The 72089-nt window shown below is 38.5% G+C and overlaps 5 protein-coding genes across 5 annotated transcripts; 4 read left to right on the top strand and 1 right to left on the bottom strand.

Moving 5' to 3' along the window:
- Nucleotides 1-13780: 13780 nt before the first annotated feature.
- Nucleotides 13781-28903, top strand: phf24 (PHD finger protein 24). Its single transcript, XM_062435061.1, has 7 exons — nt 13781-14206; nt 16030-16215; nt 21491-21569; nt 21936-22138; nt 22433-22599; nt 27567-27641; nt 28807-28903. The coding sequence occupies exons 1-7, from the start codon at nt 13781-13783 to the stop codon at nt 28901-28903; spliced, it is 1233 nt and encodes a 410-aa protein (XP_062291045.1).
- Nucleotides 28904-36418: 7515 nt separating this feature from the next.
- prkab1a (protein kinase, AMP-activated, beta 1 non-catalytic subunit, a) lies at nt 36419-43011 on the top strand. The gene is made up of 8 exons (XM_062435275.1): nt 36419-36486; nt 38343-38525; nt 38640-38809; nt 39179-39272; nt 39416-39530; nt 39832-39965; nt 40290-40358; nt 41069-43011. Exons 2-8 carry the CDS (start codon nt 38376-38378, stop codon nt 41144-41146), a joined length of 810 nt encoding a protein of 269 aa, XP_062291259.1. The 5' UTR covers nt 36419-36486; nt 38343-38375; the 3' UTR covers nt 41147-43011.
- Nucleotides 43012-45278: 2267 nt separating this feature from the next.
- LOC133995485 (phospholipase A2-like) lies at nt 45279-46218 on the top strand. Its single transcript, XM_062434895.1, has 4 exons — nt 45279-45327; nt 45437-45584; nt 45704-45837; nt 46100-46218. The coding sequence occupies exons 1-4, from the start codon at nt 45279-45281 to the stop codon at nt 46216-46218; spliced, it is 450 nt and encodes a 149-aa protein (XP_062290879.1).
- Nucleotides 46219-49989: 3771 nt separating this feature from the next.
- LOC133994938 (phospholipase A2, minor isoenzyme-like) lies at nt 49990-54031 on the top strand. Its single transcript, XM_062434183.1, has 4 exons — nt 49990-50038; nt 50135-50264; nt 50362-50495; nt 53889-54031. Exons 1-4 carry the CDS (start codon nt 49990-49992, stop codon nt 54029-54031), a joined length of 456 nt encoding a protein of 151 aa, XP_062290167.1.
- Nucleotides 54032-56668: 2637 nt separating this feature from the next.
- ppp1r3c2a (protein phosphatase 1 regulatory subunit 3C2, duplicate a) lies at nt 56669-57797 on the bottom strand. The gene is made up of 2 exons (XM_062434182.1): nt 57784-57797; nt 56669-57683 (listed from the first exon to the last, which is right to left on the bottom strand). The coding sequence occupies exons 1-2, from the start codon at nt 57795-57797 to the stop codon at nt 56669-56671; spliced, it is 1029 nt and encodes a 342-aa protein (XP_062290166.1).
- Between the last annotated feature and the right edge of the window lie 14292 nt (nt 57798-72089).

The following is a 72089-nucleotide window of genomic DNA, read 5'->3' as shown; positions in this document are numbered from 1 at the left end:
ACAGTTCTTGAATAAGGGGTCATTTCCCCTGCTCGCACTCCTGCTGCGAAATTCCTTCTCCACAGAAACAGAGCAAGCGACAGAATATAAAGGTACAATTACTGCTCACTTGAACAGGCCAATCAGGTGCCATCAGTTCCTTTGTTGTCATTCCACAGGGAAAGCAATTCAGTGCTGAAAAGGCAATGATTGCAGTGCTCCAAAATCCAACTCTGAATCCATGGGAATACTATTAAGCTTGCACCAGACTGTGGATGGACTGTTAATGGTGACAAGTTGCTCCGCTGAGACCATAACAACCATTCTGAAAGAAGAAGTAAGATTGCTGCTGTTTGGTTTCCCAGCCTACTTCCTTTAGAAACATTCCAAGTTTGCTTTAATGTCTTCATTTAGAGCCCATTTCTACAAAGAAAAAGTAAACAAAGATTTCAGGAATGAACCTTTGACTGATCCGTTTTTACCTGATATTGCGAAAAGTTTTGTATTTTAAAATAACTGCAGAGAAAAATTCAGAGTAACAGATGGGGCACCACAATGAAAAGCCACGAAATACACCTTCGGATTGTCATAAAATGTAAAATATATCATTAAAATATCTAAGGCATTTGTTCAACGATACAAGTTTCTTTTAGTGTATTTTAATCATTAAGCAAGAAGTCGTAATGAAACCTAATCTGTCAAACAAGGTAGAAATCAATATCGTAGGTGTAAAATGCAGAGGTGACTACAACAAAAATATGTCACCAACAGGTAGGCGAGGGGTCAGGTTTCCCCCTGCGACATACCATAGCTGACCATTTCTTCCTCTCCTCTCCTGCTGAGAAAGGAGGCCAAGCACCTCGAGACCCGTAGGTCAGTGTGCACTTACGTTTTCATTAATAATGCATGGCCTTCCATTTGAACCACCGAGCTGTGGAACAACACAGTAGGACATGGTGCATACAATTGTTCATACATTAACCATACACCCTACTGTGGATAGGCATTGGAGAACCTGCCTTTCAAATTACTGAAATGATACTGACTCAGCTTTTACTCTTGTGAGATGTCATATCACATATACATGTAATTTATCTTTGTGTACCTATGCTATGTGTATCTCCCTCTTTTTGGGTCATGATTGCATACAAACACATGCTGACATACTATAGATGAATTTCTGGGTTTACTCTGCTAATATCCTTGATACTGTTGAGATACCTGTGTTCAAACTGTTCTGTTAGTGTCAAAATCTGTTGAAATCTGTTTCAATGGTTTTGTTTTAATGAATTGTAAAAATTGTTGGTAGTTTCTCATCATAATGAAAACAGTATTATTGTGGAAATCTGTATGTTGATAGTTCAGAGACAATTAGTCCCTTTACACCTTCTAGATCTGTCTAGACTGTATCTAGAAATGATTGGACCTGCTTACATTTGCACCTAATATAAATATGTGCCTCCAGTGTCCACATTGGCACAAAGATGGTAGCCAGCCATGCAGATGCACTATTCGATAGACTCTTGCTTGCTTTTTGAAGCAGGAGAAGAAGCCAATGCTTGGTCTCGCTTGAGTCCATTCAGTGAGTGTCTTTAATATCCATAGCTTTCTTGCTGCTTTATTTGCTAGTAATTTAGTTCTTTACCTCGCTAATGGCTGCTATCTTGCTGGTTTGGAACAGTTGTGTGCGATTACTTGTTTTCCCTGATGTAGTAGATGGATTGAAAACACAGTTGCCTTTACATGCTGATTCACGCTAATTGGTTCCCAATATGTCCTCAAAGTGTACTGGACAAATTTACACCTGTACTTTCATGTCGTCTAGCACTGTCTCACAATGTCATTTAAGATGGGGTACTTCAAAGGGAAACATTATTTTTGCATGAGCAGTATTTGAGACATATATATAGTGCTGAAACAATAAGATTAAAGCCCAAAATTAATTAACCATTTTGACAAATGTTCAAAGCATTTATTATGCAAAAAATGTCAAAGATTTGCTGCTTCCATCTTCTGAAATGTGAGGATTTGCTGTTTTGTTGTGAGTTTGAGAGTAAATTAAATGTCATTGGGGTTTGGTTGGACATGGCAAGCAATTGGAAGATGACTTAAAAATCTGATTAAAAGATATTTGACAGATTTAATTGATAGTGAACATAATCTGTAGGTGCAGCCCTTCATATAAGAGAAATGTCATATGTTACAGTATGAGTTGTGGATCATCACTTTTTCCCCATTGCATTGAAAGGATTAGTCTAATACAAGTCACAATAATGTAGATTAGCATTAAAAAATACTTCTGTAAGCTATTGAACTACATCCAATCTGCCTTCATCATGGTAAAAGGAAGTGCTGGCACATTCAAAGCTAAATACGGTCCATTAGGCATAAAATAGCTACCATTAGCATTAATATTGATTGCAGGGCCTGGGCCAAAAGCAACTTCACTGGTATTTTTTTAATCACGTAATAGGGGGATGATATTCAACCAAGTGGATATTTCCTGTTCCTTAAGGGGAGATTGTTCTGAGATTATAGCAATTTAAAAGACACACTTCATAATTATTAAACCCATGTAATGGAGATATGTGGTAGTGGGGACCATGAGCCAAACAAATTGAAATTTAAGATGTTTAATAGCAGACCTTCATCTTCTGGTCTCCTTTCAGCATCACATCATTGAATGTTATGTGAAATGTGCAGATGCAGCTCTGCATGCCTAGGACGTCTCAACGTCACACATCCTCTTATGCAAAAAAAAAAAAAAAAAAAAGAAAAAGTGAGTCAAATAGGATTCAAACCTACACACAGCATATCTCTCTAACGTCATTCTTTTTTGGCCAATCAAGACGCTCCAGGTTCAACATTGAGGAGGAGCTCACAAGTTATTAACCTGAATGATCACGATTAAGTCAGGGGGGGAGAGAAGGGTGAGGGATGTTGTGAAAATATGATGGTCATAAATCCCTGATTTAACTTCAGTGGCCGCCTGTGAGTCTGCACCAAGGTCTCCTTCAGACACAACTGCCAGCCTGCAAGCTGCGTGTGTGCTCAGATGCTGAGGGAGTAGCAGAGGAAGGGTTTATAAAAGGGAAGAAAAGGTGGGGGAAAAGGAAAAAAAAGAAGAAGAGATTTCAGCACCGGAGCTGTCCGCGACTCTTGGAGAAGTCTCTGTTGCCGCTTAAAGGGAGTGAAGCTGCTTCCGACTGTAAATTGTCCTCTGTGGGACTCTGAGGCGGACGGAATAATAAACTGCTGTGCCATTCATCTCTCTGCGGGGCTGCAGGCTGGTGAGTAACGGCGCACATACTTCATTCGAGCAAAGTCCTGCCATGCTGGAGGGCCGGGTGTGAGACAGGAACGATAAAGTCCCAATAGGTCGAGGTGAACACCAGCCTTTACCCTTTAACAGTGAGTCCACACTATAGCTGCTCGGCTTTTCTATACTGCTCTTTAAAAATGTTACATAACAAACTGAAAACTGCCATATGCAGGTGTATGTTGAGTGTTTTGTGTTGATGATGCAAATATGGGCTGTGAATGAGACTCTCGCATAGGTGGATTTTGCCGGGAAGCCTCATTACAGATGCTTGCATGAAAAGCATATTTAGGTCAGCATCCACATGGGTGTGGATGCGCGCTTGCTTGTGTTTGTTATCAAACTACAGGAGTTTCCTTTTCATATGTCGAGTGGCTTTTAGTTGCTTTTGTGTCCCCCTCTCTTTTTTTTATAACCGTGCACGTGCAAAAATCAGCAGAAATGATTGTGTTCAGCTAAAATAAAAGGAGTTCTTTGGACTAGTTGGTGCATGTGCGTCACTAGGGGGGATAAGCACCAGGCTGCTGTCTTTTTGTATGACCTTATAAGTTGTATCAGTGAGCGTTTCTGCAACTAATGGCACGACTGGGTGATTCTTCTCCTGACTCCAGCAGCCGTGCTGTAGTTTGCTCATTCTCCAGCTGCTCTGTCCACTTTTCCCAGCCCTGTCCCATAGGGGAGTGCTGCTGTCCATTAAGCTCCCCATCAGTCTTTGTTTTGTTGTTATCTTCTAGCCCATACAGTTCGCCAAACAAGCCAATTTCAGTGTTAACCTTGGGGTGAGTCCTGCTCCTTAGTGTGTGACAGATCCCTGCAGCCTGAGCTGCTTCACTGTTGCCTGCTCGGTGCTTATTGTCAGACTCTCTCAGAGCGTTTTGCTGGCACAAGCTCTCTGCCTGGCAGCGCCTGAATGCCAACGTGATGTCTCCAGTCTAAGGATGCATTGAGATTTAAATACCTCCTTGTCTATTTTTTGTCAGTTCGCAGGCTGATTTTCAAAGCTCTACATACATTTGAGCTTGTTGTGCATAGTTGTGGGGAGTGTTGTTCAGCACAAGCACAGGGATGGGTGAAATGTCAGAGGGAGAGTTGTTTCATGCACATAGCAGTATGTTTGTTCCAGAGGCAATGAGGAATGTTATCAGTGCAGGACACAGGCAGTAAGTAAGCGAACAGGCAGTAAGTATTTGATTTTTATTCATTTAGCACTGTTTGTTCCAGTGCATGTACATTTGCGTGTTTTAAATGCTTGTTAATGATTCCACTCACCAGCTCTGGGTGAACTCGTTAGTGTGATTAGTTCCAGATCTTTGCTTCCCTGGTCTGTGGGTGAGATCTTCGGCTAAAGGGGGTGGGGGGACTCATTCCCATGAAAAGGCATGCTGTGTGGTGCTTCCATTCAAAACATATCCCCCCCCTCTCTCCTCTCCCCTCCTTTCTGAAACAAGGAATGAAAAGGAGGGCTGGTTGGGATTCTAATCAGCACATACCAGTGACATCCAACAGCTTTGGGAAAGGAATCATACAGTCAGAGGAACACACACCCATAGGAGAGTAAAGCCAGATATAGTTCAGCAACCTTTTCAAGATTTTATGACATGACAAATGCATGAATACTTAACAGTGTATCAGACAGGCTTGCCTTGAAAAACTGGGTCTGTTGACTAGGGGGTAATGTTACAGGAAACTGCAGAATTATTGCTCTTTTGTTTGTCATTTAATGCAGCACTTCTTACTCGCAACCTAAGTGGAGGTGTCACTAGATGATTAAGGGGATGAGAGCGACAGAAAAAAAGAAACAATTCTTTTTGATCCTTTTTTCCTGGCTTTTATCTTACTTTTGCCTTTTTCTTTCGAGGATCTGGATACATCCACTCCAGGTCTCTGAAAACACTTCCAGTGAAAACATTTGAGAAGGAAAATTCACTCTTTGGTACAACTGATCTGTAACTAATGTACATGCTAAGGCTATGATATGGATCAGAAGCATAAATAGTGTCATTTTAAAACGCAGGTATGAAGTGTTTCGGTGTAATATGGATTACTGGAAATAATAGACTGAAAAAGCAATCAGTTTTGACAAATACTGTCGTGAATGTTGCCACATTGTCAAGTTTTCTGCAGAGTGATAGTAAGAGGTCCATCTTGAAAGATGAAGTTATTCTAACTTAATTGTTGAACATGGCAGTCTGTCACATAATCACAGCAACCTTGTACAACCTCTACGAGCAATATCCTCTCAGTGTTTCTCAGTGGCACTCTGCCAGCCAAATGTAGCTCTAATAAAAACAGATTCAACTTAACAATTCTTAGTCAAAAAATAATCAGTTTCTGCAAAAGAATTGCCTGTAGTCTGGTGTTGCTGATATCTCTGAGTATACAGTGGACTATTTTCCTTAGAATGATAAATGACCGTTATACGAGGTCTGGTAGGATAGATCTCAATAACTTTCTTGTAGTGACACAAGGGCAGCAGAGGACTGAATACTAATATAGACCTTAAGGTGTCCCTGGGGGCCTCTAATACACTGCTGCTTACAGGAGAATATGGATTCCAATTCAAAGTGAAGATACATTTCCTGTTTAAGCACAATATATAGGGTCTTGCCAACACTCCAAGTGACAAAAGTATATCTGCCAGTATGATGTTTTCTTATCTTTTTAAGATGCACAACATCCACAGAATGACTTCAGGTGGAAATAAGATAAACAGCGATGATGACCGAACACCAGACCAGTGTGTTGGATGCTGTTGTTGTTGTGAACTGAAAGTGGGTGTTTCTGTGTTTTGCCTGACATGGTCTGGTTGTGTTAAATTGATAAGTGAAGTGTGGGGAAGCTACAAAAGGAGTACTCAGAGGAGCAGAAAAAAAATCACAAGGATTTCAAGAGCACTTTTGTGCCACCTCCCTTTGAAATTATCAATATTTAATTAAAGCAAGATGCTCCTGAGAGGTTCATCTTTGCTCACCACAGTCTATTGCTTACACAAGTCAAGAGTCGGAGTGCATACTAAACCTGAAATATTTCACAGACTCAAAAAGTAGAAGATGTGTCAGAATAAATATCGAGACAGAGGGAATGATTCGCTTTTCCATATATCAAGAAAGATATTCGCACTTTGGAATATGGAGGAATAAAGGAAAAGTCATCTCGCCACATAACATAAAGCATAAAAATGAGTGAACTGCTGATATACATCACTACTTTGAGGATATTCTGTCGCAGTGCAGCTTGACAGAATAACATTTCCTCAGCCATATATGTCAGGTTCTGCCCTAAGGAGTGGCCCTGTTTTTTCTTCCCTTCGTCCAGATCTTTTTTTATCCAGGGGCATTTAAATCATTCAGAGGGGTCTGGGAAGGAGAGTAGAGCAGCGGAGGCAGCTGCTCCTGCAGGAGCCAAGCGAACGTCAAGCCTGAAGGGGTTTTACCCCGTCTGCCTGAGCTTGTATTGCCCTCAAATGTAATATGGCTGAATTTGTTAGACTGTTGAGCCTTCGTGGCATCAAACATTGTCAGTATTTATCAGTTATGATTACATCATGCTCACCAAAGTAATTGCTGAGATCTGGGAATGCAGCAAAATCCCTATAACGATGTCCGAAGGTCAGTCAGACTATCAGACAGGTTGCAAACAGCAGTTTAACCACATCATCTAAACAACTTTAGAGACACCTGAAATGTCAATGTTTAATTAAGAAGTCATCTTTACTTGATTTACATTGATGAATGCTTACTGTACAACACACAGTTTGAATAACAATATTGCTGTTTCTTAATTTTGTTGTTTTGCTGACCTGGAGGTTGGTCTAAATATGTTCTTACACTGGATCCTGAATTTCACACAATGCAACTACATAGTGTCTTTTATTAGACCCTCCAGGCCTGCGAAGCACCCATATACATATTTTTTTGTATATTTTTGAGTGATTTTTTTCTTTTTTAATGAAAAAGGGAAACATTCTCAAATGCCAATTTCTTAAATGTGAATATTTTCAGTTTTTTTTTTTAAGGACTGTTGATTGGGACAAGATAAAAAGCTTTGGAAAATGTCAGAAAACAGTTAAGAATTGTCAATCATCATTTCAAAGACCTAAAAGCTTTATGATTGATCAAGAAAATAATTGACAGATGAATTGGTAATGAAAATAATTGAATAATAATTGTTGCCCTAATTTGTTGTCACCACTCTAAGCTAACCCTGATGACACCAACATGACATCGGCAGGGTTAGTTTCTCAGACTTGACAAAGCTCCTCCAGAGACACAGAAAACATCATTCTGGCTGAGTAGCACAAACAAATCCCAATCCTGCTTAAAACCTCTTTGATCAAATGGCTGCTCGCGTTTCTTGCTCTGTCTGGCTTTTTTTTTTAATCTGCCTTCCCAGATTTTAGCAATTAACTTAGTAAATGCAATTTATTATGGGGATAGGAATGTTGGTCTTACAAAAAATAAGACCAAAGAAAATGTGGATATATATGTCCTCTTCAAAAAGTATTTGTGTTGTAGATAGAATGCTGTCATGGATGGAAAACAAATATATCACCAATCTCTCTCTTTGCGAGCTTGAAGCAGACCCAGGTGTTGAGCTGCACAAATATGCTGTCAGTCATGCAGGGAAAAGGGTTGAGCAGCTTGACAGGTTTGTGGTCAAAAGCTTTAGGATCTCAAGACTTGCAAGGCAACCAAGTGGCAGGTTACCCAGCGCTATCTAATATATTATGGTATCAAAGTGAGCCACTGACCCATTTGTGTCAGAATCAACTTGTACCCGCCGGGGAAAGAAAACACATGAGGCCCTTATTGAAAATTCATAAGTTAACCTGAAAATGACAAGGTCTTCTGTGTGCTCAGACATTTTCCTCATCAGCATGGGCTTCACTTTCAGCTCTGTTTGGAGAATGCAAATGGTGAAAGGAACATGCTTCTGTAGCATCCTGTCTTCATCTTCCTCCTGGCGTCATATCATTTCCTGGTACATACATGAGCGTAGATTTCCATTATAATCTATTACTGACTCATTTTGAAGAAGGAGTTGGAGCATGGGATTTATTAATAATACAGGGAAATAGGCATCATCGTTCTCTCTTTTTTCTTTTAATAAGGTCACGACAAATACTGGCTCTTAATAATAATTATCTCATTAATAATCCTTAATGCAAGTTTGCTTTCATTTGACACACAAGAGACATGATATTTTGACTAAGAGGTATTACTCAAGTTTTTCTTTCAGGGTTTGACTTTCAAAGGTTATTGAAATTATATTCATGCTATTACTGCTGGCATTGATTTGATGGAGTGCACGAAGGCCTTGGTGCTTCTAGTAGCACTTAGTTCACTGTTATTGTTTCATATGATTGCCCTGACTGTTTATGAAGCCTATGCACTTTGCTGGCTATTAAAGAACAATTTGGTTATTGTTGATTATCTCATTTAAAAAGGCACAGTCCATTATCTGCACTGCACAATAATTGACGATCTGATTGTGGCGGCAGCATTTAGCCATTATACCAACCATACCATTATTCTAAGCCTGGCCTTCAAGCATTTCAAACCCCCCCCTCCTCTGCTCATGTGAAAGAGGGGGACGTTTACAAACTGGTCCTTGCAGGCATCTCTGGCATCTAAAGGCTGTCACTGTCTAATGTTGATGCCAGCGCTGCTTTGAGCCGGAATAGGAAGGTCACTTCAATGGATAATTATGTCTCTATAATCATCTCTGTGGCATCCTGTATTGTGATCACCACATTTGCAGTGCATGTATGAGCTGTCCAGATGGTTTCTCGGCATGTATCTGAAAATCCGCTGATACAAGACTTGTTTTTCTTCTTACTAACATTTTCTCAAAGCTTTACATCATTGATTCCCAACCCCTTATAGCCAAGCAATGGCTACTCCTGGTTGTCTGTCACAGATTGCATAATATGTTTATTACCTGAACAATTCAACCACAGAATGATGTTCCCTTCTTAGATATAACTCTTTGCTTTTTTGCTTGTGAAATGCAGAAACATTTTATTTTATGTACTAGAAATGTGTTGTATTCTTTGTTCCTTTTTATTATCTTATTTATTTTGGGACCCTTTTGGGACCATGACCCCGTCACTATGAACCAATGGTTTAGATTGTGATAGTCCTATAAAGGGCTGGAAATGTCCTTGTAGACAAGGATATATTTGTTCATATAAAATACATATAAATATTATTTGTAATTGGTGGTTACAATACAGGACATACTGTATACATTATCAAAACGTCCCTGGTTTTATTCCACCCAGGTGCCTTTGTTGCATGTTTCAGAACTAACTATGTAGTTTGGTTTCTGCTCTACAGTGAACATTTTGGCAGGTTATTTTTCTATCAGAAGGTTTGGAGGGAGAGGTATCTGAAGGTACATACATTTGGACTCTGTTACTGTAAATAATTTACTCATTATGAACAGCCATTATGATGAAATATGTCTTCATTCTCTTTCCCCCTGCTATCCGAAAACCAATCCCAAGCACTCCTGCATTAATATAATGGAACGAAACCTTTCAGCCTAAGCTCATTTGTGCTAAAAGACAACCGAATGAGTTCATTGTCATTCTTGCAGCCAGGATAACAGTCTCTCCAGTATTCCATTGGCCTACATATGTGTATTTTAATCATTGTATATTCTCAGCATATCGCTGTTAGTTATTAGACTGCAGGAGGGCGTTGTACCTTGAAAGACTGACCTTTTAAATTAAGTGATTGTCCTTGAGGGAAACAATCAGTGTGTCCTGATGGTTCCACAGTGCATGACTTGGCAGTTATTGTACTATACATGCAATTAAAGTGCTTTAACATTGTGTACAAAGAGGAAATTAAACAAAGTCTATACAGGTTGATATCAGTTGAGCACAAATAGCAAAAAAATTGGAACACAAAAGGTCTTTTAAAAACATTTTTTCCAATGACTTTTCAAGTATTTTTGTTTTCTGAGCATTAACAAAGGCCATTTCACCACTGTCTGCCAAAAAAAAAAATCAGTCCAACCCCGAGCAGCTCTTCTATGCCTATTATGAGCTGTGGAACAATACAGTCCATCAACAACACAATTGAGTGATTTGAGTAAGCATTTTAGAGTATACTTCATTATGTCATTTTTGCAGTGTGGACATACTACTTATTCAAAATATGGTTAAATGTAGTCTGATGGGACACCTGCTAATAAATCCCTTCCTTATGCAGGGGTGGTGTGCGTCAGACAGTTTGACCTCTAACCTCACTTAAGAGAGATGCCGACCAAAATAGATTCTCAGTCCAGGAATCAATAAAGTATCACTTTGCTTGTATTTTGTCTACAAGTAGGCAAAATAAACTGCAACTAAAAGGAGTTTTTAAAGTTGATTTGTTTTAACTGTGATGACATGTCATTATACCATTTATTTATAGCATTTTTTATGGATTGTTCAAATATATGAAACTAGAGAGAGTGCAGCCTCTGCTGAAGTCTGTGATACAAGTGTGTGTCATATCTTCTCCAGTCTATGAAGCATCAGTCTACCAGTAGTCTGAGAACATAAGGCCTCTGCAGGCTATTAGAGTAGCTTGAGAGGAAGAGAGAGAATGACTCCCATTTCACTTCTAATAAATGCGATTGAATTACACACAAGCACTTATGTGGAGCGTGGATGGATGGGATTGCATTTCAGAGTAAAGACACATGTCCCATAAGTACCATGTAATCAACTTGAATCCATGACAGCGCCTTTTTCCATGATGGAATTTACGGTTGGGTCTCGGTTAAGTGGAAATGTGTGAGTTTCTACATTTTTTTCTAGTTACAGTGTACCACATAGAGTTTATGATTACACTTGATATGTCTAGGAATTATGCAACACTTGGACATTTTTTGGTAAAGATTTCCTAACCAATGCAAAATCACATTGTTTTGGCATATCAGACAAATGCTCAGCTCAAGGCGTTACCTTTAATGACCAGTAAAACCGGTCAAGATCAGCCAGAGATAGTGAAGATTATTTTCTCCTTTGGGATCAATAAAGTTCATCTTACCTTATCTTATCTCGAGCGTTAGATGGATGGAATAGAAAAAAAGGTGGCTGAAATCAGCAAGTTGTGGTGATTGATGCTGTGTATGAGTATTCTATTGGGACCAACAAAAACAAGCACATATTTTTTTACAGTCTCTTTTGGGATATTCTGAACAAAATCAGGCTTCCTCAGAATATTATGGAAGTTAATTTACCAGTCATTAAGGGTGTGGGGTATTGCTGTCCCACAGATTGAAGAGGGCAACCTTTGGGTCTGGAAAGTTACACAACTAATAATCCCTGGCTAGTTCAGAAAAATTGGCTTGGGAAATAGGATGGAAAACACATCACTTGGCATAAAATCGCAAATCTCTAGAGCTTTTGAATGAATGTGACACATTACTAAAAACAAGCACGCATGTGTGCAGGGGTGCAGCAGCAATTTTAAAAGTGTGGGGGGTTCTAGGGGTGAGACATGAGTACTGCAACCCCCCACCTTGCGCCTCAGTTAGTCTCCACAACATGCCAAATCAAAATGAATGCCATGTATGCATTTAATTGTCTTCAATTGGGAAATGAAATACCAAAAGTTGTACTGGACGTTGCAGCTGTCAGTTCCTCTCCAATAGCCATGGAGCACAAGAAGTCCGTCTTCACCCGAAGTCCACCTCAAAACTAACAAGAGAATATCACATAAGCAGGTAGTGAGGCTAGTGAGTGCAGAGAATTCGCAACTAGCTCTCACAGGCTTACTGTGCCACAGCCACAACAACCTCAATAATAAACAGTACTGTGCTCTAGGTTTAATACACAATACAAACTATCTCTCACTTTATATTATATGCCAAACACACATCACTCCCCAAAATAAGGAACAACATTGACATGTACCATGAATCAGTATGTTTACAGTGACTTTATGTTCTGACACAGAGGTACAAACTTCTTGCCTAGCATGGTGGCTAATTAGCGATTAGCTTAACTTATGATTCGTAATTAGTATGCTTATAAAAAGTTAATTTGGTTGTTTTAACTTTACCATAAGGCAGGCAACACATTACCACAAGACAGACGATGTTACACATCTTAAATATGAATATTTGTACAATAATGAATATGAATGTTGGATATTTTCCATCTTTTTTCGATTACTAGCCTTTAAAGAATCTTTTCTAGTGCCTCATAAATGGCATGTCGTCTTTGCTGCTGTGAAAATTAGTCTGTGGTCAATCGTTGTTATAAGGACTATTTCTTCAGTAGAAAGTAGTTCAAATGAAAACACTTCAAAGTGAGGTCTGTGGGGCTTTCGAGAGTAACTGGGACATTATGTCTGGAAGGACACACCTTTGTCAGTGCTGTGAACAAATTCCTTTCACCTACATTTTATCATGGTGAAGGCACAAATCTCTTAGACTATATCTCAAAACCTTGACAAATAAAACCTCTAGGCTAGCATTACTATGTCACTAACAAGTGTTGAATTTCTCAGAACGTTAACAAGCATTTATTCATTGGCATTTAGATGCATGTCATCCTTCATATGATGGGTTGTGGAGAGCCACGGACACATTAGGAAAAAGTATAGATTTTTGCATCGATATTTACTGTATCCCTTACTCATGCCAGTATGGAAAGGAACACGTATGTATGAAGGCAATATAGACATACTTGCTAATGTTGTCTTATATATCATCCACTATTGCAGGGCCCTAAGATCTAATTTGGGATTTGAATTCTCATACCTGCTGCAATTTCTCCAGTGTGCAGGGAGTTGTGGGACCTACTTTCTTAGTTTGCACCTTGATATTTCCAATTGGGTCATGCAAACAAAAAAATCGCAGTCAATATCCACACCTTCATGTTGATTGAACTGTTGTATGAAATACTATCAATGAGACACAAACCTGTCAAAGCAGGAGCAGATGGGCAGGGTTTAGTTATACAAAGAAGAGCACTGAAGTGAGGGGAGATTGAAGCTCATAGACAAAGGGATTTGGGGGATTGAGCTGTTGAAAACAGAAATACTCTCAGTAACCAATCAACCAACCAATCCATCAATCAATCAATGTATTAGTGATTAATAAAAGGAGTAATAACACTAATAATAGTAATAATCATTTTTAATAATTGTGTATTATTAACTAATTCTGGCTATATCAGCTCTTCTTTCGGTTTCAAGTCATTCTTGAAAAGGCTGATCTGGTCCACTGTGTATCCTTTTGATTTGGAGGTACCAATACAGGACATTTATATACACTATATATGACTGGATATTCATTGACATGTACTGCAGATGTGGAAGTGTATGTTCTGGTCTTGAATACAAGGTTTGTTAATCTTAACTTGTTAATAACAACTGTACCCTTGTAAGTTAGGGTTTAGGATTGATAAAAATGTAATTGCAGGGTTCTTGTGTAACTACTCTCTGTTTTTCTTTCTCTTTCCATCTGTCTGAAGCCATGGGAGTGCTCATGTCAAAGAAGCAGCAGTTGGAGAAGGTACAGAAATGCAACGCTGTCGTCTCAGCCTTCCAGTCGGGCATTAAGGATCGCCCTGCCCCAGCCAAACCGGCAGAAGGAGAAATAGAGGAAGGCGAAGCACCTGCTAAAAGTTCTGCGAGTCCTGAAGAGAAGAACGCTGAGGTCGCAGAGGAAGGGGAAACAGACAACAGCGCAGGCCCATCGACCTCCCAGCAGGCCTCAGCATCAGCGAAGGACGACTGTAAGGTCAACCAGGAAGCTTGGTCAAGGTTACGGGATGGGAAAGGAGTGGAGCCTGAAGACCTTGACAAGAGCCATCAGCTCACACCACCTGCTTTTGTGCGGCCCAAGAGGGAAGCTGATGATGATCAACCTTTGGAAGTAGAGCTTGAAAAGAAAGAGCAGGTATTAAATGATGGCTTAAGGTAGCACATAAATAAGTGTTCTGGTGTATGTGTTGTCATTTAAATCAAAAAACATTTTACTTGATGACGAAACACATTATAAAACCACAAGTCCCTGGATTAAAAAGATGTCTCTGAGATATCAAAGAATCTCCATGGCAACGGCAGCAAATTATCTCTTTTCCTCTTTCAAGTTAAGCATTATGATAAAGCAGTTCACCCAGGCTCTAAATGGACTCTCAAGCTTTAGCTAAACACCCTTGTTGAAGGTGAGAAAGTATGTGTTTGAGGATGTTTTGTGCCAGGCCATTTATTTCCACACTAGCTGTGAGACGTGTTGTTTGTGCGCGAGGGCTCTTCACAGTGAGCATCTTGTGGGCGGGCTGCATTGGCTGGCTCTGAGAGGTGACCATATCCAGGGCGACGCTGACTAACAGGGAATGGAGTTCACGGGAGCACTGACACTGACAGGCTCTCTATTTTGCAAAGAGTAAACACTGTGTGGCAACTTGCTGTACTGCCAATGCTGCACTTTAACAAGAAATACAGGAATACAAGTGTATGCCATCAATAATAATAATAGATAGTCTGCAAAGTATTTCATCCATGGCTGTACCAGACCAAAAGGACTATCAATCAGGCTGGTGCTTCATGACAAATGATCACAAAATGTAAAAACCATGGCGTTAAATTGGTTTTCCATCTGTTCCATCTTTTAAATATAAAGTTCTACTCTACTTCTTAGGTAAAGAAAGGTGTCTAAGTCCCACTAGACTACATGTACATTAACACCGGGCAATAAATGGCTGTAAGATATATAGGCCAATAGTATCTTAGTGATAGGACTGTCTTGGTTACTTTCATCCCTCAGCATCAGTCCTATATGGCTCCACATGGGAAAATCAAAATCTGGTGACTGACATCAAGGCATGCAGCATTGTGATGCCTCTTCTGTATATATTTATGTTCTTTGATGTTTTAAAGAACTCATGAAGAAATGACAGATTGTGAGCAGTATTATCAGTGTCATTAGACGGCAAAGAACTTCATGAGATGAGACAGTATGAAAAAGAGGCATCTCTTGTAGCAGTATTAATGGGGGAATTATTGTGGGTTCACCATGTCACAGACTTTTTAATGGGCTGCCATGGTTACTAATTGATTTGCATTGTGTAAGTATATCACTACAGATTATTATAAGGTTATTTCCAGATCAGTTTACACTCAAGTAGATGGAGTTAATAGTACTTCAGCTTTTGAAATCCTGCTAAAATCACATTCCTACAACCAACAGAACCAAACATCTTTTGTGCAGGTGTTTTTAAGGTTGCTTGGTGATGTCTTCAGGTCACAAAAGGTGAGCTGTAACTGTAAGATAAGTGGTGACTGAGGAAATTTGACAGGGTCTCATCTGTGATGTGTCTACAGCCCTGCAGTCGGTGATGTGGCACTGAAGTAGAGATAAAAGACAACGAGTGAAACTGACAATGTCTTTGTGTGTTTAACCAGTCAAGCATCCTGCAGTCATTTTCACTGGCCTGACAGCTGAGTACATCCTGGCTGCAAATGGAGTCTACAGAAAAGTCGGACAAAGACTGACAATGAACACATGTCAGATAAGGGCACATATCAGTCTTCATGTCAAAAGTGGCGCTTCCTTAATTATCTATTGATCTAAGAACATGAGCACAACACAAACTACTCATACATCATACAATACTACACTCCTGCCCTGTTATTCAGAGCTGGAGAACATAAAAAACAAAAATCTTTCTGTAGCCAAGATGTCACAGTCTAAATAACACCACTCTGTTTTTACCTCAGCCACCGAGTGATGAGATGTGTGACGTGTGTGAGGTGTGGACGGCCGATGACCTGTACCCCTGCAGGATCTGCACTCGGGTGTTCCATGACGGCTGCCTGAGGGAATTGGGCTACCTGCGTGCTGAGGCCTTGCAGGAAATGAGAGATACAGCCCACACTGTCACCGGCTGGAGTTGCTACTATTGTGTAAGCTTACACAAGTCATTGCAAACATCACTTTCTGGACAACAAACATGCTGTTTTCACAAATGCAAATCTGTTGGTTTTCTTACAGTGCAATGAATACCTTGCTGGGAACCTTTGTTGCTGGCATTGTAGTCATGAGGGAAAAAAGTAGTGTAAAAAACACACCTTTACTTGTTATACTTATTTAGTTGTCCATAAATAGATTGTATTCTTGAGTTATTCCATGAGAGTATGTAGCATCACAAACAGGATAAAGGTGCCTGGGGTCTACCCAATGCTACAGAGAACAGGCTTTACTGAGTCTCACTGATTCATGGTTATTATAAAAAACAAGTGTTTACAGTATTACCTGAAAAGAAAATGGAATGTTTTGAATGTAAATGGAAGACGAATTTCTGCATTGTATTCATAATAATTGACAATGAATTCATGACATAGTAGCCTGCAATATTTTGAAAACATACACATATATTGCCCCATTATTATCACTTATAGCCTCAATAAGGTCACCATATTACCATTTTTTAATCACATTATTACACTGATATAATATTATTGTTAGCGGGTAACTGTATTGTCACCACACTACTAAGTATTTCTGCTTCAGTGTTTTTAGATGTACCCCTTGTTTTTGGCCCCTTAATACCCGTTACAAATAATTATCTCTAATATTTTGGTAGATATACCCATGAAATACATTAAAATATCAAGCTATTACCTGTTATTTTGTACTTACTAATTACTTTCTATTAACTCTAATTACTTTGTTATTACTGAGGTGGAAGTGCTACATCTAAACCTTTAAAAACAAGTGTAGCATAGCAGGAAAAGCACTGGTGGAACTAATATTGCTGTTGGCTCTGTTTTCATTTGTTCCATCTGCCCCAGTAAGCCATAACAGTGAGTGAGCATGCACAATTTCTGGACCTTGCAACTCAGAAATCCAAATGTACTGCAGACATTATTCATTTTATTACCACTGCTTTTCCTGCTATGGCATTGTCTATAGTTTTTTCGTTGTTTGGCCAACTAATTGATGTTAATTAGCTACAGCGGACCTAACATTTTACTTGCTGCAGCTTAATTCACTGTTATTTATGTTAGTTATAATTAAGACAGCACTCTTTTAAATTGCAATTTCAATTTGAAAAAAAGAGGAATTGTTCAGCCCATGCACTGACAAACAACCTGTTTTGCTACCTTATCTCGATTAGAGTTCAAATGAAGTGAGGCACCGTTCTGGAGGACTTTTCAGTGTCCTTTGAACAATAAAACAAATGCTCAGCTTCTCATTGAGAATTCAAGACCAATACCAAAAGTGATGACTCTGGTAATCATCACGCCGTGAGAGGCATAAACAACTAAAGAGTGCTTTTGGAGGAGGACCCTTCAGAGTGGAGTAGGGTCTTTGCTGCCTCTTGCCAACCCTGAGAATCAAAATCACTTCCTAAACTTCCTAAGCTCTGAGGAGGGGGCAGGGGTGTTTCCACACAATCAGAGAAAGGATACTGAAAGGTCCACTTTCTTTTGCTGGCCCCTGAGGTTTGTAAGGAATAGGGAGGGAGGGTTAAAGGAGACAATTCAGTGAGAGAGAGAACGAGAGAGACATGTTTTATTTAAATTGTGTCCTTATAGCTAAAGAAACCAGCTATTTTGTTTGCACATGACAGTCAGCTGTTACAAAATCCCCCACTTCTGACATTTAATTTCACGCAGGCACAGGAGACTGCTGCTGGCAGATGGATTGGGTTTCCTTGACAGTGGATTTACAGTGAGCCTTCAAATCAGGCTGCTGTATGTATGGCTCAATGGCAGCCAATCAGACAGAGGAAGGCTTCATGTTCACAAGCCTCTCCATCATTACAGCGCTGACTTATTTTTTTGATGCTTCCTGCCAGCACCTCAGGGTCCAATGTCAAAGCAAAGCAATGTCATGCTTCACTTAAAGTTGAGTAGTCCTCGTTAAAGGGTGGCTTCTGTCTTATCCTTCGTCACCATGAATACCTTTTATTCAGTTAGTATTCCAATATTTAGACAATATATAATAAACTACAGGCAATAGCAGGGTGTTAATTTAATTTTTTGGCCACTGGGAGGCACTGGAACAAGCTACAAACATTTTAATGGGTTGGGTAATATTTCTTATTGGTTACGTCAATATCAATGACAACTTACATGTTACACATAGTCATTATTCATTGTTAATGTAGTAATATTTATTAGTGCAACTTTAAATTCAGTAATACGAATATATATTGACTTCCTGCTCTGGCACTGGGCCTAAACATGGGTTATTTAAAGCTGTTAGAATAAACAACCAACGCAGTTTCTGAGCAGGTCTCAAATGACTATTTATACAAGCTGCCAGAATAAGATTAGAAGTGATGTTATTATTAGAACCACAGCCAGGTTTATTGCTAAGTAGGTTTGCACATACAAGGAATTTGCGCTGGTGCTGTGGTGCATAAGTCAAAATCAAGTAAAGTAATCAAGTAATCCTAAGTAATATAAAAAAGAAAGGAAGACATTTACAATAAAAATGTCAGATAGGTTCTACATTTTTCTTCTGTCCTGTTTTATGAGAACATATTTTCCAGATGCTGTAAGTAGGTGTTGCACACACAATGTTAAGGTTGCTCATTAATGTGACAATCAATAGAATATATATGACACACTGGTGGCCTAAAGGTTAGAGAATCGAGCATGTGACTGGAAGGTCAGAGGTTCAATCTCTAGACCAGCAGAATAAATCTGGGTAGGGAAGGAGTAAAAGCAGCACTTGCCCCTCCCTCACTTACCACCACTGAACTAGCTGCTCATTTCACATAGAATATATTGACAAGGGGCTCCTCAAAGGCTAAACTCTAAATGCTCAAGTGGAGCTGCTCAGTGGCCGGCAGATCATACTGTGGTAGTACTTGCCAGCTTCCAGATGTGAATGTGTGTAACTGGGTGTATGTGATCAGGGTGTTCCTGCAAAAGAGAAGCTTCCTCTAAGCATACAGTAATTCCCTGAATCAATAAAGGTTAAAAAAATAGAAAGTCAGAAAGTTTTATTAGACAGACATAACAATGCCATCATAGCATCCATAGCAGATGGCAAGTTTAATTGTTTAGCAGACATTTGTATCACTTGATGAACATAATAAAAAAATAATACTGATGACAGCATGATGATTTTTTTGTTCTTGTTGATTCCTACATATAATAATATATACATAAATATACTTTATGAACTCCTTTGGGGAAGTGTTAGTTTAATTATGAGCTTAATACAAAGCAGCACACTGAAAGCAGCAATAATAATGTAATACAAATGTGAAGGTAGGCTATGTAGTCACATAAGCTGTATTTACAGGTTTAATAGTGGGATAATGAATAAATAAAAAGGCAAATATTTTGAAGATGATGCATTCTACGACATCTCCTACGTGAATAAGAATTGTTTTATGAGAGGTTGTGTGCATAAGTAATCCTAAACTATCACTTGAGGAGCCTTGCAGTCAAATATGATGCTCAATTTCACACAATCACTGGAGGATGAACTGGGAGTTAGTGCAATGGCCAGTGGCTGCTGGATTTCAAGCATGATGCCTAATGGAACATACTGTGCACAAGAGCTGATTATTGCCCACAATAATGATAGCGTGGCACAATTCACTTGGTGACACACAGTTGATGTAAAGACAGTGTCATCTATAACACATTATACTGTATCTGTAGAAGTGAGCAGAACAGGATACCTCTAAAACAAGAAATGAATTGAGTTGCGAAACAAACTGCATTGAGTCTCATCCTCATTAACATACACACAAAGCGACATAAACACAGCCTCCTCTAATGTCATTTGAACTGTGTTACTTCCCCGGGTCAAAATTACTACGGCCGCTAGAGGTTGTAAACATAACTATAGGTTGATTTTGCCGGCTGAATTTTAGATCTATACTTTTCTTGTAAGGATGGGCTACTACAGATGAGTTAATACTAGACAGCTCCTTTCCTTTTTTTGTTTTCCTTTCCTGAAATATAACCATGCTGGACTTTTGAATGGCGATTGTAAGAAAACTGCAAAACTGTCAAGAGCAGCCAATAGAGGACAAGTATGTAGAAAATGGCATGAAAGGTTTTTCAGTGTGACACAACAACTATTGGCTGGTCTGTGGCCACAGCTCTCACTCAGCTTAGGCAATTCTTACTTAGTTCTTTTTAAATAATATGTATATCAAATTTTTAACAAGGGCACAGTGTCCCAGACTGTATCCCTGTACTTTTTAGGTCTGTTGCAGACAGGACGTGAGTCTATTATCCTGTGTCATTTATAGATTTCCTTGACTTTGGAATGGGGTAGTTGTAGGGCAATCCTGAATGAGTGAGTGTATGAATTAATGAATGAATAAAAGGACCTCATGTTTCTTAGTGAGATTTCTGTATGCAAGATGAGCTTCATAATAAGTTATTTAAGCGGAACCACCCACTTGCGGCACCCAGATATTCGTAGGAAGGAAGAACTGGGTAATATTCAAGACAGTGAAAAATATGTTTGCGGTTGTATATTTATAGTATTTATATGGATATATTTATATGGATATATATATATATATATATATATATATATATATATATATATATATATACTTATATTTCAGTGTGGCTTTTCTGAAGCTCTGACATATTGTGATTAAAGATTATGTAAACACATTTGAATTGATTTACCTCAATAATCCCATAGGCATCATTAAAGTTTCATCACACCACTTATATGATGAATAATGCACACATAATATATAAACATAAATATTTAAATCAGTGTCTCCTGTGATTTTTCTTGTCTGTGGATTTGCTGATGTCTACATCAGACTGGGAAGATATTTTTCTGCCCTTTGCCATTAAAGCAAAATGTATGTACAACCTGGATTTAAAGAAAGACATGAAGGAAGAAATTTGAGTGAAACATCAAGCATTGTGGTAGTCTGCATATACAGTTCTTCGCTGGAATGAACAGTTACATTTCTTTCCTGCTTTATTTAGTAATGACACAATTACAGAGGATGTGGAATAGAACAGCACATCATTTGTGTCACCTGGGCAACAGATTTGTTGCTGGAAAATGGAGTCACAATCCACTCCAACTTTCTTGTAGGTAATTATAGGAGGCCAATTAGAGCAAACTCACTTATTTAAGTAATTTGCCACTGACTATTAAAAAAAAAGTGTATCACATTACTCTTTTTTAATTGAGTGTAATTCTCTGTCTTTGTTCTACCTTTTTGTGCAGGATAATCTGAACCTACTCCTGACAGAGGAAGAGATGTACAGCCTTATGGAGACATTCAAGCAGTGCAAGATCATTCCAGGTCTGCCACTGAATCAACGTTAACACGTTTGTTTAATTGTGGCAGGTGCCAGTGACAATATCCATGTCATTAAATGCATTGGAAACCAGGAAGTCTATTTATAGGGACGGAAATGTCAATTGGTCAATCAATCCATCAGTGATCACTGTTTTTATTGGATTGTTCAGTTAAAGAAAATTACATTATTTCCCCTCAGTCTTGACTGCGTCCAAATGGGTGGTATTGTTATGTGGCTTGGATGGAGGGCAATCCGTGGGAGGTGGTCTTGTCTTTGTAAAAATTGGGGCATTGTAAGTAAATTATACCTGGAAGACTGCTCGGTGACTAATTAGGTCTGATGAGATGAATTGTTCCTTGCTGCTGTAGAGTCATGCCTGGTGTCAGATGAGCTGCTGCAGTACCACCACTTTGTATCCAAGCAGCAGTTTGATAAGGACCTGGCTGATGAACAAGAGGAAGAAGTCCTGGCCCAGTTTGCAGCCCTGGATCCTGAGAAGAAGGGTCACATTGAATGGTCAGACTTCCTCTACTTTGAGTCTCTGGCAGTTCTGAGGAAGTTCCGTACTGAGGTAAACTATTGGAATGGGGAAAAACAAGTTGAAATATTCAAACGCTGCCAAAGTTTTGGCCTGCACCCACCTGCTTGAATTAATATTTTCTATTATGACTTGATCGCCACATAATTTGGGAGACTAAATTTGTAATTTGTAGCCTGTGTGTGACTCTGGGGTAGCATGGGGTAATGCAGCACCAGCAGATTATTGTCAGACAGTGCTAATGTGATTGAGAATGATTAAGGTCAATAAATCAGCACAAAAAAACCCCCTGCCAGGCCCCTAAATTACATTTTTTATTCTTCCTAGAATTCACTGGTGCGCCTTTTGACTGCCAAGGAAAGAAACAACGCACGGTCAGTGTTCCTGGGTCTGAACTTGGATAAAGACGGTACGATCACAAGAGCGGAATGCCGCCAGTCTCAGCAGTCCTGGTTCCACAAGCTCAACAAAGACTCGCAGTCGTGCAATGTGAGGTGAGCACACCAAAAGGAGGCCCAGAAGGCCCAAAAGTTCATGGTAATTTTTAAATAGCTTTGAATAACTTGAGAAAAGTATTCCATGTCTAGACTGAGAAAAAAGAACAGAAGTCTGGGAGGAGTTTTGGGATCTCATCTAAATGCAAACTGACAGAGAGAAAATCTTTAGCTGCTTACACTATAAAGACAGTGAGGGAGAAGGCTGGAAACAAGTAACAGTGTCCTTTTCTGTTGCTTTACAGATGACACGCAGCTTTATTTGCACAAAAGACAAAATGATAGAATCAATAACCCAAATGCAGAATGATTCTAGATATGTCTACTGCTTTAAATGTTAGTTTGCACCTTTGTTTCTACATTTTAGCCATGACTTAATTGTAATTTAGATACTCTTTTTAAGTACGTGTTGCAATGCTTGTCTTCTAACTACAATTAAATGTGTTGACATCCTTGAATCCATCAAACTTAGGCTAGAAGTCCATTCTTGTTTATGTAAAACAACCGACTTTCTCTTGCTTCTTACTACTTATTTGATCATTTCCATGTTGGTGCAGCATGAGATCTAAGGATGAGATAATTTTAGCCTATAATCAAACGCTAATTATGGTTTTGCTACTAGAGCCCACAGTCTTTGGGATGACACAAACCGAGATAGATTTAAAAATAGCATCAAATTACAATCTTATAATAAACTTTTCTTAGACTTGGGTTTGTATCATACTTCCAAAACTGCTCAAATTAGACAAATTAATAATTCATGTAACTGTTTTATTGTTATGTTACTGTTTTTGTTTAAATCTCTCCAGGTATTATTTGCATACAACTTTTAAAATGTTACATTGTAAAGTTTAAAGTTTAATTTTCATTTTACTAAGATGTTATGTTAATGCATCTGAATCAGTGTATGACAATTGCCACACTGCTTCCATAAATTAGTGTAGTAATGATTTCATCTCAGAGATTAACCTCAGGGTCAATTCATTCATGTTCAAGCTGTGAGTGGGAAAGTGGAAAACCTGATGATTAACTGGTGACCTGTCTCAGGTGTACCTTGCCTCTCACCCAGCGTCAGCTAAGATTGGCTCCACTTCCCCTGCGACCCTCTAGAGGATAAGGGGTAAAGAAATTGGATGGATCTTTTAGGAGTAAAGGCCTTTAATCAAAACCTGAAGATGGAAACCAATTTAAACAAATTTTAGTTCACTGTGGAAAATGTGCATTTAGCAGTAAGAGATCCGCACAGTAGCTTTTGTAATTTCACCATATTAAAGGAAATGCCATCCACGTGAGTCTGTAAATTCAAAACCCCACTGGGCTGCAGTTGGAGTTGTTCTCAACAAAATGTGTTCTTTCTTTGTGTCTAAAAAAACAGTCAACTCATTTTGGCTTTAGAAATGGAGGAGGAAAATCAAAGTCAATACACACATACGTTATCCACTGAATCATTCACATATTACATCATATGCATAGCATCAAATGCTTATTCACATGAAATGAATTCACAGAATTTGAATCATACATTAAAGCAACAACCCTGTACTCCTTGAGTGTTTGAACTAGTGTGTAAGCTTTCATTATTTATCATGCCTCCTGTCCAATGTGCCAAACCAAAAAACACAGCTACGACCCTTCAGGGATGTTTTGACTAAATTTCCTCCTAGGTCATGCAGGGACCAAGTCACTGCCATTGCTACAGTCACTTGGACTTTTACTTTACCTCTCTTCTGTACATTGACAGGTGTGGAATGCAATACAGTTAATGCTTACACCAGTGAAATATACTCACAAAGAAACAGCAAAAGGACAAGCCTATAATTGTCAGTACTTCAGCTTTGATCAAATCAATTTAAATTATGTTGAAACGAGAAAAATGGAAACGTAAATATAGCCAGTTCTTCCCTATATATGAAAGGCACCAAAGTAATGTGTTTTATTCATTAATGTAGTCTGTGCTGCCACTCAGATGTTGTTAGGAGGCACTAAGCTGTCTGCCTGTTTGATGTTGAGTTTGACTGAATTGCTGCTTTAAATAAATTGTCATTTATTAGATGGATAAAGCAGCTTGTTGTATTTGCTTGGAACTCAGATCGTTTGAAGACTCGAGGCAGATTCAGTAAAGAGCTGTTTGTGCTTTATTTGGCTGAGATATTTTAAGGTTCTGCCACTGCAACGGTTATAGGGTATGGACACAATAACATGAACATGTGTACAGCATAGGGCAATCCAATATGTCAACATATCAGCAAATACCTTCGAGATGCTTTTTGATGAGACTGCATTAAAGGAGAGACAAAATGTTATGCTTCATAACATAACGCAATCCAGTGCAGCTCAACTACAAGGTAAAGCCTTAAAAAAGCAGAACATGTAACATGTCATTTCACAGGTCTTTCAATTTTATACAACAAATTAATTTGAAAGTACTTAATTCAGTTAATTTGCAGGACATTTTACAGAAAGAACGGTGCAAATCTGGTACAAAAAATAGGAAAAATGGAAAAGTTAATTTGGTTGAGTTGTAGTTTCTGCCGAAGTTACCCTCTGTAATATGCAAATTTACCATCTGAGGATCAATAAAGTCTTATCTTATCTATGGCAATACTAATACAAACTAGGTATTTTATGTAAATAATACATTAAATAATTGTTAATTTATTGTAAATGTTTCTTATAATTTAAATTTAAAATTGCATGCTGTTTTCTGTAAAAAGAAATCCTATAAATTAACCATGAAATACCTGCAAATTACATTTTGTTAGAAAATGAAAGGACCTGTAAAATAAAGCAGCACCAAAAATTCATCAAAAATGTATGCCAGTGCACACCAGGATACTATATTTGACACTATTTTATTAAGTGATTACATCAAAAAACAAGAGGTGAACACATGTTGTAGTCAATCTGATGAAACAACCTGTATCCTACTATCCTTGTGTGTGCTGGTATACTTTTTTTAAGATTGTAATTTGCTCTACATCAGCTGGCACCCAGGAAAGACACACTGCTGCTTTTATGTTCCAAAAAGTATTCAGATCCTTTGCACATGTAGCAGCATTCAAGTCCTGCATTAATTACATGTATATTAGCATTATCAGCAACATGTACTTAAATATAAAACGTGAAAGTACTGATTATGCACAATGATCCCTTTCAGAGTGTTATAGTATACTGACGCATGTTACATATGAGCAGCATTTTACTGCTATAGTTATTTTTATGTGAAATTAGAATCTGGTAAGTAAGAACTACAAATGCAGTGTGGAATACAAATATAAAAGAAGAATAAGATGGAAATACAAGAGTGATAGAACCTTAAATTTGTACTGAAATAAATGCACCTTTCACTGCTGAGGTGTGTGTGTGCGTATGCTTGTCCTGCTTATTACCACTTGTGCTGTCACATCTTCACTGCTGTACCATTCCATCCCTCCCACCTATTCAACATGCGGCATTCCCCACAGACTCATGGGACTCTGCTCTCCTATGAATTGTGGGTGAGTGTGACTCAACACTGCGCATGACTCGTTGTCTTTTTTCCCTCACTTCAACACCCTTGAGCACTCTGTAATCTTCAAGTATACTCAAACAGCCCCTCGATTTAGATTTTATTTGTAATTTAACCCTCGCTCTAAAACCCTCTTCACTCCAAACTGGAACTCTTTACAAATGTCCTGCAATCAAAGACGCATGTATCCCTGAATTAAGTTTAATGAGCAGAATGTGAGCTCTTCGTATGATTATGTCTTGCTATACGGAAGCATGGAGAAGATTCAGGCTGGCCTCCAATTATAAGGATCAAAAGAAAACCCTTTGTTCTCTTTTGGAGAGCTTCACTTTAAAAGCCTCACTTATTAATATAAGAGGACACTGTGGACCAAAAGGGTGTGCGTGTGCAAATCAGTTCCACACATAATGCTGAAATACAACCTGAGACATGCTCATTAAAAAGGGAAATAAATATCAAGTGAGTCAAAAAGCTCTGCTCCCTTTGATCGCTGGATTACAGACCATCACAAGCGACAGTGTGACAGTGAAGAAGAGTTTTTCAAGGAGCTGTCAGACACAGGTCCATCACAAGAGCTTTGATCTAGCTTTGAAATATCAAAAACTCATGATTCAGGTGTCGAAGACAGGCATTTGAGATATTGGCTTGCTCCAGATTATATAACGCATTCAAACCCTAAAACTAAATCTACAAACCCGAGGTCCACATACTAGCTTTTTTGTGGGTGTTTTTTACAATCTCAAGCTGAGCAAACTCAAAGAATAAAGGGAACCTTGAGTTAAGATTTCTTTTGGATGGTTAGAGTTACTCACTGATTTTGGACAGTAAAGTCGGTATCTTGAATTAAGTGTCTCAAGTGAAGAGTAGTTTTAAAGTGATTAGGACATCGTCAGAAAATGTATCACTTACAATACGAGTCACTGATTAATTACTTAAGTCAGTCAGTCAGTCAGTCAATGCCAAACATTCTTTCTTTCCTGGATCTCAAATTTATAATAAAGTTTACTGAATTTTAATTTGTCATTGTGTGATGGTTATCTTTAGTGTAGATGTCACATGATCTCAGAAATTGTGATGGTATCTTACATTTTATAGACTAAATAATTAAGCAACTATTCAGTTAATTGTAAAACTAATCAGAAGATAAATTGACAATAAAAATAATTGTTGTTATGGCCTTGATCAAGACTTGAAACAATGATATCACCACATGATCAGTCTTAGATTTGGCCTAGTAACAATGAAATACTGATTGTGGGTTAATTTCTGCTACACTGTGTGGCCATCAAAGTGAGTTGAATAATATCCCTCTACAATCACCATGGATTGAATAAAATATAATTTAATAATGTATTATTTCCTTTGTTTTTCCCTTTTTCAGTGTGAGGTCTTGTCCTTCATTGACTATTCTACTTGCTAACACACACTTTTCTCTCCATTTCTTTGTCCGTTGATACAGTATAAGTCATGTTGGCCCCATATGCGAGAGCAGCCCAGCAAGCTCTGGCAGTGAAAGGAGCAAGACTGAAGACAGGTTTGTGCTCTTGTATTTTTAGCGAGTGTGTGTGAGGTTTCATAAAAATACCTTGCCAAATAATTGCCCTTCAGTTAATCCCAGAATTGGTACAGTTTACATAATTTGACTGCTGTGATCCTGCAATGTTCCCTGTTGTACCTACTTCTGTCAGATAACATACACAGATCCCCTTTGGCACATGTTGTCAAGACTTTTGAGACTTTTCTTCATGCCACATTACAAGATTTTGCAGTAATTGCCACTAGTGCACCAACACTCCAGGCAGTGATTACAGGGAACGGCAGTAACAAAGAGAGCTACACAAGAGAGTCACATTAAGTTGAATACTAATTAGCAGAACATGCTTTGACAGAGGTCTAACAAGGACCCTTTTTATAACTGAATTTTCAAAGCAGCATGAGGCAAATTGCAATGGAACAGAGGCCAAATACTTATTATAATGAGTTACCAATAATTTTTTTACAGCATGATCACTAGATTGTATTGCAAGGTGTTTTTTATGCTGCACATGTACATATTGAGGGAGCTTTTTATGGGTGAAACAATACCCAAAACTATCAGATCAGAGTTATGACTCTCATGAGCTGCATTGTGAATGTAGCAAGAAATGGCTGGCATTACCATATATATTGTTCTTATTATCATCGTCATCATATTCCATGAAAGGTCAACAATGCATTAGTCCTTCTGTTGCACTCAGACCCAGGGAACTTTTTAATATATGGAGAAAAAGGCTGAGTAGTTTTAACAAATATTACTTAAACAGAAAGTGCATCTGTTAGGGACTAATTTTATGGCAGTGGATTGATACATATTTGGTGCATTAGAGTGAATATACAGGTATGTGGCACCAGCAGGAACATGTCAGCCAGTGTAACAGCCTCACTGTGTGTTTTGAATAGTTTTTGGACAATAATGGAATTAGGCTCTATTGGGATTTGGCTACACATACAATACCTGTAAGTAGGATCAGTTCAATGTTGGTTTTCATCTTTCATGGTACTTGACAATAAGAAAAACATAGACATAATAAAGAATACTCAAAATAACTAATCATTTTCATTACTTGCGTATCAGTATGACTATAATCTTATTCATAGTCATAGATTGAAAAAAGAGCTATTTTTAAAAATCAATATATATAAATCTCTATTCTCAACAGGCCGGTGAACTGGGCAGATTTTTTAAAGGAGAGTGCCATCTACATTTTGGCTTCGCGGCCCAATAGTTCTGCCATGCACATCCGTCTGCCCCTATAGTCCAGAATCCTCCACTGCACCCAGCAGAGAGAGATGGAGAGAGGCAGAGTTTGTACCCTTTAGTCTACAGATGAGAGGTGGAAGACAGACATGATGACATCGTGAAGGAGGCAACCGCGCAAACTGGATGAAGCACTGAGAGACAGCAGATCAAGCCATCAACAAAATCTCTCCTCCTCTGCATCACCTCAATACCACAACACACACTCTCTGACTGACATACTGAAGACGCAAGTGACAGTTGCTGTCACGGGTCCCAACTCCAAAACCTGATGGCTTCCAACAAATGTGAGAGATAGGATGAAGACAACCACCCACTCATGAATAGTCAGTCAGTCAGTGATATTTCTGAAATTTTGTGTGTAGTGATCATGCACACAAGCTCCTAGGATGCTCACACTCTGTATTAAATGACAGGTACTAGACTATGGCCCTCCATTTACATAGCACACCTCTCCATACGGGTACATAAATGTGTGACAGGCTGTTACTCTTTCAAGTATTCATTCCTTTGGGCGTCATTATGTCCTAATAATAGTTCCATGCTACTGTAATGGGATTGGGTTATTTGCCATCCAATTGTTAATCACACCACCACCGAGGCACATGCTAATTCATTATTGGTACTGTTTGACAAGTGGATAGACTTCTGGGAGGAGATTAACCCCACAGCTGCCATTATCATAACATATACCAAACTGGAATGAAAGCTATCTGCGTACATTATATTATATTATATGAGAACTGCTATACATACCAGTATAAATTATTATTATGCATTAAAAAGCTGTATTTATTCCTGTATCCTCTGATGTATCCTCTGTTCTTCCCCATTTTCATCCAAGAATCTGTGTTCTTCTAAAGTACTAACTGTGAAAAAGGATGTGAACGCTAATGAGAGCTAACCCAGTGAGTGACATGTATATACTGCGTTATAGTACATTGTGTTGCTGTCGTGCTCAAAGCTGCACTTTGACAAGGTGGAAATATCTGCTGTCCTGTTCTAGTGTCATTATTTGCACTGGGATGCAATGCGATGTTGTTGGATTAGTGTGTTACATAACTGTCACATAACCGACAATGTAATGATACACTGAAAGACAAAGGGAGATCTGGTGCAAACATTAGTCCTTTGTTAATATGCATAAGCACTGTTTAAAAGTTGGTATGGAATTCTATAATGTTACAGGTTATACAACAGTTTAAATTCACTTGAAACTGCCCCTAGAATCACTGAAAACATACTGTAACAAATAGAACTTCATGTAGTGTTTATGGCATGTAATGAAGGTTCAATGTCAGATCCTCTCAATGAATTAAGTATGATTATGACATGAATCTTGATTGTCTGAGGGATGTCACTGTGCTGAAATAAATGCATGGCATTTACTCTCCTTGAGAATCTTGCATTTTTGTCTTTTCTCCTTTTTGAAATTATGAATGCACAATAAAACACAAACACCAACACAAAAATTACAATAGTGATGGATGGTATGGTTCAAATTAAAAAGACAACACAATAATATTTTTCCATTAGAGTTTACATGTATAAAACAATTGGTTATGAAAACGACGAACTTTGGAAGATTTGTACAACTCGTACTGCTCAAGTCTCATATTAAAGTCAGATAAACCCCTCCACACAGTAGCAATTGTCCAATCATAGCATAGCTACCTTAAATAGGCAGAGCCTGTTGAGCTTTGGAATAATGAATGTATTAAGCTGGATATGGCACTGTTTCTCAGCCAATTGTTGTTCTTTGTAGTTGTAATTTATAAAAAAATGTTTTATATTTGTTAACCTTTCCCAAAGCCTTGACAAGCAAACAAAAGAGTTATCTCAATGTCAAGTCTACAGGCCAAGCAGAATCAGTGGGCCGCACAACACATAATGTAATTATTTTATAACAGATCCAATTACAGTGGTCTTGACCTGGCTAATAGCTACATTTAAGGCTGAGTCAAATGTGAAACTTGAGTTCCGAATGTATCCAAGGTTATCCCACCCAAATGACAAGGCTAAAGACAGAGATTGTTTAAAACCTGTGATATAGCATTCACGTTATTATTAATGTTCAGTTTATGATAAAGTCCTCATGTCTCCATCAAAGGCTTTACAGGGTTGAAACTAAAAGTTGAAAAGGGTAGAAAATAAGTGTTGGGTGTGTTTATTATGGGCCATGTTTCTGTGTTTCAGATTTTTTTTAAAGGAAGATGTACTGCAGGTGAATGCTATTTACAAATTGATGCTCTATGACGATTTCATTTCTCCTTTTTATAAACATCCGTTTTTTGTTTCCAATTCAGATCCACTCAAGATGTTTCTACAATCAAGTGTCATGATTGTTCATTCTAACTTCTAACAAGAAATTGACACTTCTGACCAGTGGCGTGCACAGACATTTTGGGGGGCAGGTGCTCAGTGAAAAATAAGGGCACTTTGTGCGGCATGTGGAACTGCCGGCTGCCTTGTTATGGCAGTGTGAGACACAAAAAAACATTACAGGCACATGTTGGATGTAATTGCATATTTATTTATATCAATTGGACTATAGCACTGATCAGTCAATCACTGTTGTCTTATTTCTCTGGAATAAACACACATGGAGAGTTTTTAGCAAGTTAGGCAGCTACAATGATAGATCAGTGTACTGGTTGCAAAATAAGAAACATGTTTTTTCCTGTCAGAACAAAAGAAGTGTACAAAGTGTCATTTTGAAGTGAGGGGTGAAGAGTGAGCATTACCATTCTCTAAAGCAGCATCCTCCTCGGTGGTCATCACGTCATATCTATTATTGATTTGGGCTTTCAAAATGGCACTTGCTTGGTCCAGAGGGCAAAGGGCAGGTGCTATAGCACCACATAGTGTCTATCTGTGCACACCACTGCTTCTGACAAGTGACGCAACTTTAATCTTTTTTTGAATGTGTTGTGTAAAGGCTTAAATCTTTTAACAAAAAGCAAAATGTAACCTTGGAGAGCATGCTCTCACTTCAGCCTGTATTTGCCAAGAATATTGACTCATATAAAGCAGAGCATGTGGACCAAAATACAAGAGACTGCAAACAGGGCTGCAAAAGAATGTCTTTATTCCAATGAACCTAAACAAACCTTGACGAGAACTGACGAAAACAGACAAGAACTGATGAAAACTGACAAAGCATCCAACAAACGCTGAACAGAAAACCAAGACTTAAATACTAACAAACCTAACGAGGAACAAGTGACAAGACACAAGTGCAGGCTGGGAGTGGACGACGGGGCAAAGCTGACGAGACTGATACATGACCGGTGTGAAGGCTGTGGAATAACACTACGGGCAACGCAGGGCTGAAGAACCTGATGCAGGGCAGGTGTGGAGAAGCACATGAACAAAGGAGGAAGGAACACATAAGGAAAACACAGTAAATTGAAGATGAAAACCCAGAAAACACTTACAAAACCCAAATATTGAAAAAAATAATGACTGAACACACTGGAAACCAAAAGAACACAAAGAGTCCAAACTATGAGCCAAGTGAGCAGACAGTCCTAACGTTCTTTGCAACAGAGTTTTGCACAGACGTGTAATTCATCTGCAATGCTGTGTTATGATTCAGCTTGATGGACGGTGCCAGTGGAACCATCCGGTCAACAAAGTTTTCCACTTCATTTAAACGTCTGCTAGACCAGAACAAATCTTGAGGAGACGCAAAGCCAAATGACCAACCAAGCTTTCAAGCGAGTAGTGCAAAATTGGGAAGCAAATTAAATTGATTAAGTTTTGCAATTCGTACTGTACAGTGTGACATGTTTCATGATTTCCCTATAGGAAAAGATGAATCTGACAATATTCCATATGTTTCATATAGTCAACAAAATAACATTTAAACAAAAACAGTTTGACAAAACTGTAGACACCAACAAGCCACAACATGTGCAGACACGTTCCTTAATTATAATGAACATGGACATTGTAGTTTTAATTCAAGTCTGCATACGCCATTCTGCTGCTGTAAATACTCTTTAGAGCACAGAATGAGTGCATGCATTGTCTCTGGATGTTCACTGATTGTTTTTTTTAAATGAAACTACATATTTGTGATTTGTTTTAAAGCTTTAGTAACAGACGCAATGAGCTTGGGGCCACAAACACAAAATACTGATTTGAGAAAGCAGCATTAAGAGATGGATTGACACTTTGTTGGTTTTGTTTTTTATAAGATTTGTGGATAGTAAAAAAAAAAGCAAATTAACACCAGATTTGACCATTTACATGATTCTGTCCTATAATGTTTTTATTAAAGGTTTCATTAAGGTACCGTTGCATGAATACAAGTGTGTGAAGTGTGTTGCATGCACAGATGTGAGTCTATAAGAGTGCCAAGCCAACAAGTGCGACTTTGTGAGTCATCGCCCACTCCCCATGAGTAATCCAGAGGAGCAGTATAAAGGTTATCTGGCTTGTCCTACGGAGAGTGTATAAGAGCCAGCTGTTGGCTAAGGTGTTGTGATGTGGCTGGCTGCTGCTGTGAGATGGGTTCACTCAGCAGGGATGAGTAATGGTAAACAAGAGTGGCAGCGTGATCATCGCTCTGGGGAAGCAGTGCCAGAGAGGAGCCACAGTAAAATGTCAGCACATTAGTTACATCACGGACTTCATCAGCAGCTTTATGAGCCAGCATGGGGTTTGTAGTGAGACCACAGCATCTCTATAAGTATGGGTTCTCTCCTCAGTCTCTCTGGTTTTAGAATATTAGCAAAGTGGGCAGTAAGGTTGATTATTTTATGAAGTAGAATAAAATGTGTAAAAATCATAAAATACAATTAAATATCAAATAAGGTAGATATGAAGAGATGTCTACATCAGGCAGACTGAAGTGATAAAATGACCCAATATAATTTATGGTTTACCCACTACCATCTCAGTCTTTGTTCTTTGTTCATGCCATGTTCATGCCAGCCTACTCCATCTCTCCAACCACAAAACATTTTTAGATCCACCTCTGCAAGCAAAAACATCACATCCCACCTCCAACAGCAAGGCCAACTTCTTCCTTGGAGCCCAGTCAGTCTCCGCAGCTGACATGAACCAATTACAGCCGTCTGGTTCCAGGACAGTTGTCTAACATACCAGCCTCTTCTTTTAAAAAACAATCTCATTCGATGATATATATTCAAGTGTTCTGGTGAAAGAGTTGTAAGGCATACATCTCTCTCCTACTCTGCTGGCACAAAAACATAGCTGAGTCACACAATTACAGACTTTTTATCTTCACATTTGTCAACAGCGCATTCTTTTAGATAATATCTCATCTGAGAAAAAACAAACAATATATAGTAAGCTGGTTATAATAAGACATAAAGGCTGTGAAGGGAAAAATGTAATCTCTTTAATTAAACACCCTATGTGGAGTGACATCTGGGCACTGCAATCAACTGTGACCATGCCCATAATTTGAAGCTGTGTCTGCTGTGACATTCTAGATAATAGGGTCTTGTGAAATGTAAATTCTTCTGTTTTTTAAATGGTCCAGTGAAATCTAACCTCCCCTTCAGTTCCGACTTCTCTGTTGGATACTTTTTCCTATTTATAGCTGCTCATTATATGCCAAAGCCTCCACCATTTGCTGCCCCCTGTGTCTGGATGAATGATGTTGGAGTGTTTTGGGCTGAACATCGTTAGGTTTATGTGTGTTTTCGAAAAAGATAATTGGTGTAGTTAAGGAATGGTGGTACAGATTTTAAAAAAGATAATTAGAAAGGGTTTTGTAACAGAAGGTGATCTGTAACCCATGAAGTGAAAGAAATGAAGACAAAGGACAGAAAAATAACCCCACGCTCTTATCATCGGAGCAGCCAAGGGAGGCTCTGCTGCAAAAATATATAAAACCACCTTTAAAAAAAAAAGTCAGCTAGTAATGCCTAAGCAGCAGCTTTAAAGATATGCAAACAAAATGAGAACAAAGTTTTCCTGTGAATCTGCAATAGCCTGTTTTGCGGCAGATATTTCAAATGGGACCAACACAGGTGCATCTACTTTCTAATAAGTGTGCCATACTATTTTGCAGGATGGCTCACTGGTATGGGTGGTACATCTAAGTTAGAACTAAGCCATTGTTAATGTTAATAATTATTAATAGTCTGCTTCATCTATAGTAGCACTACTGGCACAACAGCACGGATCAAGTCAACTGTGACCGCAACAGCTGTATGAGGTTTGGCACTGATTAGCGATCCCCACACAGTGTGATGCCTGAGGCATTACAGAACTCACATGAAACACATTGCAGCCTTAGTTTGGAATAAAGTACCCTTTGGAAAGTGACCTTATTATGCATTGTTACAGCTGGAACTCCATGGTTCAAAGGACACGTGAAGACCTTTTGTGTGAATGACAGGTTGTAATGACTCACTGCTGATGTATTGTTCAACAAACTCCAGGCAAATGTCAGGAATAGCAAAAAGATGCTGTGTGTTTTATTATTATTTTTCTATCAGTAGCCTAAATTTAGCCGAAGACACTTCGCTGACAGAAATCAGTAATGAGTGGAAAGACATACAGAACAGTAACCAAGAGACAAAACCAAAGAATCTTACCTCAGTAAAAATAATCCAGTATGCTCTATGTAGGCCTATATAGACTATATGCATAATGTAGACATCATATATATATTTAGTTAGTCCTGCCTACTGTCTAAGTTTAGTAGCAACAACCATCTTTCTGACTTTCCTGTTTGGTGCCTTTATTTCGTATTTGGACACATTGCACCACATAAATTAAGACACATCTATAGTTAATGTATACATTAACTATAGGTCTAAATATTGCCAAATATATGTTTTCCTGTATCAAAATTACAGCAAAATGCATTCTATACATTGAAAATATAGGCTCACCTCTTTGTTGATCCATTAAATTGCAGATGAGCTGTATTTTCATGTTGATCATATCTTAACTTTGACCCACGCTTCCATCTAGCGTTCACTATACATAACTACATCATTACCGAGCGCTACATACTTCCAAATGTGATCGATTATGAAATACTAATATTACCAAAGATTTAAATCGTTTATTTAGTAATAAGTGCAGTGATGCGTCGGTAAATGGTTGATTGGACGGACCGTTTACACAAACCGCAAGGGTAAAGTTGGTGTACCAGTGTAGCAAATCTTCCCTCCAATATTTTTTTCCTAGGACGGCTAAATGATGGTCGCCCTACTCTGCTTCTGATTGGATAGTAATCGTTACCTTCGTTGCTTTGGTTGGTTAGGTTTAGGCATGAAGAGTAAGATTGATTAGGGTTGGTCAGATCCCTCATATCCCTGTATTAGACTAAGGGGTGAGAATATTAGGGCAAGCCAATCAGAATCAGAGTAGGGCGGGTTATGGCTTTGCCTTCCTAGGAAAATAAATGCCTCTGGTCCGTCTGCCCCATAGACTGTATATAAGAATGTCTGCCCGAGCACAAACCAATCGGGTTTCCCTGTCATGTCTTGCACATGCGCATACCAGAGGGGCGTGTTTGTTTAGTTTAGTCCTCCGGTGAAATGGGTCTGACAAGCTAACACTGACGGCTACGACGGTGACCGCTCCTCAGGTAAAAAACAAAACAAAACGACTGTCTATAACTTTAGTCAATGCAATGTCTATATATATATATGTATGTATTATTTCTAGGTTGCACCGTTTGGGTTAACAGGACGTCCAGCCAGCCCCTGCGACACAACACACTGATGTTAGCCACTAGCTGCGCAACGTTAGCTTTGGTAAACAGTGTAACTACACCTTTCGTAGCTAACGTTACTAAGGCAACACGAAAGTATTTCCTGTCCAGTCAACAAAAGCAAATTTAAGCTATAACCCCATAAGAGTAAGCAATCCACTTTACATCATTGCACATCATATTTTAACGTGAGTTAGCTTAGCCTTACCTTACATAGAGTGACACCAGGTTTTTTTTTTTATTATAATCTCACAATTATTGTTAAAAATGTATGCTTTTTGGTGGAAACAGTACTTACTTTGTTTAAAAAAATACATGGATGAATTAATACTTAGAGAGTAAAAATAGAGCTTGTAATAAACGATTCATTTTAATCTTTTAATCCCAAATTATGCCTCCCCTGTAATGCTTATGAGAGGCAAAACTGAGACTATTACTGTGCATAGTCAGACACTGATAGAATAGAAGACTAACATTTCTTTGTGTATCATCAAAATAGCTCACAGTGTTGAAGCTATTGGACGTGTAGCACCTTTCTTTGAAAATAATTGCCTCTTTCAGTGACTCTATTTGCAGCCTAACATGCCCCCACCCAAATTAGGGAGTCAGACACTGAATGCATAATCACATGATATTAAACTGAATCACCCAGAAATGTCACTGGAACATGCTGACGGAATAATCCTGTTGTTGTTGTATATTTTACAATGTCAAACAACTTTTTCAGCCTCGCCTTTGGTAGTCTCTTGGATCCTGATGTTGTTGTTCTTCTTACCTTTTCAGGCAGCAGTTGGTTTCATTTAATTTCACAACAACATGGCAATCAGTTTGCAACATCACTGAAATAGGGGATTGAAATAGGTAATCCGTTACTATAAATCTAGCGTTGTTTGTCAAGGTTATGACAACACGCTTACTCATGCAGCTGACACAACTGACAGATAAATGTGTTAATTGTGATGGATTATCTATCTCAGGAAGGTTTCTCGTCTCTGCAAGTGTACTGTGGTGAAATGAATGTAAACGAAAAGCTGTCTGGAAGAAAGAATACACCTTCACAAACAAAAGCAAGGTGTTGTACTTTTAAAAGGATCTTCAGCAATGTAACACATATGTGTTCTGTAGTAAATAGAGTAACCACATAAAAACACTGCTTCTCTGTGAATAGAGAAGGTGTCATACTGAAATGAATGTTATGTTAGGATCATGTTCAGCCTAACGTGACAAGAGGGTTAAAGTCTTAACAATGCACGCATCATGGGTGGTGCCGGGGGGAAAACACTTGTTCGCTGACTGCTATCCAGTTCCCAGCTGCAGGGATTGTTTTAGGATGGTACAGTTACAGTATTTGTCATGTTGCGCAAAGAACTGGTAAGTTCAACTGTCAGATATTACGGTGGAGCAAAAAGTGCTGTATTTCCCCCTGAGGTTTGTTAAGGCCTTCCACATAATTCTGACCCGCTGCTGCTTGTAATTTACTCTCTGCATATTTCAATGAGCTTATTCTGCTGTTGTACTCAATGTAAATCATTCTTGATAGAAACTTAAGTGCCTTTAGGTGTAAAAATGTCATCTTTCTCATTTGAATGATGAGGTCTTAAAGGCAAGTTTTGTTGCCAATACTTCCAGTAGCAGCAAGCGTTTTTATGATTGATTACCTTATTTCTAAAATGTCAGATCTTGCACAGTCTTGTCTGAGTTGCTGACAAGCTTTAAAACCCTCCTCACAGTGACCTTGAACCAGTCTACAAGAAGACGAAGCCATGGGGAACACAAGCAGTGAGAGGGCTGCAATGGGCCATGGGGAGAAGGCTCAGCGGAGGGACAGCAGGGGTATCAAGGAAGGAGAGAGGCCAAAAATCCTGATGGACAGCCCTGAGGATGCAGATATTTTCCATGGTGAAGACATGAAAGTGAGTAAGACAGATTCCCCATCATGTTGTGCCTGTAGACTCTTCCAAACTATATTCTTACACATAAGGTAAATAAACTAACTGCTAACAGTGATTGTTTGATGGGTATTTCAGGCTCCTTTAGAGAAAGAGGAGTTCCTCGCATGGCAGCAAGATTTAGAAGCAGATGACAAAGCGCCAACTATAGACCGGCAAACAGTGTTTCGCTGGACTGGAGATGGGAAGGAGGTCTACCTCTCTGGATCCTTCAACAACTGGGCCAACAAGATTCCTCTGATTAGAAGGTGAGCGGGTCTTCTAAATTAAATGGGAGAGGGTGTATTTCGGGTGTTTCTTGAAATGTTATCTGTTATACTTTTTAAAACAAAACTTATTATTAGTTATAATGATAAATATATATAATGGGAAAATGTTAACCATTTCTCATTGAGGCTAGAAGCACTCATGTCTTGAATACAATTTTTAGGTTGATATCCACATTTTCACTGTATCTTTTCAGTGTGTGGTAGTAAAAATGGTCAAGTCTGGTGACTCGTCCCATTTCAGCTCATTAAACGGCAGATGTATATCACAGACAAAGCTGAGGACTAAATAAATTAGCACATTGTCAACTGACCTGTGTCCAAAATGCTCCCTCTTGTTATCTGTCAAAGTCAGAACACCTTTGTGACCATCGTTGATCTACCTGAAGGGGAGCATCAGTACAAGTTTTACGTGGACGGCCAGTGGACCCACGACCCAGCTGAGGTCAGTAATTCTCGCAACTTGACTTGTTGGGTGGAGGCATACATCTACAAGGTCGTATTTTGAAACAGTCTCCAGATCAACTCATCATGGTTTATACCTTTTTAAGCTTTAGTTGTGACATGTTGTTTCATGTTTCCTAACAGCCTGTTGTAACCAGTCAGCTCGGTACAGTCAACAATATCATCCAGGTGAAGAAAACGGACTTTGAGGTGTTTGATGCTCTGATGGTGGACTCACAGAAGTGCTCTGATATGTCAGGTGAGTTCTGACAACCTGCTGTTACGTCTGCTCTGTCAAGTTTCAGTGACACAGAGAGTGTAGTGTCAAGGCAGGCATCTCATCACACTCACTCAATGTCAATGAACGCTACATCGAATATTAACCCTGATCCTCATATTCAATCTTAATATTAAAGCACCACAATTTAAATATATATTTTTGGGTAGTGTGTGACAAAGGGCCAGAGTTCTACACAAGTCTGTGGAAATGTTTTAAAATAATCTTCTTTCTCGGTCATACTATCTCACTCTCGCTCTGCTCTCCTCCTTTCCTTCATCAGACCTCTCCAGCTCTCCTCCCGGGCCTTATCATCAGGATGCCTATGTTCCCAAACAAGAGGAGAAGTTTAAGTCTCCACCCATACTCCCACCTCACCTGCTGCAGGTCATCCTCAACAAAGACACTGGAATTTCTGTAAGTAGCTGTGATGCAATTAATTTAGTCTTATTTCACTCAGTTATTTCCAAGTTTTGCAGATTTGTTGAAGAAGCAATATTTTAGTCATAGACTATCATCAGGGATTTAGTCAGTATAAAGCAAAGTTTTAATACATAAGACATAGACTGTAACAACAATTAAAAAAAAAAAAAAAAAAGTAGTTGAATCAGAAACAAATGGGAAGCAATGTATCTAAAGAGTTGAATGTCATAGAAACGTTGAAATGGAAAACACTAGACAGGCAAAATAAACATAGCAAATGAAAAGATAAAGATCCTTTTTCTTTCTTCTCTTGCCCAGTGTGACCCTGCATTGCTCCCAGAACCCAACCACGTCATGCTCAACCATCTCTACGCTCTCTCCATTAAGGTAAGGTCTCAAGTTGACAGAATCGCACCAAAAAATAATTTTGTCTTTGTCTTTGCACCTCCTTCTGTGGTGACACCTGAGAAATGACCAGCTTTTCTAGCATTTTTAGTAGAAACTGTGAGCTGCTGCCATTGTTAGCAAGCTCGCACGGCAGATTGTATCTCTGGAATGCCAACGATGATAACAAGCTGCTATAAACAGAGCTGAAGGACAGATAATTGCCCTTTTTTCCCCCTCATAGTGTGACAGGATAAACCAAGTAAACATGCACGTCAAGATGTAAATACAAACAGCTGAGTCAGACTAAATTGGGAAAAAGAAGTCAAAGTAAATCACAGGCAGAGTACACACTTGTGCCGTGCTCATAGTTTCCCATCTGAACCACCTGCAGTATTTTCCATATCAGTTGGCTGCTGCTCAGATAGCCACTCATTAACTTTTTTCCAGTTGGCTTCATCTGTAATGTTTTTTTTTTTTAGTATGTGTATCAGTCTCTTGAAAGCAGCATAGGTGGTCTTTGAAACTGTGATCTAGTGTTGGGAACCAAAAATGGTTAGAACCAAATCCAAAATGCCAAAAACTGGGTGTGGCTTGGCTTTTTTAAAGAAAACAACAAGGCAAAGTGCAATGTATATGGGAAGACAATGAAATCAACATCTATAAAGTTTGAGTTTAAATTTTTTTCCTCTTGTTAATTTTTTCTGTTACAGGATGGAGTGATGGTGCTCAGTGCGACGCATCGCTACAAGAAGAAATATGTCACCACTTTACTATATAAGCCCATTTGATGGAAGATTGTCTTCTTAAGTCACAGTATGTTAACTGTACACTGAGTGTATAAAATATTAATATGTTCTTTCAATTAAGTAGAGAGATCAGGTGAATCTGGGACAGTTGCTCACAGGCTTCACCTGTTAAATCCATATCTTGATTTAGAAGAAGCAGCTCTGAATGGGATGAAGGAAACACATTAAGGATTTAACAAAAAAAAAGATTTACAAGTTTTTTGTAAATGCATAAATTAAACTCTAAACGACTAAAACGTTCTAAACCTAAACAGGTCAGTAAAAATAATTTCTACTGCTATATCTTGTACACTCATTGTATATCCAGTTATTGTACACATCTGTCTAGGGTGATAAATGTCACTCAGTCATGCCAATCCTACATAATCTGCCTTTATTTGATCACTGACTGCCCTCAGTACCTTTCAACAACAGTTTATTTGCTTACTAGATGTAGAGAGGCAATAATAACCAGATAGGACACCATGTTTTAATCAACAGACTTAAATGTGATGACAAGGATTGGTAATGCTGTGAAAATCTGACTGAAAGACCTCAGATACACAAGGTTGCTGTTGTCTTTGCATTGTTGAGAAGACAACAGCGGTACAATCAAGAAGAATGTTAATGTCAAGATCAGAGAAGGAAAAATATGCACTGCAGTAGCTCTCCACTGTTGTTACTTTTGTTTTGCCTGTTTATTTTGAAATTGTTGAGTTTTATTTAGTGATGATCACACAGCGCACAGTAGATATTTTTCTATCGTTTATGAAGTATTCTGTAATATATATTATATATTTTTTACTTTGGTTGGTTGATGATGTGGTTTGTTTTGTTGTCAAGAACTCCCTTTCTTTAGTTATTTGCAGTGTTATCTCCAGGGCATTCCAGTCAAAACTTATTACAAGCATATTAGTTTATTACGAGATGTAGTTGAGACCAAAACAGCAATTCCTTATTTTTTGTGAAAAAAGTTTGGTCTAAACTTAAAATAGTTTTGCACTACAATGATAAACATTTATTTTTAATGCAGAAGTTGTATGGAGTGAATTCTGTACACTTAACACAGCATGACAGTGTACCAGAGGAATAATGTGCAACTTTAAAAAAAATCTAATATTAATATCTAATCACTCAGATCCACTACTACATGAGTGATGTAATAATATTCCTTTTTCCCATACAGTGTGAATACATTGTAAAAACACATGATATGGTTGTTCCCTGCAGACTGTGACCATATGACAGCATTTGCCAATTTGTAGGAATATTATTTTCTATAAAGTTTCAGATCAGCTCATACTTAGATAGACTTAGATAGATAAAAGGCATAGGAAACAAAATGTTGATGATATTTAATGCATGTCCTGAACAAGGGGAAGAAAAAGAAGTCATGTGGCCAACACATCAAAACTGATGAAAGGACCAGCACACGATAATGACTGGTTCAGTCTGTACTTCTAATGGTCTGTGTATTTCATGAAGTCTGAAACACTCGACTGTGTTTCAAGTTCAAGGTATGACGTGCAGCATCTATTTACATCAATGCATCATTGTCAAATCCTGAAACAGATGTATAATTGCCTTAAAAAAATTAGACTAGACCATTCATTATTTTTCTGGTATGCTGTAGGCCAGTAGAAGCTGACAATCCCCTCAGTAGAGGTCTCATTTGTTTGTGGCAAACCTGCAGCTTGAGCATGTCTTGCTGCCTTCTCAAATCAAACATATGAATGATTTATTGATGTTAAGATGCAACATATTCAAATAAATTGCAGTATCATTAAAAATGTAGTTGACCCTTTGAACCACACCAGTGTGTATGTTTCCATTTTGAGACATTTCTATTAAAGATCAAGTTACAAATGTGTGTGCTGTTTGTTTCATTTTTGATTGTAGCCCTTTTTTATTAACAGTGCTGCATGTTAAGTCAGTAAATGACTGACTCGAGTTCAGTGATGATAGAAAAATGTGTGTTTCTTTATGTAGTGTCGGTCTCACGCCAACATTCTTGAGCCTGTGAGTATATGGACTTTTTTTCTTTTTTCTATACATATAAGGATTTTAAGTCATTTAACCAATATTGTATCTAGGGCAAAAATTCAACACAAATGTGGATCACTTATGACTTCACAAATGTGCTGGCAATAACTTAACCATTCTCCTCCACAACTAATGTTTACGTGCCATTGAGCACATTGCTCCCAACAACTGAGTTCTCCTCCTATCACCAAACTGTTGCTCTGAATGTGTGGGAGTTTCCATGCCCTTATACATATGGTGGAAACTGTCAATTGGCAAGTTATTTTTAGTCTCCCTCTTTTGGACATGAGGTGATTACATAACAAGTTACAACAGGTCCACACAAATTGAGACCATGCTGTATTGAAAAACATTGCAAGTTTGTCTTAGGACTAATTTACATGCAATATGTCCACTAACTAAATCAAATAATACTGTAAATGAGGTGTTCAGAGGTAATGCCATTAATAGTTCTTATTTATCATTTAATTTAATATAAAGTGCTGTGAACAGAAGAAACCTAAATTGAGTGAATAGTTTGGTGTGACCATGCTTTGCCTTTGAAACAACACCAGTTCTCCTTGGTACACTTTCACACAGTTTTTCCAAGTAAAAACCAGTACTCAGCAGTTAGGTTGTTCGGTGCTTCTTGAAGAACCTGCTGTTGCAGTGTAATCATGTATTCCCAGACTGACTTGATGACTTTGAGACCAGGTCTCTGTGTGTCCTTGTTCTTCTTGTTGCTGAAGATAGTTCTTTATGACTGTGACTGTGTGTTTGGGGTCATTTTCAAGCTGCAGAATACATTTGGGACTGCTAAGACACACCTCCCTGATTGTATTGCACAATGGATAAAAGTGGAGATAAGATAAAAAAGATAATAGATAAAAGTGCCTAAAATGTTTGCACTTACAGATACTATGACTGTATACATCAGTACTGCCTTTGTCTGAGTGACTCTATGAACACAACCATTACAAAATAATGATGCAATTCATACATTTCTGTTTGGTGTGCAACAGATGACATCAAATGAAGCTTGATGACAAGTAAATCTCCCCTTTATACAGGGCAGTGTTGCTACATTTGTGACCACGCCAGTGAGACATTCATGGACATCATGATGTGTCATTCACAGTTACAGTGTTAATAAATCCAGGGTTTCTCAACCTTTTCTGACCCATGAACCCATTCATTAGGCCATATTGCTTGTTAAGGTGTCGAGTGCTAATGTGAATTTGTTTATATTTACAAGAGCTGAGAAGGAGACAAAAGATTAGAAAACACAAAGAGACGCCCAACAAGGCTGCTTATTCCACTACATTTATTTTTTTAATTAAAGAAAATTTTATATATGAACGATGTTGTTAAGCATCTGAGTTCATCAAAAACCACAAACATAATAGACTGTTACAATAGCCTACACTCTTCTGGGAATGTCACAAGAGATTAGTGATGATGAGTGCTGATGTGTGAAAAAGTCTCTGTACTAGTTCATACCAAATCTGATGAGGTGCAGTCAGGTTTCTGTGCAATGCTTTTAAGTTCTTCCACAGTTTGTTTGTGGTATTTGTAGTAAATATTTACTATTTTCTTTTAATTATTCAATTTCCCTTTCCTCACTTACCTCATGTTCATTTTTCTTCTTTCATTCTCCCTAATTGGCTGGTTTTTTTCACCCTCTGTCACCCCTAATTGTCCTGATTAAGTTCACTTGGTACACTCAAGCCTTATTAAAATCTTTTTACAAGTTTGTGAGATCTTACACTGAAAACAAGCTTTTTTGATGGTTACATGTTTGAAGTCGATTATATATTTCAAATGTATTTAATAAATGATCTAGTGTCTTTTACATGGATCCTCACTGCCAAGGCTGAGCAATGGTAGTCTAAACAGAACATCATACTTCAAAGTTTACAGAGAGCGTGAGAGTTTTTACCTTCTTGTGCACATGTTGGTTTGTGTTTGAATCTCCGAGTCTAGACATTGCGAGGGGCGTAACCCTGTGTCGTATGAACAGCTGACAGGGCAGATCCCAAAGTCCCACACTTGATATATAAAGAGAGGATCTCAGTTCAAGAAGTACTCTGTGACTGACCTGTTGATTAAAGGGATGAATACCCTCCAGACTCTCTGCCTCTTGGCTATCGGGCTCTCTGTTGGTGAGTACAACTAGAGACTTTAAAGCTATGCACAAGGTGGTTGTGACTAGATCCATCTAGCACAGTGTAAACACAATTATGATTATGTCTTCTGCTTGTTGTGCTTCAGCCCAGTCCTTGGATTACAAGGCACTCAACCAGTTCAGGAATATGATCCTCTGTGTGATGCCTGATAGCTGGCCTGTTTTTGACTATGCTGACTATGGCTGTTACTGTGGAAAGGGAGGCTCTGGCACAGCTGTGGATGATCTGGACAGGTAATTCACTCTGTTTCGTACGGAGATGACAAAAAAACAACAACAACAAAAAACCCAACAAAACAGAGACGTATGCAGTCCGTTTCAAATGTTGTCTCCTTTAACTTTTTCACCTGCAGGTGCTGCGAAGTGCATGACCAGTGTTACACCGATGCTATGCAGCACGATGACTGCTGGCCCATCATTGACAACCCTTACACCGAGTTCTATGCTTACAGCTGTGACGAGGCGAACAAGAAGGTCACCTGTGGCGGTGAGTACAGCATAAGATCACTTGTTCTTATTTTCATAAAATCTGCAGGATACTTTTTTTTTTTGTTATTGTCCCAGGTACAATAGGTGTAGCATGGGTAAATTATAACTCAAAATTAACTGACTTTTCATATAAGAAGATTAATGCCAACGTTTATGAGATGTGTATTTATGTTAGAATAAAATTATGTTTCATTTATAGGAATGGTTACTGGCCTTATGAGTCAGAGTGTAATTAATGCTTTCTTCTTTTTCTTCCTCAGACAACAACACAGAATGTGAGATGTTCATCTGTGAGTGTGACAGGAAGGCCGCTGAGTGTTTTTCCAGATCACATTGGAACCCTGACCATGAGCACCTGCCCAGCGACCAATGCCAATAAAAACCTCTGTAAACTGTATCAAATGAAGAATTTATGTCTCATCTCAGCATGAAACATCCATACAGTCACATACAGTATGAATTGTATATGGGACAGTAAATTACTTTAAAATTGCTGTAATTTTGGTGACCTGTATCCTTCATTCCCTCCATGTGCTCAAACTCTCTTGTGGTTTTGTTAATTGTGAAGAAATCCAGACATTAAATACAATTAAATCTGCCTCTCTCATTTTACCCCAGATGCTGCCCAGTTATCATTTATTCAAGGAACTTAACTCAAGTTACCAACAGAGGGCATTATGGTGTATTTTTTACTTTCTTTGTTTGTGGTGTAGAGTCATGCTACATATGTTTACACCAGCCTCTGTTCTGATTTGGGTGTAAAGGGTGATGACATCTATAGTGTAGTATATGCTCTGCTATTTATTTATTTTCTTCTGTTAGCCTTTAAGATATACTGTCTGTCAAATGTCCTGTATGTGATTGTACTGTATGTAATATATGTTATAAAAATACATTTCTTAGAAAAAAAAGAAAGCATATTTGGCATTTTCATTCATTTCTTTTTTGTTTCTATTACGTATGAATGGGGATTTTAGTGTTTTACACTATAAAATCAGACCTGAAGTTGAAGTGAAAGACACTTTCAATATTCACTCCCACTGAGTCATCTTTACTTAACATGGACCGAAAATGGTGTGACCTTTTGAATGACCTGTAATGTTCTAAGTCTAATTAATAAATAGCAATGTTAGCACTATAATTTATTTGTATCATACCATCATAACACTGAAATTGTGATGCACACTTACACAGAGCAAGATCACTCTTAATTTATTTACTACCTATTTCTTCATGTATAGATGGAATCTGAGTCGGTGGACCATGTATAACTTAAAAAGACAAAAAAAAAAAAAACTATAATTCCATTACACCATTGTTAAAAGTTATAGACTACATAGTTTGCTACCTTTTAAGTATATATTTAATTATCTGAAAACTAATTGCATAAACCCGTTCTCAAACATGCTCTTCTTGCCTGAAAAATGTGCCAATATAAGATATAAATATCAATATTTTGTCACTTAACACTATGCAAAACAACCACACAAAGGGCTGCTGGCTATTTTTGTGCAAGTGGAAAAGGTTACTTAAAACCATACATTTATTCTGCCTCTTTTCGTAACAACAGCATTAGTTGGCCACAAAACAACAGTGAGTATTGAGTCACTATCTGTTGTAACTGTCACAATCTGCTGCTCTGGTGATACATTTCTATTCACCACACCTCTGCTCCACTCTGCCTGCCAGCCACTCCCACCTTGTCAACTAATCTCTCTCACCTGGATTCTCAGCTACAACTCCTCTGTAATCTAGCCAAACCTGTCCTGCTCACTCATTCATTGCTGGATTGTTCTTCTCTTGATGCAAGACTCTCCAGCATTCACCATTAGTTTGATTTTCCGTTGCCGACTCGTCGCTGACCTGGTAAACATGTCAGCCTTCTGTCCCAAACGATGAGTTCAGCCTCTGCACTTGCTGGTCTCTGTTGCCTGGTGTTCTCCTGCATTGAGTACGCAGTGTGAGATTCCCTGCCGCCATTCCTGTGGGTAACTCAATGGTCATTATCAATTCTAGCTGTGGTGATTTGTGCTGCAATTGGGTCCTACCACCCCCTCCCATTACAGTCACCTGCTTTTGTGTTGCTGATTACACTGGTTATTACTATCACTCCTTTCTTGAAAACCGTTTTCACTTATAACCCACAACTCTCAGGGCACCAGATGGTTGTGAGATTATTTGCAGCATAATAAACTAATCCACTCACTGCAGCCTATTGACTTGGTTTCAGCCACCAACACCACCCAGTAGCTAAATGTCTGAGATTGCAGCTGTGGCTTCAGCTTGCTGGATCAGTCTAGAGCAGTGGTCTCCAACCCTGCTCCTGGAGAGCTACTGCCCTGCATGTTTTAGGTATCTCCTCACTCTAACTCGTTATCAAGCAGCTGAGGCTCGTCAAAGGGCTTGATAACGAGTTGATTATTAGAATCAGGTGTGTTAGAGTGAGGAGATACCAAAAACATGCAGGGCAGTAGCTCTCCAGGAGCAGGGTTGGAGACCACTGGTCTAGAGGCTATTGTAAGGACAACATGACACAACAGCGTTAAGCACCAGCAGCTGTGGCTGCTGTTAGCTCAAAGATCAAATAAAACAAACTGCCAATTTGAGGAGGAAGAACATAGATATTGACCACTGACTAAAGTCTTTCTCTGAGCTAATACTTCATGTGTATGACCAGAAATGTCACTGTGGTTATGATATCTGTCATGTCCAACTCCCACAACATAATTTACACCACCTGTTGTACATGACAAAATGCAATATGAGAGACATCTGGGAAAAATACACAAAAAACAGAATTCTGTCTTGACTCTGAATTTTCAATGCTGCTTTTCTTTATATATTGTGGTCAGTAACTTATTATAGCTTTTAATGTAGATCTCTGTAGTTGTGCTTGTAGATGATGTTAGGAAGGAAAGATCTAACACCTAACACCAGCTCAACACTGTTGGGAAATTCCCAGGGTGAAGGCTACCATGACCACACAGATGTGACAATTCACAAAGGTGATGTTCCCAGGAGGCCACTGGCCTGAAAAAGAAATTAACTGACAAATAAAACAAGTCTAACAGAGAGGTGACTAAGAAGAAAAGGATCAAGAGAGACTCTCATGTGGCTCCCACAGTACCCAGTGATGACTCCACCCTTGTTTGTAAAGTCAGGCTCACACAGTATCTAAAATACATGCAGTAGCTGTCATGGTACTGCGGTTGATATTTGCCATACCAACTGCAGTACAGGAAGAAAAAAACACTATCCTGTTCTTCAACTTTTCATAGTAGGTAGGGGCGTGTCTAAAGAAGCCTATCCATTGCAAAACTTGTGTGCCCAGACCATCTAATAGATTGTTGACTTTTTCTGTCTGGTGTGCATGATGAATCAGATGACAATACAATGGAAATCTGAGCAATCAGAGTCAATAAAAGTAATGTGAATGAATATATACATACATACATATATATATATATATATATATATATATATATATATTCATTATAGCTGTTTTCATCTTAAGCTGCATTTGTAAATGGGCATGTGTGAATTGATTACATTTTACTTCGCGGAGAGAAGAAAGGAGAAAGAAAATATTTTAAAAATCAGGTGGGTGTGGGTGAGCTGGTAGATTTCAGAGCATCCATAAAAGCCCTTACTCTATCTTAAGTACGTGTTAATGAAAATAGTCAAATGATACAAATTATGTAATAGTAAGATTTCCCTTAATTGGAACAAAGGGTCCTAGCTCAAAGCATGAAAAACAACCATAGGCAGGTACATACTTCTGGCCAGATTGCCACAAAAAGCTTATCTAATCTGATCCATAATCAAACGTTCCACCATATTTTATTAAAGTCTGTTAACATGTTTGTGAGATCTTGGACAGAAAGCAACCTTTTTTTGATGATTACATGATTAAGACTGATGAAATATTTCAAATACCACTATACAATGAGTAAACACTGACTGTACTGATACATTTAGTGTCTCCATATATGGCTTCCCAACACCAAGGCTGAGCAACAGTAATCTTGTGGGAGGCGTGGCCCTGTTTCACATGAACAGATGAGAGCAACAGGGCAGATCCAAAGATTCCCCACTTGATGTATAAAGAGGACCTAAGAAGAAACCTGTGACTCACCTCTTGATTAACGGCATGAATACCCTACATACTCTCTTTCTCTTGGCTGTAGGGCTGTCTGTTGGTGAGTAAAACTGCTAATTTATGCACAAGATGGTTGTGAATAGATCCATCCTTTAGCAATGTAGTCAACTAAGTTTGCCTGCTTGTTGTCTTTCAGCATATCCTTTTCAGTTTTGGAGGGTGATTCTGTGTGTGATGCCTAATAGCTGGCCTCTTCTTGACTACGCTGACTACGGCTGTTATTGTGGAAAGGGAGGCTCGGGCACACCTGTGGATCAACTGGACAGGTAGATTCATTCACAGATGACATTTTAAAAAAACAACAAAACAAAGATGTATTCAGTCTGTTTCAAATGTTGTGATCTTTAACTTTTTTACCTGCAGGTGCTGCCAAGTGCATGACCAGTGTTATGACGATGCTATGCAGCACCCTGACTGCTGGCCCATCTTTGACAACCCTTACACCGAGTACTATACCTTCAGCTGTGACAAGAAGAACAAAAAGGTCACCTGTGGCAGTGAGTTCAGCATAACACCGCTTGGTCTAATGAACTTGTTCTTGTGCTTTTAAAATTTGCAGGGATACCTTTTTTTGTATACGTTTGTTATATCTCACACAGGCTCTGCCCTCTACTCGATTCTATGTGTGATCATTTCTTCCAATCATACGCACACAATCGGCCACTGAAACTTGCCAAGATGTAGCCGGCTAATCAGGACATGCCTCACAGTGTACAAGGCAGAGCTTCGATGCTTCTCACATCTTTCTCAGTTTAGCGACAGGGAATCTGTTTATTAATCCTACCTCTCCACAGATTAAGTAACCATTCTAGCAAACTTGTTCTTGCCTGTTGCGCCCTGGCCTCATGGTTGTTGCCACCATATAGCTCTTCTGCCTCTCCTCAGTTGGGACCACGCAGAGATTGGCATGATGCGTCCACCTGCATTTACTGCTGACGATTTCCTCCTTTTCAGTACTAGCAATGGTGGGATTATTTGGGCTGGGTGACGTCTCACTCCATTCGATGATGAGCCCAGTGCACTGGCACGGACACCTCAGCTGAGACTGCTCCAGTGGCTTTACCGGTAGATGATGATGTCATCCTCTAGTCTGTGTCTGCAACATTACTGACCTTCAAATACACCTCTGAAATCAGCTTCCAGTAATTTGCTGAAGGTTATGGTCACGTACTTGTTTTTATGTCAAGGCTTGTCATGGCTCAACCAGCCTTTGTTTCACTCTATCTTCTTGGCATTTGGCAGTCAGTAGAAATGTTCAAGAAGGAATTTCTAGAAACAAAGTTACCAGTCATGACTGTTTTTTCCCCCTGAAAGTGCAGGGCCAAATGTAGACAGACTATCCTGATGCGCTCCCCTTGGAAAAGATGTCTCTTGGAAGATCTGTCTAGTGCTGTTATCTATTGCACCAACTAGCACAGCTCTTCCCTCCAGCTAACAGCAATGTGGCTAGGAGCATTATCTCCTCACTGAGGATTAAAACTTAATGTCCACATAGTGGCCGGAGAGAGGACACTACATGATTCCTTAGTGTCAACACTGCCTCATGATGTTCTCACCGCTATTGTGCACAGGACTGCCATTTGCAGCTCATCTCTGGGGGTAATGATGGTGCGGCCAGTGGCATTATGTCCTCCTTATTCCTTAGTCCTGCACACAAACTGAGGAGAGGAGACATCATGTCTGTTTCACTAACCTCTGGTTATTTCAACGGGAACTACAGAGAACTACGAACACATTGAGTCAATATCAAATATTGTGATGTGGCAGCTGACAGTTTATGTGACCACACCGTCTGCTCAGTCCTTTCGATATCGGTCCCTCATGGACAATCTTCCTTTTATAGAAGGTTTAGTGCTAGGGAAGGCTTAATCGGAGTACCACAGCTGTGCGTTAAGAATGGTGTCACAGCTTCCTGTTCGAGGAGTGTATGGACACAACACTGAGACTGGGTTATTCACTCCAGTTCTTACATGTTCCTCCTCTATTATTGGGCATTAATGAGATAAATCTGTCCTCCCTAGAAGGGGATAGATTCTCTCTCCAAGAAAATGCAGGACCTGTTGCTAAAACTGGTTGTCCCGATCATTCTTACTCATGGAGGTTTTACTTTGTGTAGTTCCTGGTTCCCAAGAAGATGGGAAATTTCAAACTCATTTTAAATTTCTGCATTCTGAACCACTGTACTACCTTACAGATGTGCTGCATGGTAATGATGAGGAGAGTGATGGAACTGGTTCAACCAGGCAACTGGTTCACCACCAGGAAGTTCCTGCATTTCTCCTTTGAGGGGATAGCCTACAAGTACATGTTACCATTTGGCTACTATCTGGCTCCATTCACATCCAGCGTGTGTGGACGGGGAGCCGCAATTACTGCATGACCAGACCATGAGGGTCTCCTTCTACTTAGATGACCTCATAGTCATGGTCCAGGGAATGGGCCATTTTCAACACAACCAATTTGGTGCTGCAAGAAACCCTGTAAGGTTTTGCCAACATCTAGTAGAAGAGGGCTCCCCAATCACGCCAACTGGTGGAGTATCCGGTAGTTGTGGTCAACTCAGTCTGCATTCTGTCACATTAACAGTAGGGTGGAGTCCGATCCACAATCCTGTTAAAGTAGGTGGACAACCTATTGGTATGGACCTCAGAGCGCCTTGGTAGCAGAGTGGTTACCGCTCATGCCAAAAAAATGGCAGCATCCCTTGTACGATTCCAGCAGGGGACCTTTGCTGCAGGTCATTCCCCTCTCTCTCTCTTCCTGTTTCCTGTTGGCCTCTCTGACACCTACTATGAAAATAAAGGCAAAAAGCCCAAAATAAATCTTTAAAGAAGTAAAAACAGAAAGATAAGAACACCTCCTGTCTCTGAGAGCCCTCCAAATTCCAGGTCCAGAAAACATGTGTTAGGGTCAGGGTTAGAATTACAGGGTAAAGTGCTCTTTCAGAGTGTGCCTGGAGGCCTCCACTGCAGTAATAGAGGATTTTGGTGGTTTCCAGGACTAGAAAACTGGAGGGTTCTGGGGAGTCCCAGTGCGTCTGCCTGGGTTTTGGAGGCCTCTAGTAGGGTCCTGAGGGGGTTCTAGGGAATGCCAGGGTACCCCACAGGGGTCCTGGAGGGTTCTTGGGTGTCCCATGGCATCCCACTTGGGTCTTGAAGGCCTCCACTTGGGTCCTGTGGGGTTCTGGGGACCTCCAGGGTGTCCCCTGGGGGTCTTGAGCCTGCCACTGGGGTCCTGGAGGGTACTGGGTATTCCCAGGGCTCCCATTGGAGGGCCCTGGAGAACTCCACTGAAGCCATAGAAGCTCCTGGTGGTATGGTTAAGGTTAGGGTGAAGTTTGCAGGGAAAGAGGACCTGGAAGTATGGAAACTGGATAAAAGTGGGAGTAAGGTAATCCACCACAAAGGGCATTGAGTAAAAGTTGTGTTTTGAAATGGTTAGAATTACTGTATATTTTTAAACTGTATGTTTTTAAACTGAGTAAGTAAGAAGGTTAAGACTCATATTGAAGAAACAATTTGATAACCTCCACCCCCACAACTGTGGCATCACTAGAAAGCCCAGAATGTCCTCTTGACAATACAGTAGGACTCATACACATTGCAATAATGGTACTTGACTTAGAGGTCTCAAACTCATGTACCCCAGAGAGGTAAAAAATGTGTTAATTTTTACAGTAAAATATAGAATATATATGTAATAGAATAGAAAGTCTTTATTGTCATTGTACAAAGCACAACGAAATTGAGATGCTGTCTTTAAAATGCAGAAAAAGCACCGAAAAGGGGAGCACCAAGCCGCTGCGTCTAGACGCGTTTCATTTATAAGAATGGTTACTGGCCTAATTGTAATCACAGTGTAGTTAATGTTTTCTTCTTTTTCTTCCTCAGCCAAAAACACAGAATGTGAGATGTTCATCTGTGAGTGTGACAGGAAGGCCGCTGAGTGTTTTGCCAGATCACATTGGTACCCTGAACATGAGCACCTGCCCAGCGACCGATGCTGTACCAATACCTCTGCAAACTACACTTAATGAACAGTTTATGTCTCAGCATGAAACATCCATACAGTCACATACAGTATGATTTCTGTATGGGACAGTAAATTATTTGTGCTGTAATTTTGATGGCCTGTATCCTTCATTCCTTCTATGTGCTTAATCTCTCTTGTTCTATTAATTGTGAAGAAATCCAGACATTAAATACAATTAGTTCTGCATCCCTCATTTTACCTCAAAAGCTGCCTGTTGATGACAATTTATTCAAGAGATTAAACTGAAGTTACCAGCAGAGGGCATTATAGTCTACTTTTTTCTTTCCTTGTTTGTGACATTGAGTCATGCTGCTTACACCATGCCTGTCCTGATTTGGGTGTAGTATGACATTTATACAGAAGAATATATGCTCTGCTATTTAATATTTTGTCTCAGTCAGCCTTTGGGATATACTGTCTGTCAAAGTTCCTGTATGTAAATATACTGTATGTAAAATGTTATAAAAATGCATTTCTTAAAAAAAGAAAAAAGTTCAGATTTTGTTTCATTTCTTTTTTATTTCTATTGGCTATGAATATTAATTTTAAAGTGTTTTACAATGTGTTTACAATAAAATCAGACAAGCTGTTGTGAAAAACACTTTCCACTCACACACATCTTTATTTGAATTAATTTTCATTAATTTGAGAAAACTTGAATATCCTACTTCATGAAAATGAAAATGGTTACTGTAAACCATATATTTATTCTGCCACTTTTAGCAACAATAGTATTAGTTGGCCACAATACAAACACAGTCTTGGGTCACCATCTGTTGTCACCTGCTTTTTATATCACTTATTTCTTGAAAACAGTTTTCACTAAATACCCACAGCTCTCAGGGCACCAGATAGTTGTGAGATTATTTGCAGCATAATAAAACAAATCCAGTCACTGCAGCCTATTGTCTTAGTTTCAAACACCACCACCACCCAGCAGCTAACTCTCTGAGATTGCAGCTGTGGCTGCAGCCTGCTGGATCAGTCTTGAGGCTATTGTAAGGACAACATGACGCAGCGGCGTTAAGCATCAGCAGCTGGTAGCTGGCTGCTGGCCATCAGCCAGCTGTGGCTGCTGTTAGCTCAAAGATCAAATAAAACAAACGGCAGATGTGAGGAGTAAGAACATAGATATTGACCACTGACTAAAGTCTGAGCTGATACTTCATGTGTATGACTAAACATGTAACTGTGTGTCACTGTGGTTATGATGTTAAGTCATGTCCAACACCCTCAACATAATTTACACCTCTGTATTTAAATGTTCATTGTATTGTGTTGTATGCTGAGTCTGAGTTTTGACCTCTTCTTAATGTACACCTTGATACCAAAATATAATGGTATTGTACATCAGAGAAATGCAATTTGAGAGACATCTGAGAATAACTAAACTAAACTTTTAAAAAATCTGTCTTGAATTGACTGAATTTTAACTGCTTCTTTTCTTTTTCTGTTTATTTTATTATGGTCTGTAATTTACAATAGCTGAAAATGTAGATCTCTGTAGTTGTAAATTAATAAGTGCTTTAGAGGATGAGGCATGTGAATCCTACATGTGCACAGCATTCGCACACAACATTCGTTACACAGATGTGACAATCCACAAAGGTGATATTCCCCGGAGGGCACTGGCCTGAAAAAAGAAAGAAAGTGACAGACAGGCAAAGAAAAAGTCTAAGAGAGGTGACTAAGAAGATATGGAACAAGAGGAACAACAAGACAGACTTTCTCAGGTGGCGCCTACTGTATCTAATGACTCCACCCTTGCATGTAAACACAGGCCCGTGCAGTATCTAAAGTACATGCTGGGGCTTCCATGGTTACTTGATATTTGTCATACCAATCACGGTACAAGAATTTCAGTTCACCAGACACTCCCCTGCCTGTGTGAAAAGTTCTTCAACTTTTCACAGCAGGCAGGGGAGTGTCTGGAACAGGCTGTCCCATACAAACAGTTTGTCTTACTTTGCCTTGATGATATAAAAGGATTTAATAGTTTGTTGACATATTCTGTCTGGTATGCATGACGTATCAGATGAAAAGACACTGGAAATCTGAGCCTTCAGAGCCAAAAGGAGTAATGTCTGTGTGAAAGTACATCACGACCACAGGTCATCCATTTGTTCATTCAGTATGCTTGGAGAAAATGGGTTAGAAGCTGTAAGCACAAAAGGTTCTTAAAATAATCTTCTAATCTATGTATGAATACACGTGTTTTCCCTAAGACAAATACAGGTCTCATGTTTTCACTTTTCCTCTAATGCCTCTGGATTTTAATCAGGGCTTATGTGTCATGCTAGAGTATAATGCATTTTATACTTTATATACATATAATGCATTATAGCAGTTTGCACTTTAAGCTGCATGTGTTAATGGGCATTTGTGGAATGATTAAAAGAGAATAAAGGATAAAGGGTTAGGGTCTTTTTCAATTAGGACATGAATGCTTTATATATTATTCACATTACAACAGGGTAGTTGAGCTCAGGTGGGGGAGCTGGTAGGCTTCAGACCATCCCAACCATGGAGATTTCAGAAGATTCACATATCCATAAAGCCCTCTCCTAAGTATCTGTTATTAAGATAGTCACAGTGTTTAGAAATCCCTATCACTTTGTTGACGAGGTGTGGGTTAATTTCAAATGGCCTGTTTTGTTGAACACAGGGTTTTACAGTCTGCTCTGACTCTGCTTGACAAACTCCCCTGAAGACAGTGTAGATCAGCAGAGTTCTTAATACTGAGAGACATTTGTAAAGGCCGCTGTTTTGAAAGAGTGGGGTAATAGCAGTTAGTGTCTCCTTGGTTTGCATTTGATCCATCTTTTTCCATGCACACCCTGTAATTCTGTCCCCTGTTGTTGTCCCAGTGTGGCGTGGCGCCAGGTCCAGGCCGGAAGGCCACACAAAACTCTATTCGCTCCTTTGGATTTATGTTCTTGGGTATGTTTAAGTCAAAGGTAAAAATATCCATTTCAGAAATCCCACACCTTTGCTGTTGCGAAAACATGCAGGGAACATCATGATGGCTCCGCCAAGAGTTGAAGGTCACCCTTATATGCACAGTCTTTTCAATACTGGCATGAGAGACACACACTTTGCCACTCAAGGAGTGCCCTGAAATGTTGCAGTTTCCCAACTGTACGTGCATCTCGTGCAGGCGCGCAAGAAAGGCTTTCAAGTCCAGCAACGGCTGAGAGAAACCCAGTCGCAGCTTGTAGCGCTGCAGTTTGTTTGACGTCAGTTGTTGGTCTTGTAGTTTGGCTGGAGAGGGTTTCATCAGCAGAGTGGAAGTGTGAGAGGCGGGCTCAGGAATGAAAAGACGCACAGCAGTGAGAGCTAACCCCTTGGCATCCGCAAACACCACACGCTTCTTGTACAGACCACCACTGTCCCTGCGGAAGCAGCTCCGAGGCTCTGAGTGCATGGAGAAGGAGGGCAACAGTGAGGATGAAGGAGTATAGGAAGAGGGACGTGGGAGCTGAAGGCTGTTTCTCAGTTGACAGTCAGTCGGCTGATAACAATGCTGCGTGGGTGTCAGAGGAGACATGGACAGCAGTTGATAAAGCGGCTGGCGCTGGCTGAGGCTCAGACACATGGCAAGGTCAACTGGCATCATAGTGGACTGGGGGTGACTACCAAAAGCATGGAGAACTCTGAGGAGGAGGGGGACATGATAGTGTTAACACACAGCACAGCACAGTATAATTGCAGTAAGACAAAATTCTAATTCAGAGTTCAGTGAAAGCAGCTTACCTTGTACAACTCATTTTCAGAATGTAGATGTTAAACTGTGAAACTTTTGTCTTTGCCAGAGGATTTCAGTGAATTCAGAATAATCTAAAAATAAAGATAAGGGTTAATTAACAAAAATTAAAATCCCTGAGTGATAAAACAATTAGTCCAAAAACACTTTTTTTTATATGACACACACACAAAGTTGAAGAATAGCAAGGCAACAGCAATAACAGCAAGCTAAGATAACAATTAAATAAAATAAAAAACAGTGTCAGCAATTTTAAAGACAAATAAAATGTACTTACAGATTGCAAAGTTCCATCTGTTTCATCACATGAATGATCGAGAGAGAAGCAAGAGGATGATTGTGTTTCCAGTCTGCCTCTGCTCTCTCTGGACTTTATGTCTGGAATTTAGAAATGAGGCTGAACCTTCAGTGACACCCCCTCTGCATGCTGGTGGAGTTTGGCCAATAAGGTTAAGCTTTTTCTATGTCCCGCCCATGAAGTACTGCTTTGTGGAAAGCCTCAAAGATTTCCTTTAATGGAATTCTGATACTGTAGAGTGACTGATTTGCTTAAATTTGGAACAAATATGAACTTTTTTTTTTCAAATAATTGTAGATGATTTATAACACATATACTACATAATATATTTGACCACCAGTTTGCATATCAGGCTGAAAACACAGTTCATGGTAAACCAGAGGAGAGAAGAATAAAGTGAAACAATACACATGTATACAAACTGAGATACACATTTATATTACTTATATTACTTACTTTATTGTAGGTCTCTTCATTGTGAAAATCAATAACATGAATGGATACTTACTTAATACTTTCAATTTACAGTACAGATTATGCCTTTACCCAAACCCAGATAAAGAGAGGTGCAATAATCAGCTGGACTCCTAATCCACATATTATGATTTGAAAATGTTTTTTAAATAAAATCTAAGATTCCTGTTTAATGATTAAGTTGAAATCGTGCAGTGCATAAAAATAAATGGGCTACAGCTGAATGAGAGGATTACATTAATACTGCTCTGCATTATTACTGTTGGCAGCCAGTTATCTTAGTTTAGCACAAATTCAGGAAGCAGGGGAAAACAGGGAGCCTGGCTCTGTTCAGTAGTAAAAAATCCACCTACCAGCATCCCTGAAACCCATTTATTAGCATGTTATATTTTGTTTAACCGGTGTGAAAACTGAAGTGCAAAACAGATTAGAGTGGTTGTTTGTAAGTAGTTTTGTGTGCCTGATTATTTTTGTGTTGGGTGCAGTAACTTCAGAGATATAACGGGTTAATTAATGTTTCTAGTGTTTGTTCTTAGCACACGTGCCGCTGACTGTAGGCTCATGTTTAATACACAAACAGACATGAGCGTGTTATTGATCTTCTCATATAACTCTTGGCAAGAAAATAAACAAAAGACTATCCCAAACCACTCCTTCAAAACATTACTTATAGTAGATGGAAAATACTAAACATAATAAGAAAACATGAAACAAGCATGCAGCATTTCCCATAAAGTTTATAGCAGGTTTTCTTTAAAAAAAAAAAGAAAAAAAAAAGAAAGAAAAAAAGTCTTATAATTGTCCTTATTACATTTAAAAACATCATTAGTGTGGTCTTATGTTATAAAGTAGTCAAATTGATGCTAAATGCTATTTAAAGGACACTATATACAGAAGCACACTGTGTAACCCTTTGATAATAAATTGGACTAGTTGTACGGTAAATTCCAAGAAATGATGTTTGCTACTGGTCCATTATGAGTTTAACAGTAACAAAGTGAAAGCTGAAAAAAACAGGTTCAGACTGAGGACAGCCCTGTGCTCCAGGCAGCTGTAACAGAACATTCTGTTTTAACATTGGCAAGTTCAATTGGTAAATGAAACAGTCTGAAAATGATAGGAACTGGCTGCTGCTGACTTCCAGAAACTGGTTTATTCATGTCAGGCCCAACGAATCCTATTCAATGAGTAGCACTTTCTTTTACACATCATCTGGTTTATAGACTGTTGATTATTAAGGTAAGTTTTGATACCTTTTGAATGAGTAACACATTCACTAATCATCCTTCCACATTGCTTTTAAAGCATCATTCTATTTTTCACTTTTCTTACTATAAATAATCTTCCTTTCATTCCCACATGATTTATCTATCTATAAGCCAACATAGAAAAACATCTGTCTCATGCGCAATGTGATACAAGCTCTCGCAACTCCTTTCACCACAAGTCATGAAGGCTGCATACTGTTTCATCACTTGGGGAGACCGGTGTGCCCTTTGTGTAGACTTTCACAGTTGAGGTGAGGTGAAGCAATAAAACAATGACTAATGCTTGACACATACAGTACTTTTTATTGCAGTCAGTATCTCTCTCCAGTCTCAGATTATTGGTATGTGTATCCTCCCATGTCTCCGGTGATGAGAAATGATGTCAAGATAAATGAAATAAGCAAATTGGTATGTGAAGATTGTGGGATCCTCTCTTTGTGCTGTCACATTTTCTTGTTGCCAAGTGATGAGCACTAATTTCTTATACAAAGAGATTGACCTCCCCACAAGGTCAGTCTCCTTGCATTGAAATTACATAGTGAGAAAACAAAAAGACAAAAACAACAACAACAACAACAACAACACAAGGCTTTCTGTTACAAATTTGACCAATGCTAAGGATTATACAACATGATTTTTTAGGAGGTTGTGTTAGTAAGAGAAACTAAGTATGAATACATTCTTTAATGCCATCAAAGTGACAAGTCTTTCTTTAAAAAATAGTTAAATGACAGTATTCCTACAAAATGGCTGTATTTTTACAAGCTTATGTTTAGAGAAAATCATTTGAAAGGACTGCATGTACATGCACTCTACAAACTGTGTTCAACTATCTCACAAATAATTTACATTTTTTATAAACAAACCATATTCATTTTTGTTTACCATACAGAGAGTGAAAAAGAGAGTTCTTTTTTCCCCCAACTCCCCCCGGCCCTATTGTTCCTGTGGACACAGGAGAACAAACCTGAGCACTTGAGTTCAAGTAATAGATATCAACAGCACTGAGGAAATGGTTTACACATTCACATTTTAGTCTCAGAGTCTCACACTTCAACCTTTGTTTGTTTATATAATATATTTCATATTGTAGCCTCGTGAGTCGTATCATATGTAACGTATAACTTATGCAAGATGTAAGAGGGGCCGATACTGTGGTGTCAGATAGACACACTTCATTTTTCCTTTTGCAGTGCATGACAACCTAGCTGCTTGTGCCTTGGAAATGTTTGCATCGCTCACCCAAGAATACACAAAGAAACGGGACAGCATTAAACGTTGTTACTTGTTGAAGCAGGTTTAGAATCAGTACAACCCATTACACAATGAGTAACCATTATATAAATGTCCAAATAGAAAAACACAGTGTTTTTTCCTGGATAGAAAGCGTGATGTTCAGCCAGCCCTTTCCCTAAAGACTGCAAACACAAACCAGACAGCTTTACTCCTCTTCAGAAGAAAAGTTAAAAACAGTGAGGTCCCTATATGGAAACTTCTACAAACTGCCACACCTTCACACAAACAAGTACGAATATAGAATGATCTCTAATGGTTCATCACTTTAGACAATGACCTCCTTCAAATTTAGCTTGTCTAGGTACCTCATGATCCACACAGTGTCTAAGACAATAGACTTCAAGGAAAATATATCTCTAACTCACCCCAGAGGTCAGCAAACAACCCTCAGGTAGAAACAAGTTCAAGAGTTCAGCCTAGGAGTAGGATTTTTTGTACTACAGTGTCACAATGACATTACCATCACATTGAATTGGGAACAAACATTGACTCCTTATTTTGAAAGCAACATTCGTAAAACATATATAATGTATACAAGAAATGCATCAAATGATAACCACTAAATCTCTCTTACGCTTGTCTTGACAAGTGATACAAATGCTGCAATGTTTTGAACATGAATACCTGCATTATAATAATAATGTTACGAAAAGTACAGCCACTATTATCTATTCTATATTCATCATTCATATTCATCATTCAGTTAGTAGGCCTATTCAGTGGTCATCTGGGTTCCATGAATGATTCACCAGAGGCACATTGAGCCCCAAGACCCACCTGCACACTATTATATGTAATTTACCATTATGCAGTACACATGTTAAGTCATTATGCCATTATGCATGTCATCAGTTTTGTTTTTCTTCAAATGCAACACTAGATTTACAATGCTTGCCACTGATTCAGTATTCATACATCAATTCTATTTGGACACTAAGACACATCTGGATGGTCTACTGATTCTAACGTTTATCTTATTTTTAGCTTACTGTTTGATATTATTACTATATGCACTATATGTCATAAATCCAATAGGGTACATGATAAAACAAACTGATCTATAATGACTTCTACCAGCCGGTCTTCCCCCTCTGGTCACTGAGACAGCAGTACTAAAAGTCATAATGCATACCAATCGACTACTGTCTGCTGCATACAGATGTTAAATGAGCTCACATGGAGTCATACAGTATGCATCATTAATCTTTGTTTTCACAGCGCCCATCTATCTGTCTGTCTTTGTGTCTGTGTGCATTCCTTTTCTGTCTGTCTCGACGTGTTGTCACAGTGGGATATTCATGATCAGCATTTGTTTTAACACATCCCCTGTCACTAATTGCTACTAATATTATTGGTGAACATGTTTGCTAAGCTGAAATGTTTGTTGTAATACAGCAGAGAGTTGCAGATATTAGCTGCTTATACTTATGACAAAACAAATTAGGCTACCATTTGCATGCTTTGAAAGATGTCTAAAAAACACAAAAAAACTAACAAAAGTCTTTGCTTGTGAAGGATTTGGTAATTAAACTGTGTCTCTGCATCACTTAAATTAAGTCCAATAATCATTTACATTATTCTTATGCTCTTTTTGCTTTATTCCTATGCTCTTCTTGCTTTATTGCTTATTCGTTTCCCCTTGTCAGATCATGTGTTCAGTTGCATTTGATGAACTGATGTTTCAGCACTAGAGATTGCTCTACCTTGCCCTTCAAGCCTCAACATGAATGTGAAAGCTTGGTTACACAACATCATAATTATGTGTTGTTATCTGATGTCACAACATCTTCATTAAAATGGACAATCCAAAATGATCTAGTTCATAAACCAATCGAACCTGAATGGAGGGAATGTGGTCACTGTGGTTTGTCAACAAAAGTTTTATTCTAATACTGACAAACCCTAAAAACATAACATACAAAGGCATTGCTGTATTATTGCTTCACTTTATTGATAAAAGAAAATGGTTCCTACTGGCACACAACATCACACGCTTGGTTTAATATGAAGTAAAAGTTTAGAGGGAGTTGACTTTTTCACTGCACTATATCTCACTGTATTTTTTACAGTTGGACTTAAATTGCTAATGTAAAATACATGAATGGTAGTATAGGAGGCATCAGAATAGCCAGATGAAAACTACTTCAAAGAAAGGTGTATATAAAGAAAGAAAAAGACAAAGTGGAGTTTAGAAGCATGTGTCTGATTAGGGGGATTCAGACTAGAGAGAGATTAGGGAATTTTTTTTTCTAATGTTGGCTCTTAGGCTGTAAAAATGAAACTGTGATTAGAAGTGAAATTTGAGTCAGTGACCAAAAACTTTCCCTGCCAACCCACTGCTGCTTTCTGTTCCAATACCGTGGAAAACAATCGTCATACAGTATACTGTACAAAGTAAAATTGAAACTAGAACTGAAAGAGTTCTTGAAATATGTTCATGAAAATTTCATATCTAGTAATGCATTAAAAGATACACAAAGAAATAATGAAAATACCTATTGATCATATATTTATTCATGCAGATTTTTTGTAATTTAAATTTCATGGAAGAGGATTAGGGCCACATGTGAAAAAAATATTTGAATCCTGAGATTCAAGTCAGAACTCAAATACATTTTTCACATGTGACTCTAATCCTCTTCCATAAAGCATAAAGGTTCTATTGAGACATGAATTCATTTATTTATAGTGTGTTTTTTTTTTTTGGTCCAGATAATTCTTCCACACTTAAGAGGCTTATTTTCTCAAAATACACAGTACCTAAATACACTGCAAAGCAATCTGTTGGATACGCTGCTTAAAACACTTCTGAAGTTTTAATTTTAAATCTGAAATGCCCTAGACATTTCTTTAAAACATAAGTGCATGCAGAAAGTAAACAAACAAAATGTATCTATCTATCTATCTATCTATCTATCTATCTATCTATCTATCTATCTATCTATCTATCTATCTATCTATCTATCTATCTATCTATCTATCTATCTATCTATCTATCTATCTATCTATCTATCTATCTATCTATCTATCTATCTATCTGTAAATACATACATACATACATACATACATACATACATACATACATACATACATACATACATACATACATACATACATAGCGAGTTCAAAGTATATCAAAAGTATATAGATAATAATGTTAAGTTCAAAGCAAAAACTTTATTTCTTTGGTGGGGGTGGGGGTAACATCTTCAAAGCCAAAACTATATTTCTGCTGGCAGAACGATTAGGATTCCGCTTTTAAGAGGAATGATGAGAGAGGCTGATGTAAGCTTGCAGGCGGAGAGCACTAAATTGCAGACTGTAACCCCATTACCACCCTTGGCCGACTGAAGATGGCACCCTGCAGGACCTCCATCATCATTTGTGCTGACTCCCTACAGCCAGGAGGGGTAGGGGAGGAGCAACCTCCTGTGGGAAGAGAACAGAGAACTCCTCTCTGGTGTGAGGGGGCAGGCTCACTGTCACATTTATGTAACAGGCAGAAGGATTATGTCTCTAATTAATACTCTGAGATGTCGGCGATGTGATGAGAGTAAAGCATGCTATTTATGAGCTGACCAAGCAGAAAATATGCTGAGAAACTGTTATATTTGCCTGAATACATTCGTTGTTCTTCTTTAATTGTCTTGTTTCTTTTTTTTTTGCACAGTGCTGTCACAGTTTCAGTTTTGAGGGCCAATTCAGCATTCATAAAAAAACAAAAAACAATTAATACTGCACAATTATTCAGTATGTTGTAATTCTAATGTATTTGTTTTATAGAACACAACTCAACAGTGAAAATATAGGATGCGCATATGAGGTAACATCTTTGATCATTAACAATGACTGGTGTAATATTACTTAAATAAGCATAAAGTCATCTGCAAAAAATGTTCATTTATATTACTAACATTCCTTTCTTTTGCCTATATTATGTTTCAACCATATAACAAACAGCTCTAAATGGTATTGTGCTTGTCTGTCTTGTATTTGAACTGTTCATGTGTGGGACATGGGTGGAGTATCAATAGCACACCATGTCTCCATGTTTTGGATTTGGATTTTTGTTTTTCTTCAAGAAAGTTCCTCCTTCCTTCCTTCCTTCCTTCCTTCCTTCCTTCCTTCCTTCCTTCCTTCCTTCCTTCCTTCCTTCCTTCCTTCCTTCCTTCCTTCCTTCCTTCCTTCCTTCCGTCTGTCCTCCTTTCTTTTACCTTTACATATTTCTTCTTATTTCTCAGTTTTTCATGGAAACAATAAATAAAAGTGTCTAATGTCAGGGGTGGAATACCAAGGTTTTTTGTTTTCTCTTTCATGGAAAACATTCTTGCTCTCAACCACACTACTATGCAATGACAAATTCATATTTTACATAGAAAAGAGAGCTAAAAATGAACTGTGATGTGTAACTTATATAAAGCGAGTTTTAATTATTTTTACATAATTAACATAATAATTAACATTAACATAATTAATTTTCACACCGACATGAGATGAAATTAATATCTCCTTGGAGGGTAGTAAATCTAAAATGACTGATTTTATGTTACAGTTCTGTGTCATAAAAATGTAAAGCTTATTGATGACCATTAAATCCTGATAGAATCTTTGCACTGGATACTATAATCGCTAGAGTGAATGAAACAATTACAGCCAGCACTTTATAGTCTTCCCTATTAGTACAATCAAGATCTGGAATATTAAATCTGTTTTGCAGCTGGTTTTATGGGGGGTAGAAGCAAATGATCTGTGCTCGCTGCTATGTTTACCCTGCAGGCTGCAATCCAAAAGAGAATGAACGGAGTTGAACACGGTTGTGGGCTTAGCTCTTAGGTTTTGCCAGAGCTCCTCAGCATGGATCGAGGCATCAGCTGCGAGTTCAGTGTGAGTCCAACTCCAGCTCAGCAGGATCTAATAGCAGGATCGGAGAGTCAATCCCTGATCATCTTCCTTAATCTCGTAAAGTTGTCTTCAATCTAGCTTTTTTAGCATATTCAGTGTATGTGCAGGGCCATACGATCTATCATATGGCCCTATCTACTATCTATATATTCTGTCTATTGAAGTTAGAGTCATACACTTTTACAGTACCAGTAAATGGCAAGTCATCAGCAACAGAAATATAAAACAGGTCTGAATCTTGTCAGTTTTTGGCATTAGATATAACATGGAAATGTCACACTACTATAACTTGTCTATATTTCCTAGAATCATCAAGTGAAAAGGCTTGGGCTACTCTCTTACATGATCATCTTTTGTCATCTGTGGAGTTCCATCTAGAGCTCCTTATTTGCACAGAAAAGAACAAACAGCCCAGTGTTGTAACATCACCAAAATAGGTTTCCTGAATGACTAAAAGCCTATTGAATCAGTCATGAGGCTGCCATGCCAAATGGAATATTTTTGACAAGTACGAATGCTGTCACTGTAGGAAGAATCATGAAAATTGAATATTATGTGCATATAAGAACCAAGTCAATGGGGCACAAAGGAAGGATGGCAGATGCATCGACTAACAGCTACTGTACGTTCTCCATCCAAATAGTCCTTTTCAAAACAATTTAAAACAATTAGAGGAAACTGATATGATGACAGTCAGAGAAGAAACAGAAATGTGATGTTGACTATAAAACAAATTAAATATAATGTAATAACCACATAGACAAGCATTAAACTCTAATATACCCCAGAAACAAGCTTTCATATGCTAATGAGTTTCTAAGGAATGTAACCCTTTTTCTGCACTAGTAATATATACATACTTTTGTACATTTTATATTATGTATTCATATTCCGTACATATTGCTACACAGTGCATAAGTGGAACAGTGAGGATGTATATGTGCGCCAGGCTTGAAATTCAATTCCCTGTGGTATACCCTTATGTATGATCTATATTGCACTGTACCTATGGTACAATTAATAATGTACTGTAATGTAAAACAGCAGCGTTACTCACCTCATAACATTCTACTGAGAGACATGTCATAAAATCCCACTGGCACATTCATTTTGTAAAATATGGGAGACATGATTTTAAACTCACTTTTAGCATAGAGTGCTTTTTATTTCTCATTCGAGTGCTCATTATATTTCTATATTTTTGGCTTACCTTAGAAAGGGAAGTTGTAAGAACAGTCATTTCCATAGTGCTCTGATCTCACTTTTGCATATCAATTTATCTATTTGCTTGTATAATTTGCATGTACACAACCATGTCCAGAACCCTCCCTTTGCCTTCCGAGCAGTTGACACATTCAAAAGGTATTACTCAGTTCCTGTAGACTTCCTGTTCAGTGTTACCCTCAGTTGAGAAAACTGAACCCCCTGTGAGGCTCCACACAATGGCATATTATTCCACTGGGATTTTGAAATTTAAAATGTGTCTACTTTTGCCATGAGAAGATGTCCATCAGTGGTATTTTTAAGATTTACAATGTGACATTATACTAAAGCCCCAAATACGTGCCAAAAGAAACACATTTCCTGTACTGCACCATTTCACCACCAACATCTGCTTCTACCCTTGACACAAGTCTGGACAGAATTTTAATTTTGATGATGTCATATCTTCACTTTGCTTTCAGTATGTCACGGCGGAAACTGGGATTTGTTATAACAGGTGGCATACAGTAAGGTGTAGATAAGATCAATTACCTTTTTAGGCAGTTTGTTTAGGCTCACTTACCTGAATCAACTTGTTCTTATCTGAGGGAATTACCCAGTATGATCTCTTACTGCTTCCCATTTGGTTCAAGGTTTGGACACCTGTGGATCCCCAAACTTTCTTGCATGTCTCCGTAAAAAATTTGGTTCAAAAGCAAGCAGCGGAAGTAATGGGAAGTTGGATGAGGCTTAAGGTCTATGAAAATGTGTTTGATTTGACTTTAGCTTGGCTTTAAAATGCACACATTCATTTAAACCTTATTCTACAAACTCCTCAGTGTTGTAGACAGTTTCTTTACATGCCTTTAGCAGACTCTTTCGTAAATGGGTTACATTTCTAAACATTTTCAGTTCTGCAATTTGTGCCTCCAAGTGTAAAGCATATTATTCACCAAAGCAGTCAATTAGAAAATTTAAAAAACCCAATCATCAACTTTTAGATTGGGATTTAACAGGGAATGGGTTTTGTTAAGGAAAAATGCTCTAAGTTTGTTTAGTGATTATACAATGGTGGATTAATGTATTGAATGTGAATGGTCATACGCTGTGACATGCCTGCCACCTGATGCAAAAGTTCTTTAATCAGGATGCAACAGGGACAGAACTTAAAATGGAGAAAAGCAAGTTGCATTTGTTTGCTTGTTGTCAAACATTTGCTGTGATTGCAGTTACAGTTGCTTCATTCGGTATTTTCATGATTGATTAAAATTATGAAAGAGAACCTGTGAAACAGTTTTTTTTTGTCTACTGTTGTAGCTGCAATATGAAAAGTTTGTGACTAGAGTCGGGCACCATGTTGAAAATAGTTGAGCCAAAAAAGCAAACCATCGCCCAACTTGCAGCCAAACACATAGGACAGGTGGAGGTGGTTTCTAAAAGTGGGGAGGGCTAACTGTTTGACAGGATGCCATTACTCCATTATATCTGCTGCTCCATTAATGTTCTAAATCTCATGTATAGTAAATTTAATTTTTGTGACTCTTTTGTACTCAGCCTACAACCAAGAAATGGCCTCCCTGTTGTTGCTGATATGTCTCCTTCCAACACCAACAGGAGGACTGAAATCTCCAAAAATGAGTGCATGTGATGCAATTGAGAGACTTGTAGTCTTTTGTAAAGTAACTATATTATTAAAGTGACTGTAATAGTTTGTGACATGTCACCTTCTTAACCGAATGTGTAAATCAGGGTTTTTAAAATGTGGATGAAATTGAAATTAACCCTTCGTATTCATTCCCACATTCTTGCAGTAGTCAATGAGAGGATGTTTGAATTCTCACTTCTATAATGTAATTTCTTCTGTGGCTGTCTATTATTATTATGTCTAATGTCTAGTTTCCTTCTCTCTATTCATGCTGCAGTTTGGGGGGTCAGCAGCCATACATCCTCGCTGTTGGGCATCAGAAGACGAAGATTAACACCTTTGACAAACTTTTCAAAGCTCATTTTGTGCTTAATTAGTCTTGCTATGTTACTTTTGCGTTTTTTCACGCATTCCTGCAGACAACAATGTATGAAATTGATTTGGGGAAAATGAAGGAGTCACTCAGACCTACAGACTCGAGAACCAGACTGCTTAACTAGCCAGAAGTGCTCTCACTCTGTGAGTAAGAGGCCAAAACTATGCTAACCTGTTTCGTGAGTCAGAAACTGTATCCCAGCAGCCAGCAATTGATGTCACATTAAGAATTGAACACGGTTGATATCCTGGACTTAAGTTCAAAATGTAAGGCTGTAGGCATCAGTTCCTAACATACACAGGTTTTCAGAAGCCCCTTTATAGTGTTTATTGCAGTGTTCAGCAAATTGCTCAAACTTTAATTGTTGCATGTTCCTCTAGTGAGCCAGTTGTAACTTCAGGCACATGCTTCGAAAGACCAATTAAATCCTCCAAATCAATGTAGCTCTTGCAGTGTTTCTTGTGGGAGCAATGATTCAGGACTTACTGAAGATCCAACCAAAGAAATGTGTGCGTCCATCGCAATCAAATTACAGGTGAGTGGGAGTTGTAACTTTTTGGTATCCTTAGTTAAAGGAGATTTGGAGGAACTAACAACTGAGCATCCCTCAGAAGTAAAGTGTACAGTTATTTCTGCTTTTGTCATAGACTCTTTGTGTGCTCTTGGTTTCCAGTGTGTGTTCAGTCATTTGTTTTTTTAAATATACTGTATTTGGGTTTTGTAAGTATGTTTTATGGGTTATGATTTTCAGTTTGGTCTGTGTTTTTTTTCTTGTGTTCCTCTTCACACCTGCCCTGCATCAGGTTAATTAGCCCTGCCTTGCCCTCAAGCGTTTTTTCCCCAGCCTTCAACCTGTCATGTATCAGTCTCGTCAGTCCTGCCCTGCTCCTTGTGTCTTCCCTAGCCAATCAGCTCCCAGTCTGCCCTTGCGTTGTGCCATCTGTTCCCTGTTGTTTGATTAGTTTGGTTTGTATTTAAGTCTTGCTTTTCTTTTCAGCTTTTGGTGGAGTCTTTGTCTATTTTGGTCTTGTGTTGGTTCTTGTATAGTTTTTGGCTATTCTGGCATAAAAACCCTTTTCTACAGCCCTGCCTTCATTCTCTTGCATTCTTTTCCACTTGCTCTGCATCCCTGGTAGCTTCACACATAACTGATTTCAACATATCTGAGATGAATGAATCTTTTGAAAACCTGTTCAGAAATCTGAATAGGCTAAATAAATACTTCAACCTAAAATAGGGAGTTATTAAGCCAGTAGAAGTAACACTGGGAGTGAGATATAACAGGCAGAATCGGAAATTGGATACCTATGATCAAGTGCCTGTGAAGGATTCTTAATAAATGTACTGAATTTATGATCATTGAAATTCATGTGCATTTTGTTTTCTACAACATGAGAGTCTGACACTTTTACTGACATTTTTGCTGGGTGATATTTTAAAACCCACCCAGAAAGAGACGCATTGCAAATACAAGTCTACTATGATGATTTTGAAACAATTCCAAATGTGGGATTCACAAAATTGGTTGTAAGAAACCTGCTCCCAAAATTGTATTTGGTTTTGATGAACTTTCATTTGGTATCACTTTTTCATGCAAGATTGGCAAAAATATGGTTTTGATGTTATACTGGAACCATTGATAAATGATATGAAAAACCTGGAAAGTGAAGGGCTTCTATTTTCTGAGATCACTGGAGATAATCTAAAGATGCACATAATTCTTGGTTTTAATGAGTCATTCAGTAACTCTCATTTCCGTCTCCTTCTCCCTTAGTGAACAGTGAAGATGATCCTAAGGTGATCCTTCATGGAAGGCGAGTCTCAAGCCACAACTGAAGTCACTATATGGTACCATGTTAATAACTATTCATTTCATATAATGCATTATCTTCTTGAGGGTGTGACTCAGTACAAGATAAAATTACTTTTTGATATCTCACACAACATTTTATGTCAGAACAGGACTTATTTTCTAGGATTTATGGTTTTGATTATGGATTTTTACAACAAAAAAATTGCCCCACAGCCATTATTTTATACTGTCAATGGCATTTTTTTGAATTCTATTCAGACATTGTGTCTTGAGAAAACCATCCCACTGTTGTTTGGTGACATTCCTGTGGGAATTTGTTACTTTTACTTCAAATAATGAACATAGTTTTTTTTTCATCTTCTGTCATTCTAGGTGTTTTTTATCCACATAGAAACTTGGTACCTCAGCATCATTTTATGACCAATTTCCCATCTTCTATGAGGAAAATTGGTCTCTTATTATATATGTGGTGTGTGATGTGTGAAGCCAAACGCAAAGGTTCTTTTTAAAATATCAGAAACCTTTTAACCTTAGTAAGAATGAATACAGACCAAATAAATGTCTTTCCTTCAGAGATGAGAATGTGGTCAACAATGAAATGCTTGAAATGACCTTGTCAAAAGATGTTTTTTCAATTACTTGGGTTAAAGTCAAGAGTGTAGAGTATAAAGCTAGCCTTGCTATTCTCAGTGCAATAGAAGAAGACATGCCAGTCTTTTGTCAAATAAGTGATACACTTTTGGCTTAAGATCAAGTTTTTACTGGCAAACAAGCTATTCACAGTGAATTCTGATGACCATCATCATGCATTCAGAGTTTTTTCGTCAGGAAAGGTGTATAATAAAAGCTTAAACTTCATAAACCATTTGATAGTCAAAGCTCATACAATGTTTCAGAAGAAAGTTTGCACCTGCATTCACAATGTTTTAATTCAACTGTATAAACGACTGCAAGGGAAAACGCAAGCAAAATGTTGTTTGTCAAAATTACTTACTGTTTGCTGTTTATTGCAATTCTTATA

This window comes from Scomber scombrus, chromosome 15 (genome assembly GCF_963691925.1).
Source record: "Scomber scombrus chromosome 15, fScoSco1.1, whole genome shotgun sequence".
In the NCBI taxonomy this organism is placed as follows: domain Eukaryota; kingdom Metazoa; phylum Chordata; class Actinopteri; order Scombriformes; family Scombridae; genus Scomber; species Scomber scombrus.
This window is presented reverse-complemented; position numbering and strand designations above follow the sequence as displayed.

What these genes read in the sequence shown, in the direction of transcription:
- phf24 (XM_062435061.1), top strand. Translation starts at nt 13,781, where the DNA reads ATGGGAGTGCTCATGTCAAAGAAGCAGCAGTTGGAGAAGGTACAGAAA. An exon ending in GCAGTGCAAGATCATTCCAG is followed by an intron (nt 21,570 to 21,935) that starts GTCTGCCACTGA and finishes TTGCTGCTGTAG; the next exon opens with AGTCATGCCTGGTGTCAGAT. An exon ending in AGGAGCAAGACTGAAGACAG is followed by an intron (nt 27,642 to 28,806) that starts GTTTGTGCTCTT and finishes TATTCTCAACAG; the next exon opens with GCCGGTGAACTGGGCAGATT.
- LOC133995485 (XM_062434895.1), top strand. Translation starts at nt 45,279, where the DNA reads ATGAATACCCTCCAGACTCTCTGCCTCTTGGCTATCGGGCTCTCTGTT. An exon ending in GGCTATCGGGCTCTCTGTTG is followed by an intron (nt 45,328 to 45,436) that starts GTGAGTACAACT and finishes GTTGTGCTTCAG; the next exon opens with CCCAGTCCTTGGATTACAAG. An exon ending in GCTGTGGATGATCTGGACAG is followed by an intron (nt 45,585 to 45,703) that starts GTAATTCACTCT and finishes TTTCACCTGCAG; the next exon opens with GTGCTGCGAAGTGCATGACC.
- prkab1a (XM_062435275.1), top strand. Translation starts at nt 38,376, where the DNA reads ATGGGGAACACAAGCAGTGAGAGGGCTGCAATGGGCCATGGGGAGAAG. An exon ending in AAGATTCCTCTGATTAGAAG is followed by an intron (nt 38,810 to 39,178) that starts GTGAGCGGGTCT and finishes TATCTGTCAAAG; the next exon opens with TCAGAACACCTTTGTGACCA. An exon ending in TCTACGCTCTCTCCATTAAG is followed by an intron (nt 40,359 to 41,068) that starts GTAAGGTCTCAA and finishes TTTCTGTTACAG; the next exon opens with GATGGAGTGATGGTGCTCAG.
- LOC133994938 (XM_062434183.1), top strand. Translation starts at nt 49,990, where the DNA reads ATGAATACCCTACATACTCTCTTTCTCTTGGCTGTAGGGCTGTCTGTT. An exon ending in CCTGTGGATCAACTGGACAG is followed by an intron (nt 50,265 to 50,361) that starts GTAGATTCATTC and finishes TTTTACCTGCAG; the next exon opens with GTGCTGCCAAGTGCATGACC. An exon ending in CAAAAAGGTCACCTGTGGCA is followed by an intron (nt 50,496 to 53,888) that starts GTGAGTTCAGCA and finishes TTTCTTCCTCAG; the next exon opens with CCAAAAACACAGAATGTGAG.